This window comes from Prinia subflava, chromosome 13 (assembly GCF_021018805.1).
Source record: "Prinia subflava isolate CZ2003 ecotype Zambia chromosome 13, Cam_Psub_1.2, whole genome shotgun sequence".
NCBI classification, from domain to species: Eukaryota; Metazoa; Chordata; class Aves; order Passeriformes; family Cisticolidae; genus Prinia; species Prinia subflava.
In genome coordinates, this window is record NC_086259.1 from 17107048 (window position 1) to 17178702 (window position 71655).

The 71655-nt window shown below is 44.9% G+C and overlaps 1 protein-coding gene and 1 long non-coding RNA gene across 2 annotated transcripts; one reads left to right on the top strand and one right to left on the bottom strand.

The window, feature by feature from the left end:
* Positions 1–798: 798 nt before the first annotated feature.
* MPHOSPH6 (M-phase phosphoprotein 6) lies at positions 799–9006 on the bottom strand. Its single transcript, XM_063410859.1, has 5 exons — positions 8843–9006; positions 4879–4991; positions 3238–3328; positions 2203–2300; positions 799–1759 (listed from the first exon to the last, which is right to left on the bottom strand). Exons 1-5 carry the CDS (start codon positions 8891–8893, stop codon positions 1594–1596), a joined length of 519 nt encoding a protein of 172 aa, XP_063266929.1. The 5' UTR covers positions 8894–9006; the 3' UTR covers positions 799–1593.
* Positions 9007–35057: 26051 nt separating this feature from the next.
* On the top strand, positions 35058–51435 carry LOC134557678 (uncharacterized). The gene is made up of 3 exons (XR_010082123.1): positions 35058–36096; positions 43513–43790; positions 51185–51435. It is a non-coding gene; the product is annotated as an uncharacterized LOC134557678 (long non-coding RNA).
* Positions 51436–71655: the final 20220 nt, after the last annotated feature.

The window sequence follows — 71655 nt, forward strand, 5'->3', positions numbered from 1 at the left end:
TGGGATATATTCCAAGTTTTTCTTGTGATGACCAACAATAAATCATTTCCAAGCTCAGGTCACATCTTCCATGGGAAGAAAAATGTCTTGCCATCATTAACTCCTTTTCAGCTAGCAGTAATATATGATCAGGTTTTAAGTAATTGAACCAGTAGCATTTAATTAGCTCTCAAAAACTATCTCAGATCATGAATCACAGCCTTTCCACCTGCACAAAGTCCCCTTACTAGGTTAAAAGTATATTTCTCTTTCCATGTGTGATCCATCTTGAATATCTAATTAGGTGCTCCTGATATATGGATCATAGTTCACACATCACATGCAAAATACAGCAGACACAGTGTGTCCTTCTTTAAATAATTGAGTTTCATGTCTTGCTTCACTGAGCTGTTAAAAAAAGACCAAAAAAAGCCTCGTGCCCATGGCAGAATGGCCACTCCTTGCTTCAATTAACAAATTGCTCTTTCTCCAGAGAGCCAGGGTTAAGGATGGAGTAGCTTGGACATCCTGAGGAAATGCAGCAATAGCAGGATTTGTTGAAAGGCCATACACAGAGAACTGCTATGATTTTAGACAAGACCACACTGATGTTTTTCAACAGGCCCAGAGTACCAACTGACCACAGAGAATGGTGTTTCTACCCTAATACTACTTGAGCTGGCTTCATCACGTGCTGAATAAACCAGTGCACTCAGCTAGTGTTGGGAGACATCTGTGGCCAGCACAAAACAGGATCACTCCTTGTATCAGACTGTATCAAGCATAATTTTTTACATTAAATAAGCTAATCCACAATCATTAACACAAAACCCCACAGTTTTTATTCAGACTTCAAGTATGTTTCTGAAACTGTTATTAAGCTTTTATGACAAGACTTACATAATTATGGGATTGGATTTTTTTGCTGAAAAAGAGGCGAAATTAGCAAACTTCTTTTGGAAGGCAGAAACAGACTCCTAATCTGCTCAGATGTCAAACTGTAAATGTTGCCCAATATTTGGCTTGCTGTATAAAAAAAAGTTTCACTACAAAATCCTCTATTTTTAAATAAACTTTATAAAAAATAAAACTCAATAAAGTGGATTTTATCTCTCTGTTCTTCTCCCATCTTATTTTAGCACAGTAAAAAAGCCCCAAACCAAGCATGTTTCTGCTGACTTTTTTTTAATTTGAAGAGAGCGCAGGTTTCATTTTCATAATAAAGCAAGCAGTGAAAGCAGAGCTGCCTGACTGAATTGGACACAGCTCATCTTCACTCCAAACACTTCTTTCAGATGTTATCCTAAATTGTAAATAATGTTGCTTTTGATTGCATGCAACACTCAATTTAACTTTTTGCAGAACATTTAAAGAGACTGGCGGGGTGAGTGTCCCACTCATGAAAAGCTGCTGAGAGAGGAAAGGATGTACAACATCCATTATATAAACACCCACTTTGGAAAGTGTCTGTCCTGTGGATGGTAGAAATTTCAATGAGAATAGAACAGATTTACAAATCCACCCTTTACATTAAATAGCAAAAACTCCAAACAATCTCCAGTTCTTGGTTCTCTGGTAGGCATTAGGTAACAAGCTCCACTTGTGCAGTTGACATTAGTCCTGAGGTTTTAAGAACATTTTCTTGGCTCTTTTACTAGGTCTTGTGTTACTATTCCCCTCTTCAACTTCATCTTCTTCATCTTCATCATCATCCTTGAGTACACGTTGGTCCCTTTTTCTCAAAAATTTCTTCCCTATTGTTCCCACTAATGTTTCATATCTGTAGAGAGAATTAAAAAAATACACCTTTTAATAAAATCAGAGGAAAAATCATGTAGCATATCCTAAACCTAATCAACAATTTAAGTGGTGTAAAAACCTGGTCATTAAAAGCTTGGAGAAGGCACAAGTATTAGATGACTTATTACATTATTATTCACGTTGGTGGTTTCAATTTGTTAGCAATTGGTAATAAGGAGGGAACTGGCATGGAATACCTGGATATCAAAGGGCAGAAAACCCCTACAAGTTATTTTACTCACAAATGTGACAGAGATTTAAGTGAATATACACCAGCATTCCTGGAAAATAAATTTGGTGCAGTTTCATACCTATTGTGGGTTTTTAAAATTTTGTTTGTTTCTTTTTTGGGTTTTATTTCCCCACACATAACACATATCATATTCCTAGCTAGTACTGATTATGTCATAAAATCTAACTTACCTTCTGGCCATTTCTTCATCTGACACATCAGCCTCCATTTTACCATCCTCTTCAATTTCTTCTTCCTTGCACTTCGAGTTCATTTGGATCATTAACTTCTGAAAATGAAGTGAGAAACAGCTTAAACACATAACCATGACACAATGGCAACAGCGCTGAAATTCACTGGCAGAAGAGCATAAGAGGTAAGAATCAAATTTAGTAATTATTTTCTGTTCCTGGTTAGGCTAGAGCTCCTTGCTATGAAAACTCATGAAGAAAAGGCAACAGAGAGACAGTGTTTTCAAACCCCTAAAGGGCACTCCAAACATCTCCAGGAGACCAGAGAGTTAGATCATAATTAATTTTTCATCATGATGTTAGCACACAGACCTTGAAATGGTTTTGTTAAGAAGGAAGAATATCTTCAAGGATTTACAGTAAAAGCCATGAAGCAATCATATGCTGAGTCTCAGGGACAGGAAGTTTAAAGCAACTAAAAGAATCCCTTAGTAAATTACCTTACATAGCCTTTTGCAAATCTCTTAGTCCTTACACCTTCATCCTCCTGCTTCTGTTCAGTGGTAACCTTTTTATTACTGTCCCTGTGTACTTCTAGCAACATGAATCATTCCAGAAAGAAATTAAAGACTCTCTTGCCCAGCATTTTTACTTTGGAACTCTACTTATACAAGTAAGTGTTGAATAAATAGCGTTGAATGTTTGTAGATTGGACTCTGCATTCTATGTCAGGAGGAAAAGTGAGCTTTTGTTTTGGTGAGCAGCATGTGGGATGGTTTCCTCACTTCAGGGAGGGGAAATCTGCAGGAGTCATGCAATTACTGACCAACAATACAGGGAGGTTAAAAGATTCTATTTACCAGATGCTGCATTGATCAACATTTAGGGTTGAATAATGGAGTTTCTAGACATGGGAGGATTTATGGAAGGTGCTGCAAAGGCCAATAAGGCTGCAGTGTGAACACTCAAATCCCCATCTCCAAGGGCTTCACTCCTAATGTAAGACACCCTCACGCCAGGACATTGAAATGGTACCTCAATTTCTGGATTGAATCCTTTGAAGGACATTCTGCCATAAACGAGATCCTCACATCGCAGAAAGCTTCTCTCTTCTATTATACAGCTCCTGCATGAAACCCCAAACCCAGCATTTTGTCAAACCGTGCACTTTAAAATAATCAAATTTAAAAAATGCAAAAAGGATGTGCTGTCTTCCCCCCACACAAATAAACAAAGCCACATCAACTACTTTCTGCTTAATTGCTCTGATAAATCTATCAGTACAAGGAGCTTGGAGTGCAAAGGAATCCTTTTTGCCAGTAAAGCTGTGCCAGTTCCACAAGCAAAATTAACTCTCCTGACAAAAAGCACTCTTTGCTGTATGGTTCCGCCTACATCAATACTTTTGCCAGAATAAAAATACCACATAAATATCACTCCCCAGGTGGCACTACTATACCAGCAAAAGCTTCTAATTAATTTTTCATTGTGCTATTAGACCATGCATTAGTTGAGCCTGTCAGGGTATAAAACACTGTGTCACATTCTGTTCAGCAGACAGATTTCCCCCTTCTCCCTCCTTTTTTTCCTCTTTTAATGAGCATGGAGTGAGAAAAGAAACATGACCCTGAGGCATTCATAATACACGTGTCAGATAAAAGTACTTCCATGGATTGTTCCATCCTTTTCCTCACACACATGTACCGGTTTCCTCATCCTCTTCATCTCCATGTAAATCAGACTGTCATGATCACAGAATTTAGGCTGAACAGATTGAGCTCATTGTCCTGCCTCAAGGCAGGATCAGTTACACGTGTGCTATGAACAGCAGAGGTCCAGCTAACCTGTCCTCAAAAGACTTCCCATGATGAAGAATCCAGAGTCTCCTCAGGCAATCTGCTCCAGAGCTTCAATAGCCTCATTGTTACAAAAGTTCTCCCAATGTCCAGCTTGAACACTCCTTGCTGCAACTGAAGCTCAAATATCTTTCTGTCATATCCACCAAGAGTAATGGAAAAGAGTTTATCAATGGCCTTATTCAACTACAGTTAATACCTTGGGTCCCAGCTTTTTCAAAAGTATGTATGTTCTCCCTCAGTGGAGTTTTTTTTCCACTTTTGAAAGGATGAAACCCAAGCAATTTCAAAAGTAGTTCTCCTGCTATTTAAAGCACCTTTCTAAAGAGCAGGACACTTTTTTCCTTATTAGCTAAGCCTTTCTTTATTTTTGCCATTATTTTTTCCTATTTCAAAATCAGGATTTGAAGTGAGCTGGACACAAGAGGACAGAACTGTCCTGAATCGACTTAAACCATGTGACTGGAGCTGAATTTACTAACACAAAGTTTTAGACTTCTTTTTTCAAATGAATGGAAAAAGCAGCGATTAATGAATTGGATCCTGATTGAAAGAAACTAATTACATGCATCTAGAAGAATGTGTGAGTGAAAGAAAACAACACACATAAGAACTGAAAGTAGGTCAAACTACACTAGGCAACCTCAAGAACAGCCCTAAAAAAATGTAATAAAAAAGTTGTAATGCCAGTCTGTCACTATTTTTGCTGCTGTTAACTGGTTATTTCTAATACTTACCTTACAGGGAAAAATATGAATATGCTATTTTCATTTCAAAACAACCCAATGATGATAAGAAGTACAAAAGATTACATGCTTACTCTTTTTCCTTTAGATCTGGTACATCAAGATACCAGTGTTCTTCACTAATTATCTTCTTTTCTTCCTCTTCTAGTTGTTTTTTAGTTTGTGAATCCAAACCCCTTTGCATGAACTACAAAGACATAAACACAAAGCTTCAGTTTTCTGCATCATGAGTGTCTTCTGAATATGCAGTAATTACATTATGACAATTATCCATTACATAATATTTACCAATTGATACAAAGTAAATGTTTTTGGTGATTTTTTTCTCTGAGTTTGGTCAAAGTTTGGGCAGACAATGGAAAATTAAAAAATCTGCTGATCACAGCTATCTACTAAAAGTCAACAGTCAGTCACACCTCTACTATATTTATATACTTATACTTTATATCTACTTATATAAAGAAACAGACCTGTCCTGGCTAGTTTTGATGGAGTTGTCACAATCCCCTAATTTTACTAAGATTTTTCTAATGTTTCAGCAAAGGCCAGAGAGAAGGTAATGAAGTTATTGCTGCACATCAGGAACCAACTCCACCCATAGAAACAGCACTGGAGCTCAGAGCTAGAGGTGGGTCATACCAGGCTAGACATTTTTTGAAACATCTACACTTTCAACCATCCTCTTCTTTTCTCACATTTAATGAACTGGATTGCATTTATAGCTCTGAAGGCACAAACCTGCCTTTGGAAGTCGAAAAATGTAAGACTTTGAAACCAGACTGTGAAGAAAAGTCCTCTGTATCCAGCTGTGCTAAAGGAAGGAAGATGTTCCCAGCTCTTCCGTTCTCACTGACCCATGAAAATATGGTCCAGCCCTGAATTTAAGCACCTGTTAACTCACTGCAGGAACAGTCTGCCAAAATAGCTGAGACCAATAGTGAAGTTTAGGGCAAGACTGCAATTTTAAAAGTACAAGGACACTCCTGTCACTTGCGTCCTCAGTGATAACCTGTGTCAGAGGATGGGAACAGGCAGGTAGGAACAGTGACCTCTCAACAGCTGGGAGCAGAAGAAGACATCTGTCACAGCCTATAAAAAACTGCTGAGAGCACAGAACTGCAGACCTGAGGTCTGTGAAACAGCATTTTAATTTCCACTTGTCTCAAGTTAGGTGCCTGAACTGAGTGACAATTAAGTCTAAACAATGTCAGTGAAACATGCTGGGAAAAAACAGAACTCTTCAAAATTTTATGGTGATAATTCATATAATCCCACTCCCCTGAAAGCTGGGACCTTGGAAAGTGTTGGAATAACTGTACCTGTCAGAGATCTACATTTATACCAACCTAACCCCCAGACAGAGGCAGTTCACACACAGTCCTGTAAAACTATATAGGTGTGCAATGTATGTATTATAGGCAACCCAAACATCTTTTCAGTATCTACAAAATGCCCAACCAAACCAAACTCAGAAGTACAAGCCAATAGAGCTAGTGTCTCATTTTCCATTTCTATTTCTATTTGCATCCACTGTACAAGATCTTTAATGAAAGGAAAACTGACTCTTGTTTTCTGAGTTGATTCAGAATATGTCAAAGCTTTCCAATTAAAATAACAGTATCTTCTTGAGGAAAATAAGTGAATCTATCATGTGGAAAAACATTGCTCACAGAAATTGGTTAGCCAGTCAGAAACTTCAACACAAGAAATTCTGCTACAAGAACCCAATTAAATAATCATTTCACACTCCATTTTAAAGATTATGTTCCTAAAGATTACTACAGGAAAAACCTAGATAAAAATTATGTGATCGGGTTTCTCTTGAATGTAAACACGCACTGATGAATTAAAAATATACCCATTGTGGTAGGCACAGAATATGTAAATCAGTAATTGAGGAGTTGTTAAGCCATGAGACCTGGATCAAATGGTGCAAGATCTAAAAGTTTGTCCCCATGTAGCCTGCAAATGGTCCTTCCAACATCACCAACCACACGTCACCTCTGGGTGCCACTTCACCCACCTGCTGAATTCTGGCAATACATTGGATCACTACCTGCAGAGGCAGCTGCTAAAGGCTTAATTAAAACATTTGTAAACAGGAAGATCTGCAGCAACAAAGTGCTAAATGCAAGATCTGTGTATGACCTTTTCAAAACCTACTGATCTCTTCAAAGCTGGTTATTAGAGCCTGGACTGTGAACCTGCAAATGTCACGGCAGCATATTCACATGGCTGGTTCTCCACGGCCTTCCACAGAAAAACAATCTAAAAACCTCCTTTTGAAATCTCCAGGAGGTTGGTAAACCGGCAAACAACAGCAAGAAAAATTTCATTTAAAAAGTGTATTATATAAAAATAAGGAAAAATAATGATGCTGCCATGCAGGTTATGGGAGTCTGACTGTGTAACACATTGCTGGCTGACTCAGTTCAACACCTACTCCCTTTTGAGAGTGAGGTAAGATGCATTTTGTTCCTTCCGTGTACAAGTTTTAGATTTAGCAGCATCTGTTAATTAGGGTAAATAGTCCATCATCCAACTGTAGCAGAGTGCACTTTATGTGAAAAACTGAACTGAAGTCAGCTAACTCTTTTCAGCCAGAATGTGAAATATAGGCCCATATAAATACGTAGGGAAAAAAATGGCTAAATAAAACACCACAAGCAAGAAGCCACAAAGGCCCCATCATATTCAGTTAAAAAAATGAATATTAACATTAAAAGAAAAAAAAACAGGAACTCGGCTTTTCCTGGTTGTTTTCCAGCAATAAAGGACCATCAATCAGAGGAGAACGTACTCTACTGAATTAGGAGTTGTAGTTCATGGTGCGAAGCAGAATCCATTAGCCAGTGAGCAGACACTAATTTCACTCTGGTGACATGAGAGTCACAATTCCAAGGGTAACAAGCACATCGGGATGTTACTAAGATCCCTGGCATTTATGAGTTGGGAAACTTGGTTAACACTGGATATTAATCCCCATTCAGGCTGGGATTTCCTTAGCCAGCAACGTAAACAGGGATAAAAATGGACATACCAAAACCTAGACTTTTTTTCTTCAATACTGAAGCCCCCACCGCCAAGCAAAGCAAGCAGCACTGATATTTTCATTTCAACGTGCTGTTGCAATCTTTTAATTTAAATTCACAATAAGAAACCCAGCTGCAGAGCAGCGAGGTGCAACGAAAGCACTCCCAGAAGGTGCGCTGGAGCTGGCTCTAGGGGCCAGACTTCAACTGGAATCACCAAGTTGCTCTCCACGCCGAACCCTGCAGTTTGCAACCCCCGAGCTCGCTCGCCACGTTCAAGCAGCTCGGAGTCGAAATCCTGCCGGGGGAGCAGCCAGCAAGAGAGAGAGCGTTCCATGCATAAACACATTTGTGTTCAGAGCGTGGCTGGGGAGAGCCAGGGCTGGCACAGCGCGGCCGGCGATGGGCACGGGAATGCCCCGCACCAGGGCTCCGGGACGGCCGCGTGTGGCCGGGGACAGCCACCCCGGCCTGGGACAGCCACCCCGGCCTGGGACAGCCACCACGGCCGGGGACAGCCACCACGGCCTGGGACAGCCACCACGGCCGGGGACAGCCACCACGGCCTGGGACAGCCACCACGGCCGGGGACAGCCACCACGGCTGGGGACAGCCACCCCGGCCTGGGACACCCATCCCGGCCTGGGATACCCACTCCGGCCTGGGACAGCCACCCCGGCCTGGGACAGCCATCCCGGCCTGGGACAGCCACCCCGGCCTGGGACAGCCACCTCGGCCGGGCACAGCCACCACGGCCTGGGACAGCCACCCCGGCCTGGGACACCCGTCCCGGCCGGGGACAGCCGTCCCGGTCGGGCACAGCCACCCCGGCCTGGGACAGCCACCACGGCCGGGGACACCCATCCCGGCCTGGGACAGCCACCCCGGCCGCGGCCCGCCCCGCGGGGCCCGCTCGCCACGGGTACCGGCACGGCCCAGCCCGGCCATTCCGCCCCCGGGCCGCCGCTTCCAGCCCCCCGCACGCTCTTCCCTCCTTCCCCCTCACCTTCATGCGCAGCAGGTTCTTGGACAGCTTGGTTTTCACCTCCCCGGCCATGGCGGCCCACAGGCCGCGGCGGATCCCCGCGCTCGCGTAGCGCCGAGGCCGCGCACGCCGCGGGAGGAGCGGGGCGAGGCGGCGGCGCGGCTCCACCCTCCGGCCGGGGGCGGCCGCGGGCGCTGCACCCTGCCCACGCCCGCGGGGCCGGGGGCTGCGCTGCTGATGCAAAACCAGCCATAGAAAGCAACTTTACGGCTGTGCGGCGTGAGGGAGGTCGGGGATGTGAGCAGCGCATGATTCCGCTTTAGTATGAAATGGTAAATCTGTAGGGGAACCTGACATGCCTTACCTATGCTTGTGTGTCATATAGGACTGCTGGCTTACAGCTTCACCCCTAATTTTATATTTCATAAAGGGTATAAAATACTTCTCACATTGGCATTTGGAAACTGCTTGAATTTTTAAGCTTTTTTTTTTTTTTTTCATCAGCACTGACTTTTACTAAAAAAAATCATAAAATGGTCAAATGTGATTACAACTGGAAAGCACACAAATTCAAAGACATTACAAAAAGCCTCAAAGCTTTGTTAGTGATTTGTGAATTCAGTGTTGGCAGCGCTGTTGTTGGACTGCCATGCTGGGCACTGGGAGCTGAGGAGGAAATCCTGCTAGGGAATTGCCAGCTGACTCCCAGTCAGAAGCATGTACTACAATTTCTCTATATATCCTCATAAATCAGATTTCTGATGCCTGTTTTGACATTTGGCACATAAACTGGGTGATAAAGCAATAAGAGTGAGGGTTCAGTGTTCAAAACTTTAATGAACTGGTGTGCTCCAAAAGACAATTTAGGGAGAAAAGTTCTCGTATATGCAAGATGTAGGTCAAAGCTTGAAGAACTCTGTAAAGATTTATGCTCTAATAGACTCCACAGAAAGGTATAATGAAGGACAAAACCTGATTGCAGTGGGAAAGGAGGAAGAATTATCCACATCCAGGCATCCTTACTACACATTTAAGCTCAGTGAACTAAAATGACCACAAATGCCAATGAAACATGGAGCCACAAATGCTTCAAGGCAAAGTCATAACACTGCATGAAAATATTTAATTTCCATATAGGGAAGGCACCTTCATTCCCTGGCTCTGTAAATGAGTTGAAGCTGCTCTGAAGTTCAAGGCCCCAGTGAGAAAGTCACATTGTGAGTGTGGGAGCTGTGCTGTTTAGCTCCTTCTCTGTTCCCTTTCTCATGAACAGCTATCATCCCTTCCCAACAGAAGAAGGCTGGGAAGGAATTTGCCGTTTTCTGAGTACAAATGTTCATCAAAGAATGAATATGTTTGACTCTTAGTGAGCAAACCAATAGGGGAAAGCTGTTAATTAATGTGATGGCACAGTACAGCCAGAATCTGTCCATTTTTGGTATGATGTTCTATTTGCCGTGCACTTTAATAATGCATTCACTTTTTGTTGATCATTTCAAATCAGAGGCCTGTGTTTAATTACATGACCTTCAATGTCAGGGCTTTTCTGAGCAGTTTCAGTTCATTTACAGTCCAGGAATGTACTTTGGATGATTTCTTCTAAAAACTGTGCTCTCCTCAGCACGTCAGCAGCCCTTAGGTGTGGTAGTGCCTGGCGTTGCTTGGTGGCCTTTGCAGGAGCTGTTCCTGCCCCTCCATCCTGCAGAACATCCTGGCACAACAATTCCTCAGCACGTTCCCGTCCTGTTTGGGATTTAGACACTGCATGTGACAGCTCCTCTCTCCCTTTGCTGAGAAAGACCATCCTGCCCTCAATTCTTTGGGAGCTGCATTGTAATTTACACCCCCATGCAGTGTCTAACTAAATGCAAGGAGTTTTCACCCTGTGAAAAGTTTTCACACCTTTCAACCACGGAGATAATTCCTGGTGCTCCCTGGTCCCCACTGCACCCCGTGTCTTGGTGCTGCACCCCACGCTTGCACAGAGTTGCTGCCCCTCTCTGTTGGCACATCAGCTGAAAACCCGCCTCGATACAGGGAGAAGCATTTTGCAGTAAAAGCAATATAGGTTCTGTGATGTTTATTTAGAAAAGTGGGGATTGTAAAAAGGCTGCCAAAGAGTGTGATCTATTTTGGCAGTAAAAAAGTCAAAAGGAAATTTTTGGGTTGCATCTCCCATCACTTGAATTGGATGGGGAGGTTATAGATAACAATCAGCTGCCTTGTGGACCAGATTATACTGTCTGGTAAATGTGAAGACACTCCATTGATTGCAGGAGAAATTTTTGTGATTTACTAGTGGTGGTGGAGGCAGCTCAGAGAAGAATCCAGCCCTGTAAATACGCCTGCTTGTGAAGTGGAATGAGGGTGAGGAGAGTTAGGAGAGAAAAAGAATCTCTCTGTGTTTAGAGAAGAATTGAGGGTCATTGTAAATGACAATTAGACGCCTCTCCCACAGCTCTGAGTGCTGCACAGCAGTTCCATTTTCAACCTGGAAATCCATTTCTTTTTCAAAACAAAAATACTCAGGGAAATAACTTGGGGGAAAGGAGCTCCATCTCATCAAAGATTGTACATTAAACAAGCAGATAAAAGATTTTTCTTCCTAGGAAACGTGGTCCCTTCTCCCTCTAGTAATTACAGAAGTCAAATCAAAGTTGTCATTAACATTATTTAAGGAGTAATCTCTCTTGGAGCAACACATGTGGCAGCTGTGAAGTAATTTCACGCCAATGGGATCTAATTTAAGGGAAGTCATGGCTTACTTTTCCCATAACCTTTTATTTATTCATATTCTCCTAGTAGTGTGATTTTAGTGCAAAACGGGTGTCTCAAACCTTACAGCAGCCTATCAGCTAATTTCATTTCTTATGAGCTGTCTTTGAATTCTGAAGCAGATTTTTACAGTTCTCAAAATACCTGAAGCCGTTTTCCCCCCCTTGCAACTATCAAAATTCTTACAGGATGACAGGCGAGTCATTAATTTGTACCAAACCCCTCCACTGTGTTTCAAGTGAGGACATTATGGGTTTTTCTGGACAAACAAGGAAAAGAAAATGCGAAGGGGAGCAGCCAGAGGTCTGTTTGCACACCTGAAAGGAAGGTGGGAAGTGCTGGGTGCGATCAGGAAAGAGCTTTTGTCCCTGTGCTCCCCACAGAGAGAGCGTCAAACCCTCCACGTGGCAGAGGTGTTCAAGATGAGGACCCATTTTTCATCTCTCCTGCTCCCACCCCGTTCTGAGCCGCTAATGCATGCGGTGTATCAGCAGCTGCTGAGGTGCCGCTGCCGGGGGATTTGTTACAGTATTCATCATTTATTCATCACCTTTGATACACTCATGTTCAACTCATACTGCTCATCCCGCTTTGGGCCTCATCCACAGAGGATACAGGGTAGTTCCAGCTCCCCATCACACTGCCCTCATCACCCTCTTCGCTTTTTAGTTCCCTTTTCTGGCATTGACACCAGTTTGGGTGGCAGCTGACACTCAGAGGGTGTTTTAAATCCCTGCCCCACGTTCCTCAGCTGAGCGCAGCTTTTCCTGGAGATGGGGATGATGCAGCAGGAGCCAGACTCCTGTAATTCAGGTGACACGGGTCTGTGAGCACAGCTCACGTTGCTGACTCTTTCCTCCTAATAGCCTTCAGTAGCTCACAATTTATGCAGCATGGAAAGGTGTGTTTTAAAAATGTGCTTGTGGCAAAACAGAGTTAGAAAATCTCTGGAACAACTAAGATGTGTCTTTGGAGAAAGTGCCTGGTGTCAGTTTGGGAGAGGACAGATCGTTCTGAGTGCTTTTGGCTGGGCCAGTGGCAAGGGTGACCTTTGTATGAATAAATAGAGTAATTCCTTTTTGATTACAGAAAGAACCAGCCTCATAATGGTAGCTCCCTATATTCTGCCATCAGCTAAAGTGGTGGAGAGAACACATGCAGGTCTGTCATTCTGCTGGCATGTGGAGAAGCCTAAATATTTGAAATTGTTTGATATATGTTAGGAGTCAGAGCAAAGAGAATGACTGCAGAATGGTGTGGAGCATCCTTCTCTTTGCTTTCCTTTAAAAATCAGGAGGCTTTTAACTTTTTGGATTTGATGGAATCACAATTAAAAGAGAAAAGGAAAATATCACCCTCAGTTTGTTAACTATAAAAATGCAATCCAGCAGTGCTGCTGGTGCTTTGCTGTTTCCCAGGTCAATAAATGGCTCCCCTGACTTTAATAAACATTGATGCTGCAGGCTTGTTCTACAGTGATTGAACATTTTTATAGTTTCAACCACTCGCATTGCATGAAAGCTTTAAGATTTTTTTTCTCTTTTTTTCCACCTCTCTTTTTCAGAAGGGTTGGTTCTGATTGATTAAATTGTCATTTTCGGAGTTAGTTGCTGAATTATAACTTGGCATTTTTAACCATGCGATTTGTTTAAAGAGACAGCGTTTTGATATAGCAAAGAAGCTGAGAATTTTTAAGCAGTAAAAGGAAATTTTGTTCACTTTGTTCTCAGCCTTTCATCACTGCCTGACAAAAATGCTCCTGAAAACAACATGAAGGCTGTGATATGAAGAGAAGGTGCTTAGATCCATGCTTACTTCTTTATTCCATCACGGAGCTGATCTGTGCAGAACTATATTGCTTTCGATTAGTAGTCAGATACCTCATTGTTGTTCACATGTTTATCTTTCCAAGAGGGAAGGGAGAGAGGGAGGGGGAATTAGAAATATAAAATGAGTGTCCCCTAATGTGGTGTTAAGAGTGAGTGGCAGCACTGTACTTTGGACCAACCCCTTAATACTCACGATGGATTTCTTCACACCAAAACGGTGGGTTCTGAGTCAAAAACCTGCAGGGGTTTCACCTAAGTCCAGACTGAGCCTGGTTCAATGGGGCAAAGACCTTGACATTCTTTAGAAACTGAGAAAATCACATCCACATGATGATGCATTCATTTTTTTATTTAACCAGCTGCCACCTTCCTTCTGTGTGGATAACTGCTGGGTTCCAAGGTCTGCTTTTTTTCACTTTCTTTCACTCCCCCCAATTTAAATCTGTATTCAAGAAAATAAAGCTGAAGTAAATGAGACTCACATAAAAAACATATGTGTTCAGATTGTGTTTGAAAAGGAAGGCCAACAAAACTGTCCTCCAGAACATAACAGGATATCTTTTGCTTTTGATTTACAGTGCCTGCAGGGGAAACAGGATAATCTAATGGCCTGAATATGGGAGAGCTTACACTGCACTGTTACCCTGGTCAGACTCTGAAACAGTGCTCAGCAGTGGAAATCTCAGGGTATCAATATGAAATACTCAAGTCCAATTATACTTCTGCTTGTACACTTTCCCCTTTCTGGCCATTTCAGCTTCTGCTCTGAAATAATAACTTATGATGGCACAAAGCTGAATTTCAGCAGTGAATTATATCCCTGGCCTCTAAATTTAATTGCATGGTACTGCAACTAACCCACTATACATCTTGGTCCCCGGAATTCTTTCTGCCTCTTTTCTTCTGCTTCTATGCCATTCATTTGAGACCTTTAGAAAACACAAAATAGGTGCCCAGAAAGAAGGTGAATTGTGAAGGGAATTTTTTAACTTCTTACCTGCCACCAACTCTTGATGGCCTTTAACTAGAAAGGGAAGTAGGGTTCACCAGCAGTGGGGTCAGGATGAGGTGCTGCAGGCTCTGGATGTTTTCCTGCAGTGCTGGGTGCTGGGGTCAGGAGGACAATTTACAAGCACCAGTTTGGATTTGATCCAGCCAGCAAGGTGCTGTACAGGATGTCCTTTTTCACCATGTAGTGCCTGGGAATGGAGCTGGGGCAGGAGCCAGATGAGGGCTCTGATCCAGCACAGCAAACCCGCTGTTCCTGACACTGCTGTTCTGATCAGTTGAAGGTTTCACAGCAAGATGTCAATGCCTGAGCAAACCATTTATAGCAAAAGCAAAAAAGATATTCTGTGGTTATCATAAATACAATGTGATTACCTTCTTAGGACATGTTTGTTTCAAAATCATATTAAGGCCATTTTATGTGTTGGGGAAATTAGCTGTAACATGAAAAAGAGTAAAATATTCATTAATGCCATAATGATTTATATCAAAACATTATGGGGTAACACACTTTGCCTCAGACCAGTTCCTCAATGAATTTTTCTAGTTTTTCTAATTTCCATAAGTAATTGACCTCTCATTAGCAACTCATCAGAAAAATTGAGGTGATGTGACAAAAGCAAACCCACTGCGACAGAAACTCTACATATGCATAAATCATTGAAAACTCTAATGGATTCAAAATGAAGGACCACAAGAACCTAGCCTTCTCTGACTGAAAGAGGATTTTGTTTACATGTGTGAAGTGAAACACTTCTCTCTGAATATATGTATGTGTATATCCTTAAATCCTTTAGCTCATGGCTGATTTTCAAGCACTGAACTTTCACTTCTTCTCCCTCATGCAACTTCATAGGAAAAAGAATTAGCCAAATAATTCAGATGTGTAAGTGTAAGTCTGTGTCAGGTCCTGGTAGAACTGTAGACACTGAGGCTGGAAAAATGGAGCACACATTTTGGAACATGGACTAAATACAAAACTTAATTTTGGAAGCAAATGAACATCAACTGATGCTTCTTGCTGACTCCATCCTAGAAGCAGATACCTTCCAGAAAAGGCATGGTGCTGAATCCTTTCTGTGAGGAGTTGTTTCAGAGGGGAGGGGTCTGCCTTGTCCTTTTTATACCCACTGTTAACCAACACAGGAATGTTAACAAGCCCAAGTAATAGATTTTTCGCATATTGACATATTAACTTAATAACCTTATATATCTGTCTTTTTAGAGATCAATAAATCAATTCTGAGCTAGTTCTTCATCGCTGCAATATTGTGAAAAGTGAAGCTGATATTTAATGTAGTTTTATGAGTCCTGGATGCTACTGGACAGACCCAGAAAAAATCCATTTCTTTTTAATATATCCCTTAAAGTCCTGATGCCCATCTGAAACTTATTTGAAAGTAACTGGATTTATGGGTTCCAAGTTAGCGTTTCATTACGAAGTTACCTGAGTATGAGAGAGGAAAAAAAATCACTGTCTGAAAGTTTTGTACAGCAGAGATGAACCTCCCCTGACCTTATGCAATGGTGGCCAAAAAACTGCAGGGTCTAAGAGGTGAATAAAAGCAGTGGAGTAATATTGTAAAAGAATGGGAAAAGCTGCTGCCTTAGGCCTGCCCTGAGAAAAAGGCCAGTGAGAATCTCATTTTTCCTCATTTGGGAAGTGTATCTGTGGTCTGGCTACCTTTCTTACAGTTTGATTTTTTATTTTTCTTCCTGAATTTTCTTGCAGTGGACCATTGCATGGCAGTGCTTTAATATGGGTGAACATCGCTTTTGTTTTGCCAAAGGAAGCACAGGAGTGATCGTGAGAAATTTCCTATCAAGGAAGAAAAATGCATTTTTGAAGGCTCACTCAGAAAAAACCAGACTGCTTAGCTTTCCATGACATTTAAAAGGAAAATATTGAAAAGAGATGGTAGACAAACAGTGAGGTTTCGTGGTGCATTGATTGTTTCATGCCATGGGACTATAGCAAGTGATTAGTTTTGTGATGATGCTCCTGTATCTTTATTTTTTTCCTGTGTTGTTGCAGGAGCTGTGGTTGCATAGTTTAGTCCTGATATTTTCAGCCCAAATTTATAGAAAAATCTGATTTCCAATGCCTTTTAGCACCAGAGAGCACCTCTTCCTAGACTGAACTGACAGGAAACCAAACACGGTGCAACAGCAGAAAACTGAGACTCAATTACCCAAAAATCTGCCCAACATCTGCTCTGGGATTTGCAGAGCTGCTACAGAGATGGAGCTTTTAAACTCCTGGACAGCTTTTCTGTTGGAGTAAACCATCCTCATCGAGTTATCCCTGCACCTCTCTGCACAGCCCTGTCTGCTCCTTGGAGCCCTTTCCCTCATGGTTACACTCCTACACTGCCAGGATGTCAGATGGGCAGAATTCCTTTGAGATTTAGGAACACATTTGGATTTTAGCCAGGCGTGGAAGATATACATACTTCCTCCTATGCCCACACACATACTCAATATATTCCTTTACATATGGATTCTGAATCAGTAATACTAAAAGCCTGAAGTTGAAGGAAGGACGAAAGCGTTTATAGCTGTGTTTCTTGATAAGGTTTTTTTTTTTTTAAAACATCATTTATTCATCTGTTTTTGTGGGAGTGACATGCTTGATCCATTGCAAGGTGGAAATAACACACACCGAGGTCATTCTCCTTATATAGATTGACTTTAAAGAAGTCCTAGTGCTAAGCTTAAAATTTATAATTTAGCTGAACTAGTTAAAAACACTTCCTTTCCTTCCCTTGAAATGTAAGGAAAAAGCTCAACTGTGGCAAATGTGTCTTTTTTGCAATATTTTGGGTCTGCCCCTGCACTGCCTGTTAGTGGGCCCGAGGTTACCTGGGATGCATCCTGCTGCTTTGTGCTGAAAGCTGCTAATGGGAAAAAGAGAGTGATTAGTGCCCAAACAGAACTCCCAAACCTGCAATATCATATCAGCATTCCCTGGGGCAAGGAAAGCTGTAGATATTCAGGAACCCACCAGATTAGCTAGGAAGGGCATCCTTAATGACACCAGCAGAAGAAAACAGCAAGGGTTTTTTTTTGTTGCAGCGTAGTTTTGGTTGTTGTATGCAAAGTGGTTTAATATCACCTTAATCTCAGCTTGCCGTGTGAAAAATGACCCTGTCAATTTGACACAGAAGTAGAATATTGAGAAGTGGAACATTTTGTCTAATGGGGAAGAGCTGACAAAGACAGACTGAATAATCCTTAATTGGATAAAACTGACTTGATTTTGAATTCCAAATGAAATTAAAAATATTACACTAAGATTTATGGGGTTTGTTTTCTGTCTTTTTTTTTTCCTCTGTCTGTGTTTGCTGGGCTTTGCTTGTGTCTACAATCTTTCAGTTTAACAGCACCATCCCATTCTTTATTGATAAAAGCCAAAGGCTAAATATTGCAAGGTGTTTGGCAATGCCAGTATAAATGGGAATTCTCAGTCGTGTACAGCCCAGTTATTGATGTTTTTATTACAAATCTTCGTAAGGGCACATTCTGCTTTCCTCCTCAGAGCTGTAATGTGGAAATGAGGGAAATGCCTGTTGGAATTAGCTGAGCACGAGGCAGTTTTGATTGAACCCATCTCTGTCCTGTGCCCACAGGGCCAGGGTGTCTCAGCAGAGCCTTTTGTCCCTTTATCCACCCGTGGCTCTTCTGCTGTCCAGGATATGGGCACAAAGCAGATTAATCTTCATCTGATGAGGAACCACCATCCCTTATTTCTCCAGCTGCTTTAAAGAGCTCTCCACAACCCACTGAGTTCCTGCAAAATGCATTATCTTATTTATTCAGGGCAAGGCTTTGGTGTGAGGACACTATAGGGAAATTCTTTGAGAAAATGAATTTCTGAGGATTTTCACTAGCCACTATAAAAAGTTTTATCTGTGTTATTTTTTTTCTCCCGCTTTGCTGTATAAACAAACATGACACTTTATTCTACAAAGTGATTTCTTTCTGAATTATAGAACCACAGAAAAAACATATAAAACCCACAAACCTTATTATTTTTGTATTCTTGAAACTCAAAATTGATTTAAACCAAGTTCAGCCAGCAATATTTCCTCCCCATCTGAGAAACTATATCCCGAGCTTAGACTAAAGTAAATTTTTATAGGCATGTTGTAATTATAAACCCTCAAGAAATGGATTTTGTAACAGGGACACGAGCACAAAGCTTCCCTGTAGTTACTCTGCCGAACACTGATGCGAAGAAGCTGAAAATCCATCCTCCCAAGAAGGGGCTTATTAAAAAACCACAGTGGTTTTAATGACATTTCTTGTGACATCAAAATTATTTCCCTCAGAATCACAGAGTATCTCTGTTTCTGCATTTTTGAAGGTCCAGGGGGGGAAATACTGCTGCAGCCTCATAGTGACTGAGGGGAGCAATCCAGAGAGATAAATCTGCTGTGGTGCTCATATCCTCTCATGATGGGAGATGTAAATGAAGCTGTTTAATTAGAACAGCATGTAATAATCATCACCAGGAAGGCAGGGGAAGTGTTTAGAAAACACTCTGGGTTCAGCTTTTCCCCTTAAATTGATGAATAATGTCTGAAAGGTCAGTGATAACTGAACTCAAAATGAGGGGATTTGGCTCACATCGGGTGTATGTGGTAACTTGTGTTCCTATTAAAGTCTGTAGAGATCCTGGATTGATTTTCTTGCAATATTTCAAGCCAAATTGATATTTTCAAGCAATATACATTTCTGATGGGACTGATCATTGTATTGTTTATATCATGTCATTTGTGCACGTGAATTCAAATCCAATGATGAGGGGTGCTTGGCCCAGATATATCACACCAGAGGTAGAAGAGATTAAATCCTTCTCACTGGATCAACCTTAAATTACATTTCTCATCTATACAGTTACGCAAATGCTTTGCGAAGATGGATAAATAGCTTTATTGTCATTTTAGAGGTGTTCAAAGATAAGAATTGTCCCCCAAACATGCACTAGCTCAGGGGCAGAGGTCTGAACTGCATCATCCCTCATCCTACATCCACTGAAGCCTACAGCAACATTTTCACCTAGAATATCCAGCCTCTGGCAGTAGGTTTGCTTGGCTTTCTTCTGATCTCCCAGAGTTTACTCACAGGAGGATGGGGCTAAAGTATGACATGTTTTTAAAGGAGATGTATAAAACAAGTGGTGGCAAGAGCATTCAGGGGAGGAGGAGAGTTTGGTCAAGCTGATGGACTGCTGCAGGCTGTTGAATGTGAAATGGCACAGGCTGCGTTACAGCCCTTGAATTTCAGGAATATTTGGCATTGGCTCTTTGATCAGTCAGACAATGAAGTAGGAAATGGAAAACCACAGAGAGCTCAACTTCATCCACAGTGCATGGGAGTAGCCAAAAATAGCTGATTGAATTGAATAGCAGGGCTGGGGAAGTTTTCCAAAGTTTTTTAGGATCTCCAAGGAATTTTTGGCCCATATTCTGAGAGAAAAATCATGTTAGTCCCCCTTTCCCTGAGCCAGTTCTCTCATCCATGCACAGCTAACCCAGACACCTGGGACTGAACCCATCTCCTTCTGAAGCCAAGGGAAAGCTCCCACTGCCTTTGGTGGAGGCAGGATTCATCCCTTTGTGAGACAATCATATTTATATTCAATACCCTGCAACTTAAACTGAGGATTAGCAGAATTAAACTCTCCTAATTTGTATATCTCATACTGCCAACCGCAATTAACTTTTGTGCGTTTGAATTAATACGGAAAATTATTAACCACCCTTTCCTCGTGCAATTATCATTTTACACTTCTGGAAAAAAATTTCTTCAAAATATGAAAAGTAGCCTGCACCCCTGTGGCCTTATCCCTTTTATTATATTTTAGTCAGCAGAGTAGAAAACAATTTTTCACCCCATTGGTTCCATGTGCAGGCGATGCTTTCCCAATGCCATTGCCAGGCCGTGCACTCCGTGGATCCAGTGGCTGTGTGTGGGGCACTCCTGTCTTGGTTTGGAAAGACAGGCATCTGTCAGGGAAAACTGGAATTTCCCTTGGAATGGAGAATGTAAAAACCTCTCCCTCCAGATTATTATAATTTTGCAATTAGGAGCTTTCAGGCAAAAATGTGGGAATAGGAAAAACAGTTCTTTACTAGGGATATTAAAAAATACAAATGCAGTAATATAAAAAAAACAAGCAAACAAACAAAAGTCCTAGAGAACCCTTATGGAGTCAGGAATACAACCTGACACCCTGTTGGTCAGGGTATTGGAAGCAGCCCAAATAAATCCTCGTGGAGTGACAGATGTGGCTCTGTTGGAGTAGAGATGATCCTGCAGACAGGTTCAGTGGTGGTGAGATGAGTCCACTCTTCCTCTGGGAATCCAGTGGAAAAGAGGAATGCCTGGGGTCCCTGTGTCCCCATTTTTATCTGGGTAGGAATGGTTGGCTCCTCCCTACAATGGGATGATGTGATGTGTGACGTCACTGATGAGCCTCAATGGCCCATTAACAGAAGATGTCCCCCTGAGGGTGGACAGTTGATGAAAGAGATAAGAAACACTGCCCCACCTGGTTTAACAGCTGGGCTGTTATCAGAAGGCATCCACCCTCCTCCTCACTGGAGTTACAAGAGATAAAGGAAAAAGAAACAACCCCCAACTGCTTTCTTCAGATGAAACAGAATACACATTTTTTTTTGGTTACATAACCCAAGACAACGCCTCACAGAGGGACAGCACTCAGAGCTTTAAACTCACCCAAGGACAACACCTCTGTGTGCAGCTCTTGGCAAAGTTTGCATCCAGCTGCTTTTTTTGTGTGTTATTTTTAATTGTGCCACATGCAGGATCAACATTGTCCCTTTTCTCCCATGCAGGCCCAAGCAGGACATTCTTTTTTCCCCCTGGGCACAGAGCTACTGGTTGGAAGGGCCCTCCTTCAGATCCTCATTTCCCTAAATTTCGTTTCCTTAGAAAAATACAATTTTAACCTATTTTTTTAATTAAGGGTAGGGGGAGATACGCAAGGCCAGATATATTTTAAAGGATGTATCCCCCCACCTTTATAATGAATGTGTTTGTAACAACATAATGAAACTGTTGAGCAAAAATTCTTTTCCAGAAGAATAATCTTTAACTAGTGCAAAATGTCTCGCTGGGATTTTCTCAGGTTTTAATTTCGGTTTGAATAAATAGTGTGAGACACCAGGCTGCAGAAGATAAAGGTGAATTTCATCTGCTTCCAGCTTGTCATAATGGAAATAATAACTACTTTAGCTAAAAACAAGTTTCCAATTAGTTTCTCTAAAATATTATTATCCCCTTTTTTAATAGATACTGCAGCTCATTTTGGAACTTAATTTTGATAATTTATAAACAGTTCTAAAATAGCTATTTCCACCAAAAAAGTGACAAGCACAGATTTTGGCAGCACATGTTGGGAGCCTGTCTATTCTGAAAAGCAGTCTTTGTTTTTTTTGAGGCAAATCTTAATGACAAATAGCAAAATACATTTAAAATATTCTTTAGGATGAAGATATCTTTCCTGAAAGATTTTATTTTAAATGGCTAGATAATGGTAAATAAACAAGACATTCTGAAATTATAAAAAAACATTTGTTTGAGAAAATACATAGGCTATTTATTTTATAATTGTTGTTATTTTAAGAATAATTAATGTGCCTTATGGGGGGTTTCAAGACACGGGAAAAGTGAAATAGCACTGGCTCTTAATACAGCTAAAATTGACTGATTTATATGTGACCCTAAATTCAGAAAGCAACAATAACATGGCTCAGAAAAAAGAAATATCAGGTTAATGTGAGGATTCTTTGCAGGGATGTAACAGGATCTGTATTCTGTCCAGTCCCACCCTGGGATCTCTGGGACAACTGTCATCTGAAATGCCAGTAAGGTGTAAATAAATGGACTTTTACTATTTAGGAAGGTGCAATGCATGGCACTTACAGAGAAAACATGACTCTCAAAGAGAGTGGCCCTGTTGATTTATCCATCCCTGCCTAAGCAAAGAAAATAAATTTCACCAAAAAAAATTTCTCAGAATGACACAGAATTTCAAAGATTTTGTATGACAAGACAGCATGAAGTAAAACAGCTATGTTAAAACCCCCACATCTAATTTAAAAACTGAATTTCATAATGCATAAACCTCTCATCGTCACATGTACATATGTGTGCAAAACTGTGGGGAACAGATCCAGGAGACACTGATAGTTCCAGGGATGTTTTTCTACATGTTGACATTTTGCAGTGTATTTTAGCTGTAGTTATGGAGCTGCATGGAGAGACAACTGGAAAATTGTCTCCTGCTGAAAGAATGAAAGACCAGACAAATAACCAGTATATATTTTTGATGAATGTGGCTGTCAAACTGGCTTGGATGAGGGTCCTCCTAACCCACTATGCTGTTTCTGCCAGCAGCTGACAGGAAATGCTGTGGATGAAAGAGTAAAGATCACGCAGGAAGCAATTGTAAAATAATTCACCCTTCACACGATCTTTCAGTCTTCCTTTTCTTTTTTTTTTTGGTAAATTCTTGCTACTCATGTTTAATATCACTAAATGATTTCAGCAAGTAAACCTCAGGCTTCTGGTATGACATGGTGCTAACAGGAGACTCTTTCAACTTTTGTGATGATACAAGAAAAGTCTGTCATGAGCTGCCATCAAAGAGCTGCTTGTTAACACCCGGGCTGGTGCTTGCCTGTAAAATCGTTCAAACAATTCTGGAATAAAACATTTGCAAACGTCATGTGCTATTTGCAGATGCAGGTCTCTGACAATGCCTCACTACCACACAAATTGTAATAAATAATTAGATCAGCACAGGTAATTTTCTGTGAAAACAGGTTAAGAAAACAGTAGCAAAGCAGGGCAGAAGCTGCAGGTAGCGTTGTTCTTGATATAACGTGCAAAATATCCCAATTCACCTGGAGGAGAAAACCTCATTTGCATTTGCTTCCTGCTCTGTTGTAAAGGGAAAAGACATTATTTCTGTGATATACAGAAGTATGGTTTACAGAAATGAAAATATGGCGCAGATTTGGCCAACCTGAGCGTGGTAATTTTTTTGCAGTTAAATGCAGAAGATTTTGTGAAACCTCTGAGATGCCCAGTCACTCACTCACAGCTCAGCCAGGCTATAAGTGACTCCGTGTAGCTGGTTTGATTTTTACTGCCTGAGTAAATGGACATTAGAGGGGAATTCTACAATGCAGGTAGCAGAAACTGATGTAAAATGCTGCTGCAAGGGACCTTCACGACTGTTTGGAGGCTTTTGACACATAATTAGCTCCTTAATCACAGCTCTGAGCTTCTTCCTCGGAAATCCAAGGGGACCAAACTCAGCCAGAGCAGCAGCCTTCCCAGAGGGGATGAGCTCCTGGGTGTGGTGTGCTGCAATCCCACTTTGCCCAGCAGAAAAGGAAGGTATTGCTTTAGAAACCTGTGTGTTAGTGCAGGGTAAAGGGAATCTGTTACTGGAGAGCTGGAATATGAAGTTTATATTCCATGAAAACTGTCTCATGAAACTGTGCATTAAATAGGTTCTTAGAAATGTGCAGGCCAATAAATAAACCCAGTAATTCTACCCATACAATAAGGAAAGGAGTCAGTAAAGGTGTGGAAAAATGCAGAAATGACAGGGAAGCTTCATCACGGTTACACTGAGGGTGTTCCCAATTTGGGCAGGGAAGGGAGCTGTCATTTTTTCAAGCTTGCAAGCAGAAATCATTGGCTGGAGAGACAGCAAAACTTATGCCTGATGTAAAGGAAACTTAATATCAGCATAAACAGACCCACTCAAAAATAATGAAATGAAATTTTAAAAGGCTTTATGGCACTCCAGGTTCAGCCCCAGCAGCTGGATTTACATAACTGCAGGGAAGAAGCTGCAGAGGCAGAAACTAAACAAGTTCTGTTAGAGATGGGAGTGCAGAGCCAAAGGGGTCCCAGGAGAGTGATAGCAAATTCAGAGGTGCTGAATGTTTCAGGATAATCCTTGAAGATTTTGAGTTTCTCTCAGTCCCTTTGATGCAGAAAGAAAAGAGTTAATAAATATTGTCAGCGCCTGGGGAATTGTTCACAAGGGATCTTTTGGAAGAGTAATCTTCATATTTAGAAGTATTTTCTCATTATGGCTAATAGGACGATGAACTGAGAAATGATCTCAGCCACTTATGATTCTAAAAGTCCCTAGCCTGAATAATCTATGCTGATTTAGAGATAATAACGTCAAAGGCAGAACTCATTTAGCACGGTGTCCATTTACTTACTCCGAAGATTTTACTACCCTGCACCTATTTTATAGACACTTACAGAAGGTGATAATGATGTGAAAAGGAAAATGTAATCAAAACAAAAATGTCAGTGTGCAGTGAGAACTGCTCTGTCCCAGCCCTTTCTACAGACCTACCAAAACTGCTACCAAAACTGTACAAATGCCAAGAGAGAGACAAACTAGAGAGCATTCCCACCATGGTGGGTCACAGCCCCCTGTGGGCATCCACCTGCTCTGATGTGGGGTTCTCCAGGCTCTGCAGGTGCATTTCTGCTCCGTCATGGGCTGCAGGGGCACAGATGCCTCACCAAGGGCTGCAGGAGAATCTCTGCTCTGATGGCTGGAGCACCTTCTCTCCTCCTTCTTCGCTGATCTCAGTGCCTGCAGAGCTGTTTCTCTGACAAATTCTCATTCCTTTCTTCAGCTGCTGTTATACAACAGCTTTCCCCCCTGTTTAAATGTGTTCTCCCAGAGCTGCTGCCAGCCATCCCTCGGGTCTGCCTGGGCCAGCAGTGGCTCTGTGGGACACGGGGAGTTTCTGGCAGCTTCTCCCCGAGGTGACCCTTGCAGCACCCCCTGCTCCCAGAACCTCATCTTGCAAACCCAGTGCTGCACTCATTAAATGGAACAAACTGATGGAGAGGGTGGTTTTGTGTGCTGGGCTCTGCAGCAGCGCTTTGAGGGTGACAGTCACACGCTCAGACCAACAAGGGCATTTGCTGCTTCACTGCTGGGCTTGCCTTTGGTAAGGAAGTCTTGATTCCTGCTGCACCAGCTTAGACTTGGGGAGGCAGAAATCCTCTTTGATCACCTCTCTGTGCAGATTCCAGAGCTGCCTCTGCAGCAGGCTCTGCCTTCTCCTACAGCACACATAGCCCAGGCAGCTGTCCCTAACTGCTCCGGATCACAGCCAACACTTTCCCCATTTTGGCTCCAAGTCCTCATGACTGGAACATCTTATTTTCAGCGAGAGCATTTTCCCACGCGTGGGACAGCAAATGTTCAGGCTGACCTGAGGAGCTCTTTTTTCCTGCTTTTTTTTTGGGTTCTATCTTCTTCAAAAGGTGATGATGAGCTCTTTCAAATGCCAATTAGATCATCATAATTAATATTTCACTTTGTTTTTTCTCACCTCATAGAGATTGTGCTTGCACATGTCTCTGTTTTTAGGCAGTTTTTGTACTTCCTGAGGTGATCCCTGCAGGGGTTTCTGAGGGACTGCGTCATCCTGGGTGATTTGGGCAGTGGAGTCAACATTTCCAGCACTGCAGCAACAAAGGACAAGTGTGGGACAAGTGTTTGGCTCAAGACAGAAGGATATTAAAAAAGGAGACTGTAATTTATGTCTCTGCATTTTTTAGGACAGAGCTGATGATACAGCTGAGCCAGGACAATGCTGGTTGTCTCTCAAATGGAGCATTCCTCATCCCTTCTCTCCCACACTCCCAAATGCACAACTCCCAGTGGAAACACTGATTTTTGGCATCACACTTGAAAAATGCTCCTTTTCCCTTCTAGCTGGTTCTTTCAGTGGGGATTTTTTGGGGTGTTTCTTTTCTCTAACCAGCTCTTCTGTCATCCAAACCCAGCCTGACCCTGCAGGTCAGAGGTGGAGCAAGCTGGTGGTGTGGTGTGTGGAAGGGCAGCTCTCCCCCTCACCTCGTACCCTGAAGGTTCTGCATTCTTCCATTTCACTTTCCCTCTGCTCTTTCCTCTTGTGCTGAGACCTTCTGCAGTTGGATTCCTGTTTGATTGTGTAATAAACCCATGAATTATTAACAGTGTATAAAATATTGACAAACTGTTCTCTGAGATAGAGCAGCTTTAAACTATTGATTATGAATCCAGAGAATAATAATTAGTTTCTGCATAAGAGATAATTAAGTTATTATTGTTTCTCTTTTCTCTAATATAGTGATGGATAGAAGGCATTTATACCAAACTGTATGTAATCTTATTAAAATTAAGCCAATAGGTTTATGAGCACTCAAGATAATGGGAAAATAAAGCATGATGGGGAAGCATTTAGAGTTCCAAAGAGCTCAGTTGGCAACATCCTTGTGTTGTGGAAAGAAATAATTTCAGGTTTGCTCTGAGGAAACTCCTGGGCACAGAGATGTGATTGACTTCAGGAGAGTCAGAATCTCATTTCCATTTGGTTTTAGCAGAAATCAAACTAACACCGCAGTGCTTTGTGTGCTTGTGAGCATTTTGAACCCAGGGGCTGACTTTGGTCAAATTTGGCCGAGGGGGACACTCTTAGATATATTTTGTTTCTGCAGTTTTGATACCGGCTTGCTGGCAAAGCCTTTGGAGCATTAGTTTAGCTCTCATCAGGCATCAGAAAACTCACGCCACAGCTCAATTTCCAGACAACAGGGCACTGGTAACGAGTTTTTATGGATTCTGCTGCTCCAAAGTGATTTGTACATCCTTTAAGTTAGATGCTTTTGCCATGGGGCTATGCCTTATGGAAACCTGATTTTATTCCATGGATTGCAGTACAGGCAAAGTGTTCCCAGGCAGAACTGGGCAGCAGGGACCCATCCTGCCTGCCTCCAGTGCTGTGCTGGGCAGCCCTTGGCTCTATTCCCTCCACAACAATCAGGGAGAAGGGTTTTCTCCCAAGGTATAATTGATCTGAGCAAGTTTGGGAAGAGAAAATTATTGTAGGCATTTAAAGGTAGGCAGGGTGAATCCCGTGCTCAGAGTGGTGCTGCAGTGGAGCCAATGTAAATGTCAGCAGTGAGAAGCTGTGGGCTCTGCCAGAGGAGTGTGGCCTTCAGTGGATCCCTGCCTGCTCCTGCTTCCTCTGCCTCTTCCCCCTCTCACAAGGAAAGAAAATGCTCCATGTGATGTGCAACATGCCAAATCCATGGGTGAGAGCAAAATTAACAGTTCCTGGGACACGTTCTCTTTGAATACTGAGGGTCTCCTGGTGCTCTTTAAATACACAATAGCTATTCCTGGGAAGTCCCCTCTCAGGCTGGTGTGTGTGATTGGCCACTGAGAGAAAATAAGGTAGAAAGAGAATTTAGGAAGATGATCCTCCATCCCTGTGCACAAGGGCAGGATCAGCAATGCCAGGAACCTTCCTCATTAGACCATTTGCTCCTGACCCTCTCAGAGGTGAGGGTTCTCCACCTGTCCTCAGTCATGAATTTCATGAATTATCCCTATGATTACATTTCCTAATGTATAACCTTTTACAGCCAGGAACCTCAAGCAAAGTGAAATTTCAGGCAAGTTAAATTCACAGGGTGAATTAGTGCTACAGTTTCTCTTCTGAGGAAGCACAAAAACTGCACAACATACCCGGATACCTGCAGCATCACTTCAGACAAACACTTGCAAATCCTGGAACTTTTGTACATTTTCAGCTGCTTTTCATCATTTTGAGGTTAGGAACCTCTTGGAATTTTGTTTGTGAAACCTCTTGTTTTCTTGCACAGCATCACTGATGATTCTTACCACCAAGGAAGGCCTGAAGGCAGAGCTGAAGTGACTTCCTTCAAGGCACACCTTTTTCTCCAGAAAAAGGAAGGAATCTCAGATAGCAGCAGGCACACAGCCCTGTCCTGACCCTGGGATGGTGCTGGGTGCAGAGACTGTAGCTTGGTTTTGCTGAATGGCCACTTTCCAACACCTCTCACCCCAGAAGCTCGTCCAGCTCTGCCCAGCAGCTGCCTGACCTGCTCCTCTGCTGGGCTGGAGGCCAGAGCCACTCTCAAATAGCTGCTTTTAACAGCTTCTCATCTCCCAGCTTTCCCGTGGCATCTGGTGGAGGCAAATTGCCTTGCTGGACCTCTGCAATCGGAAGGAGCTGCACTGCCAAAGCCGTGTGGGTGACAATGCCACGTTCAGCCATGCTGTCCAATTTAATCCACAGAAATACTGCCTTAAAGAAGCTGAGAACAGAAGTAGGTAAGGAATTTATTTGCAGATCTCAAGAGCTGTGTTGAACTCCTAAAACACATGAAGTCTCTGAGGGAATGTGCTGTTAGAATTTCCACCAAGATTGTTACAGCCAACTCTTAAATCCCACCTTCTAGGCCAGATCCACTCTTAATCTCTGGTATCTCCGTGCTAATGGCAAACAAGCCTTGGATCCAGGTGTTGGTAATGCAAGAGGAGTCTGTGGGAGCGGCTGAGTGATGAGCATCTCCTGAATTGGGAAATGAAGTTGAAAGTGCAGCTGTCGATGGTGAAAGCGGACGCGACGGCGCTCCCTTAGACTTTAATAGGCTGCTCATGTGGCTGCTTTCATGATTTAACATTTGTTTGATAGTCCCTCTCTGTTCTGCTTTCGGATGGAGATATGAGCACCCTCACAGAGGGCACTGGTCCTGAGCAATCACTGTCTGCCTACGGAACAGATGAAAACACCTCCCCACCCCTGCCAACAAAATAGGGCACCTAATTGAAAGCCGCGCCACGAGTGCTTCTCCATCCCTCTTCCTCCTGAGCACTACATCTTCATCACATCTTTTGTCTGCCCTACATCAGATGCACTTTTCTGCCTTGCTCTGAATGAAAACAATCCCTGTCTGGCTCTGAATGAAAACATCCCTGCAGCGAGGATGACAGCCTCTTCCCCGAGCGCGAGCGCTAGATGAGAGCCGCGCTCGCTCTGTGTGCTTTGGGAGGCAGGAATATTTCGAGGGACTAAATTAATCCCTCACATTTTCAAAGTGTGTGGCACAGATCTGAACTTCAGCTCCCACGGTGGTTAAAGCAAAGGAGAGGAGATGGGGTCCCCTGGGTTTAATTCCCACGGAGCCCCGGCGCGACGAGCGCGGCTCGGCTCTGGTGCGTTCAGTACCGCAGGCAGGGGTGGCAGATGTCTGTCCCGTGGGATCCGTCCTCCCACTTTGGGGAAAGCTTTCTCCCAATCCTCCAGCTGAAACATCCAAGCTGTTGGGAAAAGGGCTACAGGGGGAAGGGAGGAATTGTGCAGTCTGACAGTTTGGGAGCACACGCTGGCTCTCCTCCTGTGAAATGTGTCGTGTGGGCAAAGCGTGCAGCTGTGCCGGGTTGGGAACGGCCTCTCGGTGCTGCTGCCTTCGAGCCAGCAGCATTTATGGGCTCAAAGGACAGAAGAGGCAGGGGCTGCCTCTGGGAGAGCAGCAGCCAAGAGATAGAGACATGACTGCAAAAAGCAGCTGTGCCCCAGCTTTGCCAGGCAGTAGGAGCCTGTGTGGAGGCCAGGAGTGAGCTGGAAAGCCTCTGGTTCAGCAGGGCAGGGCTTGCCAGGATGCCTCTTATGCAGGCTCCGATGGCAGATGTGCCAGCCTGGCTCCCTGCCTCTCTGCCACGAGCAGAGCCTGCAGCCCTCACCCACAGCTTGGTGCCATCAGGAGTGTGTGGTGGCCCAGGTCAAACACCATCCCTGGGGAGAATCTGGGTTTAGAGTTTCTTCCTGGCTTTGCCTTCTCTGGCAGCTTTTCTTACATGGTATTCCCTGCCCCTTCTTTCACAGCAAAGAAACAGCAAAGTCCTGGCCATATAATTAGACCAAGAAATTCTAGCTCCCCACTCCCAAATGGTCTGTATCTACTGAAATCTACTGAAAATCAATGTCCCTTATCAGCTGCAAAATTGTTGTTGCAGGAGGAAAGTCATGAACAGACCTCTGGTTTTGATGAGTCCCTCGTACCTGGCTGCTCACCTGCTGGGCTCAGCTTCTCACTGAGGGGGAGCGGAGGTGAGAGCCCCGAGTGCTGGTTCAGAGGAGGCTACCTCGGAAAAGAGAGGGAGAGCCTTCTTCTCCAAAGACAAAGAGGGAGTTTTTGATCCGACAAAGACTTCTCCCCAGGCTGTCACAACAAGCAGCTTCTAATCGAGGTTGCCCTTGTGATTGCAAAGTCTCTTGACAGCAAAAAGGCAGAGATGTGCTGCTTCAGGACAGCTGTTATGTGAAGGCAGCAAGTGACTGCGTGCCTTGCTGTGTTTTTCCCAGTTTGGATCCAAGCAGGGCTTTTTCTGTGTCTGCAGGCAGAGGACACCCTTGAACAGGAACCCTTGCATCCCACAGATGCCTCAGATCATCAGGAAGCCCCCCCAGCTCTCACTCTAATTGCAGTTGTCTCTCTGGGTGTGAGTGATGTGGATCACTGGTGCTTTCCCAAGGCTACAATGTGCAAGGGGTACATGCACTCACTTTAATTTCAGAATTGTAATTCCAGGGTGTCACTCATCCCTGGGAACCAGAAAAAAATTGTCCCTGTTGTAGAAGGGGTAGACTTGGCCACATTGATAGGAGCAAGGTTTTGGCCACACTTTTTTAGGTCACATTGTAGAAATGAATAGTTTCCTATCTTCCCCTCCTTTTCAAAGATACACAGATGCATTTGTCTTGGTGCTGTAGAGCCAGAGCTCAATTAATTACTGTGCCTAACAAATAATGCATTTTTGATTACTCACCTCATGGAGCTTTACCATGTCTAAATTCCTTAAAAAAACCTTCCTATACTCTTCCTTAAAGCAGGGTACAACAGCCACAGTTACCACCTGTGCTTTGCCAAGAGTTCTTTTTCTTCTCTTCTTTTCAAATGTTCGACACAACTGGGCAGAGTCAACTTCCCATTTTCTCTGTGTGTGACATTGCTCAGTGGCAGCTGCTGAAAGAAAAGCCCCATCATAATCAGAGTGTTTTGCCTGTAGCACAAGGCATTTCAGTAACATTGAAAAGCTGAAAGGAAATAGGAGATAAGTTGGAAATCATGAGCTGAAATGTGCATTTCCATTTTAGAGATTAAATTAGAAAAATATATTATCATGGATTTAAAACAGCATCATCAGCCAGCTTGACAGCTCATCTGGGCTCACGCTGGGTTGTTATGAAGGAACTTGGGCTAACATCCAGCCTCAGGATCCTGATCTCTGCGGTGTTCAAAGGCTGGATGGAGCTTTGGGGTGGTGCTGCTCGGTGGGGAGCAGAAGAGGTTTCTGCTGGAGCCACAAGCTGCTGACTGCAGCACTTTGTGAGGGCAGTGACCTGCCAGCAGCACCATGGGGCACTGCTGCCGACCCATCAGCAGCCAGGAGGGAAAGGGACATAACGGGGGGAAATTTGCACAGCTGGAAGGGCTGAGATCAAATACAACAGTCCTGCAGAGAATGAATCAGGCAGGTGAGTGAACAACCATTCCCTGGCCACCAGGAGCATTCCAGTCCTGCTGCACGGGTGATCCAGCTGCAGTTGCACGGGTTTGGATGACATTCAGAAAATCCCAACGTGACAGCACACAGGAAGAAAACTGGAGGGTATTTCTAACATCTCAGCTGATGTATCTTCAGAATTAAACCAGGGATCAAACACAAGGCTCCCTGTGGAACACGTGCACCCCTCCAGAAGGTTGAGAACCCTCACCTGTGCTCCTGGCTCTGTTCCTTTGGTGGCCCCAAGGCAGGGACTCTGTCAAGCTCTGTTGAAAAGATTTGGGAAAGATTGTGTCCCATCCTGCTAGTGGTAAAAACCGGGGGTGAATCTGTTCCCTGTTGTAATTGTAAGCATTCACTGCCCGTATTCCTGCCCAGCAGGAATTTCTATGTTTTCCTCCTTTGACCATTTTCTCCATGTAGGCGTTGGAGGAGGTGAATAGACTGCTATGTTATGTCATGTCATACCAAGCTCAACCCTTCTTTTTGGTGAAAGAAGAGGCAAAGATGCAGAAAAGCTCAGTTATGAACCAGATTAGAGAGATGTGTGCATTTCATCCTCTCTAAACTGTGGGAAAGGGTCCAGCCTTGGCTGATAGGACATCTCTGTGCAATGCTGTTTCACTGGGCCTTTCAAAATACCCAGTGTTCATGTGGAGTGCTGAAAGTCCTCAGGAAAAGTTAAATTCTACATTAATTAAACAGTCAACTTGCAAGCTGTGTAAAGAAGGAAGGTGACACCTTCAAAGGCAGTTGAAGCATCAGATTGAGAGGTTGGAAGCACAATTTATTTACCATGGCTCAACAAGTTGTTGCAGTGCACCAGTAGGAAGAGCTGAGCCAGCCACACTTTTTTGGCTACTGTGTGTGTAAGGTAAAATATGGGAGCTTAAACCTCTCATTTCTGAGAGTCCTTTCCTCCAAGCAGAGAATTAACGCCTGCAGAATATCAAAATAACTTCTAGAAGTTGAACCAGAACAAAGAAGTGTTACCCAGGGAAGGAGCTGCTTCACAGCTTTTTTGGAATGAGATCTGCTCTTCAAGATGGTTTAATGAGGAGGGAAAGGCAGGAGATGTCAGCAGGCTGTGCATATGGAATAGGGTTAGTTGTCTTGAGAGAAATTAAAAATAGGTAGATTATTGTGCCAGTTTTTCCTGTCTTCTGTCATGAATGGTCTCAAAATCTCACCCTGGGAAGATGCACAGGCTGGAGGAGGAGAGAAGCACAAAAAGTACAACAGGGCCACACTGAGGGTCTGAACCTCTGACCACTGGCAGGGACCAGAGCCTGGGCAGAGAACAGGCAGGGTTCAGGTTTCATTTCTCTGTTCAAACACAGCTGAAGGAAAGCCTTTGTCTACACTTTGTCTCCATGGTGTAGAACCATTCGAGGTGCCATTCCTGTCCCTGCAGGGCTGGTGGTGGCCCCTGGGTGACAGTCACAGGGGCAGTGTGGCACCTGCCAGTTCCACAGTGCTGGAGCAGGCAGTGGTGCTGCTGAGGAGGCTGTGCAGGGTGCAGGGCCACACGCCAGCTCCTTGTCAGTAAACTGAGGTGCAGCTCTCACAGAAGAGTCAGGCAGAACGGGAGGTTCATGTGGGGTGGGAAAGGAGAGATTCCTCTGCCTGCAGGGAAGGCTGCAGTGCTGTAAGGTCACTGCACAGCCAGAGAGGGGAGTGCATTCCCACTGGCTCACCTGTTGAGAGCTCATTCTATTTTTATTTCAGTAATGCCACCAAAGCCAGTGTCAAGACTTGCTAGGATGACAGGTCCAGAGGAAGTTGTGATGCTGTGTTAGCACCAACAGCTGAATTTTGGCTTTTCACAACAGCTAGGAAAAGTCACTGAAGGTCTTTTCTCATCAAGAAAACACATGGAAAATCCACAGAATGGTCAGTCAGTAGCAAGACCCACTGAAAGAATCTTGTAGGAGAAGATTCTGGCCTTTGGTTGGGAGCCTGTGATGTCTGGCCCCATCACCTAAAGTGAGGACAGACTGCTGGGGATTGGGACTTTACAGCTGGAAAATGTCACCAATTCCTGCCCATGTGCACCACCCTGTCCAGGACACGTGCTCTGGGTACAGTTATAATCAAGAAGCTGCAGGAAGTGGAGCTTAGATGAACTTTTCTCCTGTATCAGAATAAACACAGAGTTTGCATTAATTTGTGCTGATCTCTGCATGTCTCCATTATATGGCTGTATGCATCTATAATTATTTCTATATAAATGAATGAAGGGACATTTCTCTCAGAATTGCACATTGCCATCAAGATGAGCTTGGCTGGAACCACCCACACAGCCCAGAAATGAAATGTTTTCTCCTGTCAGCTGTCTCCTGAGTAAAACCAGCACTACATCTTTGGACGTGCTGATCCAAGCTGGGGGTCTGGCATTCAACAGAGAGAAGATGAAAGCAGGGGGTTGGTGTACAGGCTTGATTTTACCAGTTCTGGTGCTCTAGAGCAGGGATTCTGGTCCCTGCCATGCTCTCTGGTGGGCTGTAGAGTGAGGCAGCATGAAGAGAGGGATAAGGTCTGGCACCAGCTCATGGGGCCTTCTTGCTAGGAGCTCCCACAGACTAATTACAGCCCTCATCTGATGGACTTTTGCTTTGTCCATTTCATATCTTTCCAGTAGTACTTTTAAGATGAAAAAAAACCCAAACAAACCAACAAACCCTGGCTCTTTGACTTTCCTGATTCAGGTGCATCCTGTATTCAAAATTGTGACACAATCCCCAAAGCTTGAATGTGAGCCAGGGTCTCTCTTTCCCCAACTGGCAGGCTGCAAGGAAAGCAATGAACATATTTTTCACAGTTATGCATCTTGCATCCGACTCAGGTTGTTGTTGTTATGCAGTAAGTGTCTCAGTCTGAACATTAAAGAGAAGAAAAAGTGTTCAGGTCCTAAGGGGGGAACAAAAATCCACTAATCCAACATAGGCTTTATTTGCTTGTTGACTACCAACTGATGTTGAGAATGGTGGGACTCCCAGAGCTTCAAACAAGATTAGAGAGTAGGAAATAGGACATTTATTTCAACTCAGATACTTATTTAAGTCTTTACTCTAGCTACACTGCTACATATTTGGGCATCTGGCAAAAACACTCGGCAGTTCACAGGTTCTGAAAATGTTGTTAATCTTTAAAATCAATATTTCACTTAGGAAATTGCTCACCTACCTGCATGTTTGTGAGAGCTAATTTGTCCAGATGCCATTTCTAAAGTCATTAATTATGCAGGAAAAGGCATTTCTTTATCACTCATGGACAGCTTATAACCATTAATGAATAAAATACATTATTACTACTTATTCTTCTCAGTTGGGAGACTGAAAAAATGTCTGTACATGACTTCCATGACTGAGACCCAAGTGCTGGTTAGAATGTACCTGGACACACCAAACTCATGTGAAGGGATGCTGGGCATCCACAACTTCTACTTTAGTCCCTCTGACCACGAAAAACCAATTGTCCCACCTGTAATTAAAGCTCTGAATCTTATACTGTTAAAATACTAAGGTGGATCCTGCTTTGCTTAAGAATCAGGCAGCTTGAAATAGAGACTGTGAAAGTCAAACAATGGGGTGGTTGTAATTTCCTGAAACTGCTGTATTTGATTTGCCTTTAACTCAGTTAAGTGTCTTGGCAAACCTTTAGTTTGAAATCTGTACAGGCTGAGCATCACACCCTGCTAGGCCTATCAACAGATGGAGGAATTACTGGAGGCAAAATGTATATCTTTATGCTACTTTTTTTTTTTTCCCTATCATTATACTAATCATGCACTGAAATGATCAGTAACCCCAGAGAGTGACAGATTTGTTTGCAGCAGAGGGTGGCCCTGGAGAAGCGTGGGCCTGACAGACACACAGGTGGTAGGGGCTTTCCCAACACGGGCTGACTTTTGTTGTGGGAAACTTGGGAGCTGATGGTAAACAAGGAAATCAGGTTTGCATCCCAGAGAGTCTGGAAAACGAGATGGTGTTTGGATTGTCTATGTGTGGAGCTGTGCAGGGGCTGTGCCCCGAGCCCTGCCCTGCTCCTGGGGCGTGGAAGCTGCAGGGCCCCCGTGCCTGGTCCTGCCCTTTCTGGAGGAGATGAAATCTGTCACATCCTTGTGGTGCTCCAACGCTGAGCCCTCCCAGCCTGGGCCACCGTGGCAGCGCTTCCCATTCAGCACTGAGAGGAGATCCTGGACACACCAGGCTCGGGTAAAGTTTGGCAAAGACATGGGGAAAAAATCCCTTAAATTCACTCAGCTCACCTCCAGTGTGCACATACTGCCCACACGAGCTGGAGGGAAATTAAAGAAAGAAGCCTCTGCATTTTCTCTTTACTGCATTTGCTAACCTTTTCTTCATTAATCATTAATCCTGGAGCTAACTAAATTACATTATTCCCCCCACACCCCCATTCAGTGCTGCTTTGTGCAGGTGCTCACACATTTCTGGAGTACCCAGTGCTAGCACTAACTGGGGTCTGCTCCTGCAGCCTCAGGGAAGCTGCCAGGGCTGCAAACTCTCACATCCCACAGCAAAATCCCCTGGCTTCCCTCTCACAAAATGGGTTTCATCTGTCATCCCCAAAAGGACAATTTTATTTACAAGCAAAGCTCTTCAACAGAAGGCACATCCCAGAGAACTATTTGCTCCAGTTGCCCTCAGGGTGATACTATTTTATTAAAAAAAACAAAAAACAAAACCCCAAACATTTCAAAATAATCTGCGGACTGAAAAAAAATAATACAGGTGCAGGTGAACCTTACTATACAACCTAGACATGAAATGAAATTCAATCATGCAGAAATTGCCAACAGCTTATTATAGATGAATGGGGTGGGAAGTGCATTTTGTCTAATCCCAAGGCATTTTAAAATAACTATTCAGCATCCTCTCACCTGAAATGTATCATCTTATTGATTTTGAGCTGACTTTTGCAGATTGACTCTGGCTGCCTGTTTAGCTTTCATGCTTTCAAGTCCTCAACTGCCCAGAAAATGGTACCAGTGCCATTCTTGAAGATGTTTTTAGTGTAACAGGCTTAAGGTGAACTAGAACAATAGCTGGGAATGAGAAAAGCTGAATAATAACTCCAGCCAGCTGGGAATATGAGCACACAGCCACAGCTGAGCTCCTCCGTGATGGGATGGAAAATCTGGGTGTTTTTAAGGATTAACCAGCTACACAACCAGCAGAAAATATTTTCAATTGGAACAGGATTTTGTCAATTTTCACCCTGCAACATGGTCAAATGTGAAGGAAATGTCAGGTCACTTGTTACAATGATTTATCTGCCAGCTAAATTGTTCCTCCTCAGGCCTTCTGGTAACGTTGAAGACCTCCTAAGATATCTTCCAGGTTGCCCCCGATGTTTTTTGTCAAGTAAAGAAGAGCTCTTTGCAATGGAGAACAAGCCCAGTCAGGGCATAAACACCAGGGCAGAAAATGTTAAAAAAGGATTAAAAAAAAAAAGAAAGCTCCACAGATATGGGAGTGAAATGAGAGCATATCTCACTTTCAGGGTTGAAATTGCATTTCAGGGCTGGTTCACTGAATCATGAACTTGGACTGAAAGGGTTCCTGAGCTGAGCACTTAGCAAGTCCACTGGAGTGTGCACGGCTGGGAGATTTCCCTCTGCAAGTTTCTGGTTAATATAATCTTCAGTCCTGACAAATTTATGCAGAGTCAGAACATTTCAAACACGGCGAATTCAGTGCTGTCCAAATACGTCCCTGCTCGGCAAACACCATGGGCAGAGTTCAAATGTATTTTGGAGAACAGAGGAGTGTGAGAGAGCATCAGACACCAGAGCTTGTGCAGGGCGTCCCTGGAGCACCCCAGACTGGTGGGAAGCTCCTGAAACTGCTCAGCATGTCCAAGTACCATGGAGATGGGGTTGGAGAGCAGGATGAAGAAGCTCAGCCTCCCTCCAGCACCCCCCTTTGCTGGGGCACCCTCTGGGGTGCCTGAGGGAAAGCGCTCTCAGCAAAAAGGCCAAATTTTGCTTTCAAAGGTGCAAATTGACCCCAAATGGTTGCTGCTCTGGGAATATCCAGAGTGGGATTTAGGTCAAATAAAGATGGGTTAGAGCAAATCTTCTACAAAATTTAACATGTCTTGGATCAGAGCTGATATCCCAGCCTTGTTGGGCAGTTGTGCATTGGATACACAGGGGGTTCAGGTGTGCCTCCAACCTGCTGCAAATGATTGGGCATAAAATCACAAAAAATTAGAGATCAGGTTTGTAAAACTGTACTGACAGCCCTCCTGACTGTTTTGTAAGATTTATTTTCTTTATAATTGGGCAGAAAAGCATCCAAAGGTCTTTACAACTTCCCCTCCACTCAGAAAAACTCTGAATTTCCATGGGGCAATACAGTTGGCAGGTGTGTGGGCTGGAAGGAGGACACTTCTCAGCATAGCTGATGTGGAGATGCCAGAGCTGAAAAAAGGACTCAATGTACAGCTACAATGGTTTGGGGTATTTTTGGTTATTTCTTCTACTCTTCTTCCAGAAGTCATTCTAAGAGTGGAAATTCCCATTCCCCTATCCCATCCTTGTGCTCCTGTGCTGTTGCACCCATCTGCTTCTGAGGGATCTGCTCATGGCATCATGGGGAGGTTGAGGCTGGATATCAGCAGAAGGTTTTACACCCAGGGGATGGCAGAGCAGTGGGACAGGTTCTCCAGGGCAGTGGCCACAGCACCAACCCTGGCAGAGCTCCAGGAGCATTTGGACAATGCCCTCAGGCACGGGGGGGTTGTTGGGGTGTCCTGCACAGGGCCAGGAGTTGCACTTGGATCCTTACGGGTCCCTCCCAGCTCAGGATATTCTGTGAATCTTTCACTCCCCCAGGGTGTGGATGGAGCCCCCTGCTCTGAGCACAGACCTGTGCCAGCCCTCAGTGGTTTGTGGGGCGGAGGGAAGGAGATGGGTCCAGTGTGTTGGGACAGCTCAGGACTTGGGGTGGCCGTGTAGCTAAACTGGTTTTGGCTGACCTGGCCATCCCTTCCCATCTGCAAGCTCCCAGTGAACACCTTCACAATAGTGGAGGAGGCAGAAATGATTTTAGCACCTGTCAAGACAAAGCAGGTGACTCTGAGAGCTGGAGCAGCAAAATCTCAAGTGCAGATTCCCCAGTTGTAGCTCCCCTGATCCTTCCTTTCATCCCCGCCAGAGAGATTCCAGAGCTGCCCAGCAGCTCCTGCAGCTCAGCAAAACGACAGAACAGCACGCCAGTAATTCTGACATAACAGGAATGACACATTAATCTCACAGCTGGGCATCACCAGCAGCGGCCAAAACTCTGTGCAGACAGAAATCAAAGGAGAGTCACACTGTTTCTGGGTCTCACCATTCAGGGGAGCCCAGGGTACCTGTCCCTCAAAGGGGAGCAGTGGCTTTGAGCACAATGTGGTTCGTGGGAGGCAGAAATTAAAAATGGAGCGTTTCTTTAGTCTAAATTGCAGCTTTGGTTTTTGGAAATTAATCGCAGCGGGTTAGAGGGCCCAACACGTTTTTAGAAAGATACAAAAGCGTGGTAATCTTTGTTAAAAAAAAAAAAAAAATAATGTGTTGTAACAGCAAGACTGCCAGAATTACATCTAGTGTGGAACAACAGGGGCTCTAGTAGGCAGACATAACTTCCACCTTAAGCATTCTGCTAATTCCCAGGTACCAAGAGGAGACAGCTTCCCTGTCAATCACTTCTGGGTGCATGACAGCTTATGGCTTAACTGCTCCTATCTTGTATCATTTAACCAGATATTGTCTGCTTTGACATTCATGACTGAGATACTTGGCTCGTGACTGGGAATGAGTAAAACAGAGCAGAACAGAGGGATTTCCTTCCCCAGGGGTGGTTGTTGGGGTGATGGGGCACTCTGGTACTTGTCTCCACAGAAACCCTCCCAGAAGTGCTGCGGAGCAGAGCGAGGGAAGGCTCATGTGTGGCTAAAAACAAGCAAGGTGACACTGCCCAGGTGCCAGTGGCCTCATCTGTACTCGTTTGTTGGGCTCTGCACAGCCCTGGCCACAAATCAGGGCACACACGGGTGTGGTGGGGCCAGAGAGGTGCCCCACTGCAGGCCAAAGCATCAGCACAACGTGGGCCTGAGCTGCATCCTCTGCTTGAGCAGTGTGTTATTTGGGTTTGGTTTAGACATTTAGGAGGATCCTGGGCTGTGGAATGTGTTATCTCCTGCCTGGGTTGTTGTTTGGTTTCCATTTTCTCAATGGAGAGCAATCTGCAGGCACCACGATGGAAACGGAGGGGTGGATTCTGCTGCTTCTGTCTGAAGGGGGAAAGTGTCCAGTGCTCAAACCAAGGGAGCCAGTGCTGCCCTTTTTCACACCTACCAGACCTCTGGATTTTTCCCTAATTCAAATAAATCCACACAAAAAAACTGATGCTGATTATCACTGAGATCAGAACCAAGATGGGGAAGAAGGGATTTTACGCTGTGTGTCAGAACAACAATATTATTCTTCCTGAATATGTATGACAGAAGAAAACTGATAAGCTACTGACAGCACAAACCAGAAAGAAATATGAGATGAGAGGAGATTGAGCTCCTTGATCTGTTTGATGTAACCATTACTGTCAGATGAGTATCCTAATTAATGCAGGTGTCTCATTCTAACTGCATGGATCAGGCCACTTTGTCTTTTCAATAATCTATAGAGCTGTACCTGGCATTAATCTTATTAATGGAACTATTATACTGCTTACAAATTCATTTCCATCTTGAGATTATCTGCTGGATGTGCTCATGAGCAGAGGGACGTCTTTCCTCTGAACTGTAAAAATGGGAATCCCCCCAAAGTTCTCTGGATTTGAAGATTTCAAAATTGACTCCTGATGTTGAGACTTCAAACGTAGATTTTAAGTGTCCAGATGCAGGAAATACAATCTTTCATTTCTACTCTTTAAAACAGTGCTGCTATTTGTATCACATGAAAGAAACCTTGTAGATTACAGTGTGATGATTTCAGATTAAATTTTAATAATGCTATCAAGTGGAGAGGATTTATCCTCAGATGTCTCTGAAAAGAGGAAAACAGCCTGTGGGGACCAGTCATTGAAGGCAAAACAGGGTTTTGGTTTTTAGCCCAAGAAAAGGGAGCCCAAATGGGAGTGAAGTTCAGGTTTCCCACCTCCATTTAGTCACCTGTGCAGTCCACATTTGTCAAAATGGTTTCCTTTGATGAAGTTTCCCCCTTCTCTAAAGAAGACTCTTGAAGGGCAAGTGGCTCTCAAGGGGCCAGGAAGCAGGAGAAAGAGCTCTGGAGTTGAATGTCGTGGCTGAGAGGAAAAGGACACATGAAAATGAAATTAAGAGTATGAAGGAAAACTCAGGAAATGACTGATGTCTCCTGAGCATGTCTGAATGCATGCACCCAGGTATCTTCTTTTCAACAAACAAACAAAAATAGTAAATTTATTAAAAATAGTAAATTTTCATTTGTTAATTGAAAAAATGAAAAAACCCTTCAGCTGCCAAGTGTATTCCTGTATTTTTGCAAGTCAGGGTTTACATAGGCCATGTAAACCTTTTGGGCTAAAAACCAAAACTCTGTTTTGGCTTCAATAAATGGTCCCCACAGGCTGTTTTCCTCTTTTCAGGTTTTATTAAATTTTTTTTCATGTAAACTTTATATGGAAGGCATTCTTTTTCTGGAGGGGATTACACCTCAGATGCTGTTTTTCCCTGTAGATTCCTGTATGTCTTGCACACTCGGTGGCACCCTGTTCCTGCAGGTTCTCACCTCCCTCTGCCTGGAAATAAACACTGCCCTGGACTCTCCTCTGTGTAACAGGAAAATTAAGTTTAGGAAGACCTTCTCCTCATAGATTCTGTCTCACAAAGCTGCAAGAAGAGAGACAGAGCAGGAATTAGGGTGTAAACTCACTCTGAGGCAAACTCACAGCTCAGCCTTGCTGGCAGCAGTGGGCTGGGCTGCACAAGGGCACAGTGCTGGCACAAGCTGAATATTCACCCCCAAAAATAATAATTAAAAAAATATCATCATCATCATCATCATCATCATCATCCATCCCTCCTGCTCTGGAGATGATCTGCCCAGTGAATGGGAGGCCCATCTCAGCCAAGGTGAGGAGAAGTCATTTAACCTGACAGCTGAGACACAATCCCTTCTCCAAAAGGGCCCTTTCCAGTGTGCTAGACCTTAATATAGGCAGCTGTATTTTTTCTGCCTCACACTGATGGAGCATGAAAGTTAATAATTTAGATTTCTATTAGAAACACAGGCAAAAATGGAAGTGACAATATTATAATAGCACTATGTTTTAACTACTCTTACCAGCTACGTTTGAAGCTTAAAGCTGTCAGGAGCTCTAATAAAATGAAATTGAGGTGACAAAAAGAAACAATTCCTTGTTTAAAGCCTTAATTCCTGCACACCTGCTTGGCTGCAGCTGCTGTGTGCCAAAATGAGAGGAGCTAGGGAATGCCCCATCCCAGATGTGCTGAGAGCCCGTTGCAAAATCAACAACATGGAGGCAGAGGTCTGCAGTGAAAAGCTGCTCCCCACAAAAAAGGGACCCAGCCTGTTTATTTCTTTTCCTTTTATAATTTTGTGGGTCTGGTTGTGGATTGGCTTCTGGGGTTACTGCCCCTTCACCCCACTGGCCAGACCAGCTGTCAACCAACATTATTTTCAGGCTGGAAATATGTAAGCAAAGGACAGTGAACAAAACCAAGAAAGGTTGTTTATGTTCCAAAGTGTGAGAAAGTGAAAAATTGACCCTTAATATTGTACAGAAACTAAAGAACTGACTCCATCTTATAAGCAAGTAGAAGGCTTTAAAAAATCTCAGAAAAACCAGGGCAACAAGAGCCCTGTGCTTGGGGCAGCTGCTGCCTCTGTGTGACCACAGGATGCTGAGCCTGGCTGCAGAAAACCCCCTGAGCACACCCATGTATCTGCAAGCCCATAAAGAGAGGTGGCCACAGCCTGAGGAGGTGCAGGCTCTTAATTTCAGCCTGAAAGTCGCCGTGCAGTTCAGACGTGTATTGATCTGCGTGCTGTGCGAGCACTTTATGAGTGATTTCTGATGTGAGTGTCAGGTGAGAGGCATGAATGGAGACCTAATTAAATTGTGTACAAAGTGCACGCAGTAAATCTCCCTGGCAGTGCCAGCCTGCCTTGGAGCAGCCCAGGAGAGCAGGCAGGATGGCATAAATGAAAGATAAAGAAATACTAACAGTGCAACAGCTTGGCTCGTGAGACAGGAACGTGGCACAGCTGGGGATGTCACAGGAGAAAATGTGCCATTCCTGGGACATGCTGCACAGTCCTAAACCACAAAACAATGGGAACTTTGCTCTTAAATAACATTTTGCTCTTAAATAACAGCCTTGTGTTTCTCCCCTGTGTCATAGCCATTATTCCATCAGTGTTTTAAATTAATGCAATCTCTATCTGTGGTCCATCCCGATAGGCTTTTATACCCACTGTAACATTGCAGAGACAAGGAGAGTGCAGAAATAATAGGGAAGTGAAAAATTATTGTTATTTTTTCTGTTAGAGAACTATCAATATTAGTACAATGAGGTTTTTTTTGTTTTTTTTTTTTTTTTTTTTTTTTTTTTTTTTATGACAGTGCTACTGTCCTTTGAGGAGAGTGGGCCCTGCTCAGGATGAGCTGGGTGAAATACAGGATCTTCACATTCAGCTTTTGGATGGATGAGTATCTCACAGCTACGATGAATTAACAGCTTTATGACAACATTTTCAAAAGCAAAGTAATTTTGGATGTGTCTATCAGGATGGATGAAAACAGATGCAAGTTTTTTCTGCCTTCAGTCCTGGCTAGTTGAAAATTCTGGTGTGGAAGTTAGACACAGCTGCTTTCTGCTTTTGGGAAATACCACAGCCAAGGTAATAAATACTAGTGGAAATAAATACTACAATATATTGGCTTGGGCATAGCATGGCACTAACTTATCTCTACAGCTTTTTGGGCTGGAGCTGGCTTGTATTTCTGCACAAAGGAGCTAAGGTCCAGGTCAAGGTATTAAACACTGGCTCCCCTGAATGACTACCCAGAGCTGAATTACAGCTGGCTTGGTTTGGGGATTTGGGGTTGTTGTTTTCCTCAGCTTCTGCTGAAGATGGGACTCGAGAGTTTTTCCAAAAGGTACCACTTCTTCCCTGAAAAAAAACTGGTCCAGAATCTGCACTGTGTTCCCTCTAAACTCCTGCAGTGGTCCTTGGACAAGGAGAAAGCTATTCCCAGCCTTTTATCTTGGCCGTGTGGCCTGGGACCTATTTAAATTTTACTCATCTGTTCTCTTCATTAAGTCTGCACTGGGGTGAGAGTCTTCTCTTTTACCTCTGGGTTTTACCTCTGGGTTTCCTCACATTGTGCCCGTGCCCCTCCTGGATAATGGGATGGAGCAGGGCATGCTAAGGAAATCTGCTCATTTGTAAAGGCAGTCGTTAATAAGAATCAAGACGGCTTTACCACAGGGGTGCCAGCATCACTTGGCTGACAAGGTCCCTTACGATCCTGGAGAGATTTTAATGGCTTGAACAGGTTGATGTTGTCATTTCCAATTTGCTGAACCATCTGACAGTGTTCCCAACAATTAGCACGAACAAAATATGGAAATGTGTTATCTTTTGCATTAAAAAAAGAAGACGGGAAGCTGCCTGGTCTCTGGAGTTGTATAACAACTTGTTATTCTGAAGTGCTTGCTTTGACTTTAAATAGATTTCAGTACAGCAGAGTCACCCTAACCTTGGGATAAATTTAGCTGTCGCCTGAGTCAGTAGCGGGGTTTGGGATCATTAAAAGCCCATCAGGAATTAGCACGTGCTTCCTGCGGTCGGAACTGCTGGAGGTGCTGGTTCTGCTCCTGCAGGATATCCCAGAGAGGGGCAGTGCTGGCCACACGAGGGGACAGGGATCACTGCTGAGACTCCCAGGCACAGGGGCAGTCCCTGCTGAGACCCCCACACAGAACACCTGCTGAGACCCCCAGGCACAGGGGCAGTCCCTGCTGAGACCCCCGGGCACAGGGGCAGTCCCTGCTGAGACCCCCATGCACAGGGGCAGTCCCTGCTGAGACCCCCAGGCACAGGGGCAGTCACTGCTGAGACCCCCAGGCACAGGGGCAGTCCCTGCTGAGACCCCCAGGCACAGGGGCAGTCCCTGCTGAGACCCCCAGGCACAGGGGCAGTCGTTTCACCCCCTCCACCTCTGCAATCCCCAGCAGAGGAGCAGAGTGACTCACCCAGGGTCACACAGAGGGATGGACCCAAGCTCCAGCTTGTCTCCTGCTCCTACAGGGGGCGAAGAGAGGAGAGCCAAGCCAGGGCAAATGAACGCCCATGAATCAGGAGATGCTTCCAGGGAGGTCATCCACTCTTGGTTGTTGAGATGAAAAGGTTGCTTTTGTTTCTGGAGTGGAGACGAGACCGTGAAATGCAGCTGTCAGCTAAGGAGAGACTGAAAGGAGCACCTCACATATATTTTTTAGTGTGATGGCAGTTGCAGTCATTTTAGACCCACCATATCTTGTATTAAGAAGAAATACATCTTCTGGCTCCTGACATGGGGCTGTTGCTTGCACTGCCTGTGACATGGAGTCACCTTCTCTGAGAGCGGGGCAGAGTGAGGAGGTTTTTAGCTGTCCAGCAGGACGAGGGTTTTACACTGAATTCTGAGTGCAAAGCAGTAGGAGGTTGTACTCAGGGGAAGCAGCGTTCATCCCCGGGTTTTTCCTTCCCCACCCTCAGTGAGCATCTTGCACTGTGTGTTGGGTTGTGCCTGTGCTTTTGAGCACATCCTTTCTTTTTATCCTTCTGAGGGGGAGAAGGGATTTGGGGGACAACAGGAGGCTCGTTCAGAGTGCATGCAGCTCTTGTGGGAAACACAGGGGAAATCTGGCTTTAAATAAAGCAGCCAGGCTGGGCTCCATGATGTGTCCCCACGCAGGATGAGGGCAGGAGTCAGCCCTGCCAACCCCTGTCAGCAGGGAAGTGGCCCTTATTTGTCACTGTGTGCCAACAGATGATGAATTACGGCTCAGGTGTTGCTACCTGAGGTAAGGCAGGTCCTGTGACCCAGGAGGTCGAAGCCTTGGCAGGCTGCATCCGTCTTGGCACTGAGAGCAGCACTGCAACCAACCCCAGACACCTCATCTGGGTGTGCCACCCTGGCAGGGGGACAAAACCGGGAGAGGGGAGCCCCAAAGCTGCTTCCTGACCTTCATGTGTGCATTCAGCAATGCTCTGCTTTCCATGCTTCAGATTTCTGTATTTTTAACCTCCAGTGACTCCTCAGGGCTTTGGTGCACCCGCTCATGGCTTGTAGGAAAAGCAACCACCAAACATTGGAGCGTTTGAGCATCAGCCTCATGTAGGAAATGAAGGTCTCCTCCTCAACCAACCAAACCCCAAGCCAGGAGCGTAGGAAGAATTTTTGTTTCTTTGCAGGTTTTCATGCTGCTTTTCCTGGAGACAGTTTTGAGAAAGACTGTCAGAATATCTTCAACAAAATAAAGAGACACACGGGGAACTGCAAAAGCTCAGAATTGAATATAAATATGAACTGACAAGCTGCTTCATTTGGTATCATTAAACTTCACAGTTAGACTTTTTTTGAAGACCAAATTATCATGTAAAAATATGCCTGTAGTGTTAAACTTGAGATGAAAACTGCTTATTTTTGTGTTTAGTGCAATAACTAGTAGGAGGAAAAGTTTCTGTGGTCTGATGTTTCATAGGGTTTTGATTTTTACATTCACAGCAGCTCAATTATGAATAATATTCATGATGCTGCAAACACATGGGGGTTATAAAAGTGAAGCAAACCAGGATGATTTTAAGATTATTTGATACTCTGAGGTTTAACCCAAAAGCTGAAGGCACAGACTAATGGAGCTGAGCAGCTGAGCCAGAACAGCCCGAGCAGGAGGAAAGAGCTCGCTCCTGGCTCAGCGCCTGCTGCTGCACAAATATCCCGAGTTTTCAATAAGAAAAGGGCCTTTTCGAGGTTTCCCGGGTAGGCCGGTGCCAGAGGGACCCGAGTGACCGCTGGATGTCACTGTTAAGTCACAGAAGCACCCCGGGCACCCCGAGCGATGCCCCCAGTGCCCGGCGCTCCGTGCGCTGCCCGCGGCGGGAGCGCTCGGAGCCGGGAGCGCCCCGGGCTGCCGAGAAGGGAACGGCGCTTTCTGGTGGCTTCCCACTATTTTTAAGAGTTGTGCAAAGTTCAAAGTGCTGAGACAAAGCTGTTCAGAGACGGGGTGAAGTTTAGGACAGCAAGAAAATAAAATGAGATCTGGCTTTCGCCTCCCTCTCAGACAAATCCCCAGAGCAGAGTAGCTGAACGCTGCCCGGGCCGGGGGTTTGTTTGGATATTCAAGGTGTGAGGATTTGTAGGCTGCTCGATTTTCCTGCTATGAATGCTGCAGGAGTGAAAAAGTGATGTAATTCACTGGCACAAACAAACAGGCTTGATATTAAATCAGAGCAATGAATCCTGCTGTGACCTGGGTGTAGCCCTCGGGATTTTTCTCCCAGGATGTGGATGTGTGGATAAATTCCTTCCATATCTAAACACACGCTCAGTCCTAGAATCACAGAGCCTTAGAATGATTTGGGTTGGAAAGGGACCTGAAAGCTCATGTAATTCCAATCCCCCTGCCATGGCAGGGACACCTTCCACTGTCCCAGGCTGCTCCAAGCCCTGTCCAACCTGGCCTTGGACACTGCCAGGGATCCAAGGGCAGCCACAGCTTCTCTGGGCACCTGTGCCAGAGTTCCCCAGCCTCACAGGGAAGAATTCCTTCCTAATATCCAAGCCAAGCCTACTCTTTTTCAGTTTGAAGCCATTCCCCCTTGTCCTGTCACTTCAGGCCCTGGTAAAAGCCCCTCTCCAGCTCTTCTGTGGGCCCCTTCAGGCACTGAAAAGCCACAATTAGGTCATCCTGAAACCTCCTCTTCTTCTGGCTGAGCAATCCCAATTCTCTCAGCCTTTCCTGGTATGAGAGGAGTTCATTGGGTGTTTAGGTAGTGTTCTCCTAAAGGAGTCTAGAAATGCCTTTCTCCAGGTATCTTGCATTTCCCTTTTTTCCCAGATATGACAACATGTCTGTTTTCTGTACAAACTGTGGGTAGTTTTTAATGCCAGAGCCACTGGAACATGGGCTCATATTATCAAAGCCTCACCCGGGAGCAGGCCCTCTTGATGGCCATTTTTCCTAGAAAGTAGCCTGTTTTTCCTTAGTATGCCATCACAGAAATTTCCTTTGAAAGAAGGACTGTTCTTGAATTCACAATGGGCTGTGACAAACTGTGAATTTCAAGCAGCTCCACATTTTGTTGCAGAAGTTTGTCACCTTTTTTCACATGAGGAAGTCAGTGTAGATGTTTGCTTCAGGCCATCCTAACTCCCCATGGGTCCTGTGGGATTGGTTCTTGTGCTGTTCCCACTGATGCCAGCCAAGGGGAGCTTTTGGGACCAGACTCATAAATGTTCAATCTTTTATTATGATGGACAAGGTCATGATTTCTTTTTCTTTTTTCCCCCCCTCTACCACCATTTTCCCATGACCTTGGCTGTGCCATGAAATCCCAGGAATGGGGATGGTACCAAGCACTCATCCTGCCAGACCAGCTTGCAGACTTCCTTGTAAAACAGCCCATTCTTCCCAAAACTCGAGGTGTTGATAAGATAAATCCTTTCCTGGGACTTACTTACCCCTTCATTTGAACTGTGAGTCCAAATTCAATTTACTTATTCCCTTCATTTCGTGGATCCAAGATCAAAAATCTCACTTTTGTCCATTTGCCTTGATTGGTGTCAGCTGCAATAAAACATCTCCGTGCCTCAGCCCACAGAATGCTCAGCAAGGTGTTTGAGGCTAACCAAAGTGTTTCATTCTCCCCAAAGGCTGTCAGAGAAAGGAAGGACAAAATAATTCTCCAGAAAGGAGAAAACAATCTCAAGCCCTGAAATGTTGTGAGTGTATGTTTAAAAACAAAAGGTATGAGGAGGGCTCAGACTGCAGCTCATCTCTCTGTCCTCTCACCAATTTCTTTTATTGCTGAGCTTCCTCCCTATGGCCCTGGCTCAGCTCTGCTCATTTCAGCCTTCTTCTTCTCCCTGTGATCTCTGACATTGCCATGGATAGTTCAGTCCATCATGCTGAGGGAAAAAAAATAGTCATTTCATGCTATTTGGGCATTGAGAGCAGCAGTTACTAAAGCACGGAGAAAAGGTTCATTTTAAGAGTAGGGGACAAATATCTGATCCAAAACATTTTCCAGATTTGTGTGAGAAACTGGGGAATTTCACCCTGGGGTGAAAACCACGCTGAATGTGAGGTGAACTGGGGAGGGAGCTGGCTTGGTGGCACTGCCTTGAAAACTGGGGGGAGGTGAGAAGCAGCTTGCTGGGGAGACACCAGGAGCCACAAATTTACTGGCAAAAGGGCAGGAGCACATGCTAAGCAACAGTGCCAAAACTCCCCAAGAGTGAAGAGGAGATGGAGAGCAGAACTGTTTGGCACTGTTTGTTAGTGACTGGAGACTGCCCTGTGATGAGAAAAGATGTGGTCACTCACAGGAGATGTTCAAGGGGAAGGCCAAGTCCTCCCATAAGGGGATAATAGTAAAAGAAGAGAAAAGGAGTGTGATGGGAACCAGAAACAGGACAGAAAATATCCAAATGAACCCAGGGATGGTGAAACATGAGCAAACCAAACTGAGGAACAGTAGACATGCCAGAATGGGAGTGATGAGAGCAATCATCCAGTGCAGCTTGCCACCACTGCAGAAAGTGTGAGCTCAGAGTTTGACCCAGAGGAGTCTGTGTGACATCCTCCCTGTACCTGAGCTGGGAGTTCCCCCTCACCATCCAACACATGCAGACTTTCAGTGAGGGGCAAACCCCACAGCTGCAAGGACCCAGGCAGAGCAGGAAGGATCCCTCGACTGGGTAAATTCAGCAGCAGAAAGGGATTGCTCTGTTTTCATTAAGGCAAGAAAATAATCCAGAACAAACCCCCTAGTCTGGGGGCAGCTCCCCTCTTGGCTCCAAACCCAGCACTCAGCCTGCTCCTTGCCCATAGACACACCAGACAGGGACCAGCTCTCCATAACCTGTACTGCCAGGCTAAGAAAGACAGGGATATTCTTCAAATGAAGATGTCACAGATTGGGGAGAACACAGTGAAAGACAACCTAAGAGTGGCAATTTTGATGAGGATGGCAGATTAGCAGTGGAGAGGAAATCAGATACAAGAGTCTGCATAGATGGAGACTATTCAGGGTCTTGCTGCTGCTGTAGGGGTTTGGGGAGGGACCTGCTGCCAGGCTGGGTTGTGTGTCAAAGCCTTGGGGAGCAGAGGGAAAAGCTGTGAATCCTTTAAGCACTCAAATGCTTTCAGCCATATAATGTTTGGATTAGGATCCACTCGAAGGTGCAGAGAGCTCACTCGCTGAGTTCAACACTGCCAGAGATGTGCTGGTGCTTATTACAAGGTAAGAAGGAGAGGGAGTGTTCTTAGCACTCAATCAATTGCCTACAGGTACAAGAGGAGATTCTGAATGGGGAAATGAAAATTATTATTATCTGCACAAAACCATTCTTCCCCGATTGACACTAATGGGGATAAGATACATCGGGCTGCCAGCAGGAGGAAAACAGACTTTGATTTTGCGTTGGGAGGTGTCAGGAGGGCAGGTGGGAGCAGCACAAGGAATTCAGGACTCCCTGGGGCTGGGTGCTGAGCACCCCTCAGAGCAGGAGGCTCTGGAGCTTGGTCCTGCTCATTAGTGGCACAGGGATGGGAGGGAGCTCCCGGCAGAGCTGCTGCACTGCCCTGATTAGGGGCAGGAGAGATTGATTTGTGATGAATGAATAAAGAGGTGAGATTAAAGCACAGCTAAATGGCCAGGATGAGGCGAGAGTCTGTAAGCATTTCAAGGGCGTTAGCAGAGAGAAGGGATGAATTAAGGTGGAACAGGGGGTTTTAGCTGTGGGCAACAGCATGAAATCAAAAGGGGATATTTTGATTTTATATACAGGGGTTTACCCAAGTAAGGGAGCAGCCCAGAACAGCTGCTCCTCACTTGGCCCCGGGAGGGCACTTTGTGCTGCACAAAGACTGCTTTGAGCCCTCTGGATATGTTGGGAGCCATGTGAAACAAGAGGCATTTCTGCAGAACTGGCAGTGCCCTTCGCACTCACTCCCATTTATTCCTCACCAGCCTCCCAGTGTAGACAACAACTATTTATCCGTGTAACTTTCTTTTTTTAGGAGTGAGACTTAAGCCTGTGAAATAATCCCCTCACTGGACATGCAGAAGGAGCCGCGATACTTGGCAGATGTGAAAACAAAATTGGATGGCAGAGAAAAGGATTTAAACAAGAGATCCTAAGGAAGGTCAGCTCCTGGGGTGACAGCCCCAGATTTACCCCCCTGGGCAGACCCCAAGGCAGCCTCGTGCCTGCACAGCTGCCCAGGAGGAGTTCATGGCATTTCCCCCAGAATTTCCCCACCAGGGTGAGGTTTTCCCTTGGGAGGGCAATACTCTTCTGCAGGAGCTGCAGAGAACAGTCTTGTCAGGGATACACAGACTTAACTTCAACTCATCCATCTTAATAGGAATTATATCATTTTCCTTGATGGTTCTGATTTTCTATCCCATTAATAATAAAAGAGCTTCTCTGCTTATATATAATGCAATTCAACAATAAGTCTCAAAGGAGGATCAAGATCACTTTGGCTTTCCATCAATTTGATACTGACGCCTCTCCAGTTAAATAATTTGAGTGTGAGGAGGGTGAAAGGGCCCAGGGGTGCATCCCAGCACACACAGCTTTGAACCTGGGTCCTCCTGAAAGCAGCTGATGCCAGTGGGCTTCACATCCCCTCCCAAAGGGCTTCCAAAGGGCAAAGCCTCTGTTCTCACTGCTGTAAATCAGGATGCCACTGACTTTGCTGGAGTCAGGCTGATCTCAACTACCTGAGAACCAGGCCAGGAGACACCATGAGAAGGGTCTGTGGTTATTTCTTCTTTTTATTATTAGATTTCAGGTCGGTGTCTGGAAGTGGGCTTGTTAGTCAGTGTTTGCAAACAGAATACTTCATGACAGCGCTAATTAAAATAAATGAAACTTGACTTTTCAAGATGATGCTTTTTTTTTATAGCAAAGTACAGTAGTTTGGAAACATCTTTAATTTAATTGCAAAATACTTTCTCTGGTTGTTTACTTAAAATTGTCTCCCATTGCAGAGTTGAACCAGTGTTTCTGGATGTACACTTTGGTTTCAATGTTTTACATTACATTATCAAGTTAATCTCCCCAAATCATTAACCCTCAGCAGGAAAGATTTTTAATTATGTAGATTCACCAAGTGTTTTTCAAGAACTGTATTATTTCCATGAGTTCAACCCTAATGTACTGTGGGGAGAGGGAGGGCACTGTCCTACACTTGATTTCATGAAACATCATTGTGAAAGAGGCCTCCTAACACGCAGAAGATTTCAAATATATCTTATCCACAACACAAACCAGCTAATGTCCTGGAGAACCCCTGCCTTCCTGGGAAGGAGTGCTGATGTGCAAGAAGGTAATTTAGACCAAACTGAACCTGTTTTTTCCCCTCTAACATAAACCAGTTTTATTCCAGTGTATCAGAGTTCTGATTTACATCTCAGGATGTGGTCTCTGAATCAGGCTGAAGCTAAAAAAATGTGTTTGTGATGGTTAGTCCTGCTCTTCTACTGGTTAGAAAGCACATAAAATAAAGAGTAACACTGAATCCCACTCCCTAACATCGTGGGGGTAACAAAGAGTTGGGCAGATGATGGAGAAAGGACACAGCATTAATTTTTAATAATTAGCACTATTAATAATTGTTGGTTTGAGGCCTCACCCAGCGCCTTCCCTCTCTTGTTGGGCCCCCGTGGTGGGTGTGGAGGTGTGGGCAGCCTTGCTCAGAGTGCCAGCAGGGACTCAGCAGCTCTCCCTGGGCTGGAATAAAGCGTGGAAAGGCCTCTCTCTGCGGGACACAAACACTGGTGTCTCAAGTGCTGGGAAATGCAGTGAGTCACAACTGGCAGAACACCATAAAATTGTCCTGCTTTGCTCATCCAGGTCCCTATTGAGAGATGAGCAGCAGCTGAGAGGAAACAATTGCACCAAAGTGTGGTGTTCTCTCTGTTGATGTCACTGGTGGGCTGAGGAGCAAGGATTCATACCCTCAGACGTGTACAGGATGATAAATGGTGACAATAATCCTACAGGAAGGGAAACATTTGAAGTGCCAGGCCTTGTCCTCCAAAACAGATGACACCAAATTCTTCTGGCTTGTGCAGCCGAGCTCCAAACACGAAAGAGAAATGAAGCATTTTGGAAAAGCATCTTGATTTCGTGTGGGAGCCACAGAGATGTCAAAGCACGACTGGGAGCAGTGGAGCTTTTTGTGGGCAGCTGACTTTACTGTGAGAGTGCCCAGAGCACTGAAGTGGTTCCCTCTGTGAGAGATTGCTGTGGGGGAGTCCCAAAAATGCATGGACAGGTGTCTCAGTGTTTTACACAGTGCAAAGTGTCAAGAGAGCTTATGCAGACACTCCTGGGGTTTGATTTCTGGTACCTGCCTCATGTCTCTTCCTGCTGTCCCTGTTCCTTTGGAAGGGAGATGAGAAACAATGGAATAACTGATAGCTCAGGACTGGATTAAAAGTCTGAATATTTTTGCAGGTAGGTGTGGTCTGTGTAGTACAATAAAGATCCCAAGTTCTGTCTTTAAATGCAGTGAGTCAGTGCAAAGCCAACCATTAGGCACTTCCCCTCTGAAACAGCTTTCATGCTCTCTATTCTGTAGTGATTCAGATCCATAAAACCCCAAGTTTATAAAAGTTTTATAGCAGAACTACAGCTCAATTGCTACAGTTCATATTTCTACATTGAATGTTGGGTGCAGACAGTAGTGGGAAACACATGGTAGCTTTTACAGGTGCAAAACACTATTCTGTGGCTGCTTTTATCACAGAAAGTTCATTTCAAGTTTTATTTTCTTTATTCTTGTACCTGAAGCCTATGAAATCTCTAATCTGTCAGCCTGTGTGATGTTCCACCCAGTGTTTCACACTGCTGTATCAAAGTTAGTAGCAGCATCTCTATCTACTGCCACAGACATCATTATTTATTTGCCCTGCGCTGCACTCAGAGGTCCCAGGTGCAATCAGAGCTATCACTGAGCCTGTACCTAATTTAAACTAAGCCAGTCTAACACCAGACAGGCACAGCACTGCCCCTGTGAACGTGTGCTCTCTGATCCTGGGAGCAGGCTCAAACCCAGCAGCCCTGCAGCACATTTCTGTCGTGGTTCACATCTTCCTTGCGTTTCAGATTGGGTGGGACCTTACAAAAGACAAATTTGACACCACTGAGAGGAAACATGCTGTGTCTCTTCTCTTTCCTTACGTGCCTGCTGCTCTTCCCAGAGCTGCTCAGACAGATGACTCTGGAGCACGGGCTGGAAGAAGAGAGAGACAAGAACTAAATCAGCTTGCAGGACCTGCTTGGAGCAGAGGCTGAGGATTTGTTGTCGCTGCTGCCTTGTGGCAGGGATGTGCTGAAGCATCCATAAGCTTTCCTCCTGGGAGATCTCTGGAGACAGCACAGTCTGGCCTCGGCAAAACGTCATTGTGTGTCTGGACATGGGAAGAACACATCTAATTTAGAGAGCACAAAAAGTGCAGTGTGTGTGGAGTGGTATGAGGCAACTTTCCCTGATGGTCTGGCCTGATCCTCCTGAGGGTCTTTAGGGAGATTGGTGGAGGTTTTCTGGGTGTGCAAGCTTTATAACAGGGTCAGCAGGAATGGAGAGGGTTCGAGGGGCCAGGAAAAAGCACTTGCTTGGATGTACTTTATCTATCATTTGACATAAATGAGGTAAAGACTGTGTACCTAATGGCAAAAGAAAAAAGAAAAAAAATAAAGAAAAAAAATAAAGAAAAAAACCCCAAAAGCTTGAATTGCATCCTTTAGATAAAGCTAGAACTATCCTTTGGAACTGGCATAAATCAGGAATAGCTTGGAAATCAGCAGTCCAAATCTTCAGCTATTACCAGCCTTCCTGGGGTTTAAATGAAGTCGGAAGAGCTCTGCTGGTTTACAGGAGCTGAGGAAACGTCCTGATGGAATCACACAAGCATGAATATACTGTAAGGCAAAAGAGAATTAGGCCCATTATTTTAAAAAAAGCAAAGCTTGATTAAGGATGTTCAGTATAGGGTGAGAAAAAAGAGCACTGTCACGCCTCACTAACTTTGCTGTTCTGCTGAAACATGACTACCAGGGAGGTATTACCGTGTCCTGGGATTTTCTTAAAAACCAATCAAGGCAGCGTGGTTTGGAGGAGGAGAGGGGGGAGCAGCACTTTTGTCAGTGCTAATTGCAGGCGTTAATAGCATCGAGAACTGCCTGGCACTCTGTGGAAGTTGGAAGCACAAGCGCACTTGGCTTTATGGGTGCAGACAGAGCGAGATAATTCCACTCGCAGGATGGAGAGGCAGGATCTGAGCTTGAGAGCAGACGCGCTGATCACTCCCAGTGCGATCACTCTGAGGTTCAAGAACCGCAGTGAGTCGAGGGGGAAGCTCAGAAGGCATTTCTTGAGATTGAAACATAATTAATGCAAATGCCTCCAAGGCTTGGTTCTCACTTTTGGGAAATGCAGAGCAAGAGCTTTATTATTTTTAAATGAATTGGATAAAACTTGAAGGCTAAGTCCTCGGCAGAGTTGCGTCAGCAGATATTTAACAGCAAACCACAATGTTGACGTTGCAAATTGGGCATGTGCTGGGTCTGGTCCTATAGAAAAAAACCAAAAAAACCCAAAAAACAAAAAAACAACGCACATAAAGAGCTGTGTAAGATTGCAGCCTGCTGGGCCTGGGGTGTGGACCTGACAGCAGCATCACTGCCACGAACAGGCAGAGACCCTTACAGGAGTCACTGAGGAGGGCTGGACCACAAAAATTCAGTGCGGGGTCACTGTTAGCACTTGTCAGAGGTACCAAACATATCCCACACCAGCACCTCACTTCAAAAGTCTTGGAGTAATTTTCTTAGTCATGCTCCTCATCAGAGAGCTTCACTGATTGACTTCACACCATCCAGAGTGCCGTGCTATCAGAGATGTTCGAGCAGTTGGAGCTGATTCCTTTTCTTTGTTTCTTTGATTTCTTTGTCTTTCTCTTCAGTGATGGTTCCCCCATAAATGTGCAAATGAGATCAGTGTAGAATCTGACCACTGACATTAGCAGGACCTCTACTTGAATTCCCTTTTTTAGCAGTGTAGTGCAAACAGATCAAACAGTCTTTTAGATTTGGTATTTTACGTTACTTAGCTCATCTTCTCTTGCTCTTGTTTCTATCAGATCATCTTTAATATTGAAAGGTTCTCCTACAATGCAGAAGTTTATTAGAGGCCACTGCCTCACGCACCCTCGCATCCACCTTCCCCCTCCTCTGACGCAGCTCCTCAGGCTTCCACATCCTGTCTCCCTTCATCATTTCTGGGTAGAGGAAATACAGTCAGAATATTCAGAATATCACAGGTCCCCGTCTCCGGGAAACCAGGCACGGCAGCTGCCAGGGATTTCAGCTAACACCACAGAGCTCCTGAAAAGTCAAGTGTCTTCAGGAGGGGCAGGCATCTGCTGCCATCCCCATATTTTTTTCCTCTCTGCTCAGATTAACTATCTCTGTCCCTCTGCACAATTTTGCTGGAGAGAAAGCAGGACTAAAGGTGTTTCTACGTTACCACTGTTTCGATGGGGAAAGAAAAAAAGAAAAAGGGCTTAATATAGCCTGAGAAACAAAGACAACAGCATGGGTAAGGAAGAAAGCACAGGTGTAATTTCTGGGCACAGTGAGAAGCCTTTTAAAAGCCCTTCAATGAGTAGTGTGTACATGTTTACCACCACTGCAGCTGACATATAGCCACAGGAGCCCTGCACTACAGGGATCAAATGAGAACTTGTGGAGGGCTATTGAACACCGGGAATTTTCACAGTAAGGCAGAACAGAATTATCCAGCACTAGGGGGTTCTCTAATTTTGGTACACTTGGAGAATAAAGCAGTGCCTTTGTCCAGGACTAATATTTGCTCTCCAATGGCCAAATCCATCCATTGCTTTTCTTAGCTGTGACCTGGGATATGTAGGCTAGCATTTGACATTTGGGCTGTTCAAGGAAATATGCAGAAATACTCACTCAAGGCTTGCTAGAAGACTTTTTTTTTTGATTCTATTTTGGTTGCTTTGCGTACCTAACTTCTCCTAACCGTCCCAGGGCTTACACTTCAGCATACATTTAAAAATGTAAATAGATTTTCAAGGCTAGCACTGAGCCTGAGGGAGTCTCCAGTGAGATAAACAACCGAGCTGGTGAAACCCTTGAAATGTTTGCTGGGGGAGAGAAGGAAAACCCTCCTGAGATGGCAGCGGCACCGGCCATGGCCGCGAGGCCTTTCTGCCTCACATTTCACCGTGTGATAGATATAGTGGGTTAATTCGTGTTTTTATGGATTGTAATATGTTAAAATCATGGTTTGGTAAATGTAATATAGAGTATAACCTAAATTCCAGCCACGGAATTGAGGAATTCCGAGGTAGGCACCACCCAGAAACCACCACTTAGGAGGCCACAATGAGATGATGAACTGGAGATGATGAGATTGGCATCAGAAAGGAGGACACATTAAAATAAGGGATCAGTTCTCCTCTCCTGGGCAGCAGAGCCATCAGAGCATCATCATCACCCCGATCTCCGGAGGAGAACGCCTCCCCATTCAAAAATTTCAGCTTTCATTCACCCACCGGAGGACTAAAATTGACACTTCTCCCTCCCAGAGGAGACCCCATTCAGCAGACCAAGGATGGCGATACATTCGAGTAACTATTCCAGGGAAACAAAGAACTGTGGGGCAATCTTATGCCAGGGGCGAAATAAAGTGTATAAAATCTGGACCCCAAACGGGGCCAATTCCTGAACTTTGGGGAACTCCAGTGCGATAGCGGCTGCGTCCCAGTTCACCCTTTGACAATCCCGGGTATATTGTCACCGTAACTCCGCTTGTTGGTTTTACAGGAATTCTGTAATTTGATTTTTAATAAACCAAACCATATTTTCCATTGGAATATTGGATTGGTGTTTATACCAACCGTGCTCGGTCACAAACACTGCCAGGCCACAGCTCTGCAGGCAGGCACAGATTTCAGGGAGGACAAGCCCGGTCACTCCTCCATCACCTGCATTTTGCACAGGTTGGGACTTTTTGCCCCGTGCCTTGTAGGGTTTCGTCCTGCGAGGGCCGGGGCTGCTGCCAGCCGTGCCATTGATTGGAAAGGCCGCGGAGAGATGCCTCACAAGATGATCCCATTTTTATGGCTGAAATTACACTATCTACAGCCATTAAGTACCTTTTTCTCCTCATTAAATTTTGATCGTTTCCTCTGATAAAATATGGCTTTGGAAGATTGCTGTTCCAGGTTCCAGCTTTTGCCTTGCTCCTGAGGCGAAGGTTTTGAAGGTGCAATCCTGCAAATTACTCCCCTAGTAAGGATTTTTATGCAAATCGTCCTGTTAACTTTACACAAGAAAGAGTTTGCTGGATCGTGCCATTATCCCTAGGCTTACAATGGAAACACAACTGACCTTTAGCTGTAATGAGCACCAGTAAAAAAAAAAAAGAAAAAAAAGTGACAAAATTGCCTGGATGTTAGCAAGCTGATACAAGCTGTGCCGTGTGCTGGTAGGGGACAGATCTTCGAGCAGGCTGAAGGAGTTAAATCATTTCACGGTGTTAGATAACAGCTAATTGACAGCAGATATAATGCATGTTGATAACCAAATGTAATTCAGCAGCTAAGAATGAAAGAGCCCAAATATCTGCTAAACCAAGCTGTATGGGAGTTATTAGAGGAATGTTCCCAAAGCTTGCAGCTGCAGCAAAAAAACCCAAACCAAACAAAAATCCCCCCAAACCCCCCCCTCAAAACTCCCAAAAATCTAACAAAAAACAAAAAGACTAAAAACTAAAACAACCCTAAAACTGTGCTATAATACAAAAGAAAAAGGAGTCAAAGCAGATGGTGCAGCTGGTGTGGAAGGTGCCAGTGCAATTGCACCTCCAGAGTGAGCTGTTGAGTGCCCAGGGTGCAGCAGGTGATGAGAAATGGAGCTGAGCATTTGTGGCACTGGCCTCGTGGGATTACAGGCAGGATGGACTCCGTGGGTGAAGTTGTACATCAGAACAGGACAGAAAGATTTCTGATACTTTACTAAATTCAGTTCAGCTCTCCAGAGCCTTTGGGGCAGGTTACCAGCACTGGAGAAAAAGGTTCAGGGTACAAGTGTGTTGTCACACCAATGGATCTTGGCCCAGACCTTGACATCATCTGCCCCTTGGTGCTTTTCCTCCCCTCTTAGCCCAGGGAAAAGGCTCAACATCTCCCAGTCCACAGCACTGAATGAGCAGTGCCCCTGCCAGCAGCTGCCTCTCCCCTCACATAACCCGGCATTGGTGTTATTAATGCAAACATTTGCCATCACTCTGCAGCTATAGCAGGCACAGATCAGCACCACCATGGCCATTGCAACACCTCCCTTTGCTTCATTTCCACTTCATTTCTCCTCTCTGCTTGTGCCTGCCCATGACTCCATTCCATTACTCATCCAGGGTCTCTTCATTTCCCTTGCTGTTCTCTCCCTTCCTTCCCTCATCTCCTTGTCCTTTGTCACCCCATTGCACAAGTGGCTTTTATTTTCTTCATTCCCTTGCTTTTGCCTTTTCTCTCTTCTCTCTTTCCTTCCACTCTCTGATGGTATTTTTGATGCCTTCCCCTTGCCTCTCTTTTATTGCCCAGCTGCATTGCCTATTGTATTACTTGCCATTATCTGCAAATATATTTTGATATATTTCCCCCCTTTTTCAAGCCTGGATTTTTGTTCCCTTAGAGGCACCAGAAGACACTAAGGGTTAGAGAGGGGAACTGAAAAGCATTCCAGTAGTTTTCCATCAGCCTGTGTATAAAGCACTTCTTTTTCCACTTGATGAGAAAGCAGTAATCAGGTTCCCCCTGCACCGAGCTCTTTTACACAAAGAGCTTGCTGCAAAAAGAAACCAAATAGATTTCTACCTGGCCTGCCCCTTATCTCTGCCTCCAAGCCTGGTGAACCCAGAGCCTTTTTGGTTGCTGTGGCTGCTGCTGCCACCCAAAGCACACACAAGGTCGAGGGCCACGAGCCTCATCCCGGCTTGGTGGTGCAGGTCACGGATTGTGGATTGAGCCCTGCAATTTATTTCCCACCTGGAGAATTTAAAGCCTTGGCCCAATAGCAGGGAGAGGAGATCTCTAACTCTGCAGCAGCTGAAATGGTGTCAAAATGGAAGGTAAAGGGAGAAATTCTACAGTGCTAAAAGGAGGCTTTGATCCTCAGATTAAACATCCCCCGGTCCCTTATGTTCCCACCCTCCTACCTGTAACCACAGCACTGAAAAATGCTGATATGTGTGCAGAGGGAGGTTCTGCTCTAAGGTGGCGTGGACTGAAATGCAGGTTTCAATCTGTTAAATACAACGTGCTCCCCTCCTCAGCTCTGTCTCTACCAGAAAAATCCAGAGCAACCCCCAGGGACCACTTGCTGCTCCCCCCAGGCGAGTTCCCAGCTCTCCTTCCCTCCTGCAGCAGCAGCCAGGGGCCCTTCCCTGCACCACAGGGCTCCTGATTTGAGGGGGCTGGCTCTCCCAGAGCCCACCAGATTTGCCACAGAGCAGCTTTTCCCACAGATGAGGGGCTGGGAACAGAGGCTGCCCTGGTCCAGGTCCTTCCAGTCCCTATAACAACGGGGTTGGAGTTCCAGGAGTGCCCAGTTTCCCCTTGGACCACCCCACACTGGGGAGGTGCAGGGGCTGTGGTGCCCCCAGAGAGCCGGGCACTGCATCAGTGCCCTAAGCATTTCTGCAAGTTCAGAAGAAGATGAAACAAAATACAATCCTGAAATTATGCCTAATAAAGCAAAGGGAAAATGAGAACATACAGCCAGAAGGTGAAAGGCCCATTATAACAAATTTGGTCTCCTGTTTTTCTTTAAAATATAATTTCAGTCAAATGGATCTTATTTGCACGGTTGCAATTGTCACTCCATCTCTTTTCTGCAGCCACACAATACTTTTATCTCTGATGAGAAAATTCTGTAACTGCCCTTGTCTCATTCTCTGCCTCCTCTACAGACCTCTGCTTTCTAGCCCAACACCAAATAAAATAAAATAAAATAAATATGAGTCCCTCATCTAAGGCTCAGTACCACAGGTTTAACGTTGACAATGTGCTTTGTCACTTTGGCTCTGGAAAAGGCTTACAAAAGCTTTATTAACAGGCTCATTAGCACGGCCTGATTTACTTCTGCAGACTTTACTCTTTTACTAGTTTCCAGGAGCATCAGCATCAGTTGCAGGGCTAATGAATTCACTCAGATTTGCATGCTAATGAAACTCCCATGACTCTCTGTGCTCCCGACTTCAAATCGATCTTTGCTGTTGCTTGAGGAATATTAATAGAAATAAAAGTAAAGGGGAGCACCAGGCATTGCAGTTGGGCTTGCTGTAATCCAAGGCTGCTGTGCAATTCACATTTCATACATTACACTGTTTCAGTTCTCTTTTCTTTCATGCCTTATTGACTTTAGCTGTACAGGAGACAGACAGAACCTTTAGGAAATTCCTGGAACAGGGGTTGGCCAGGGACTCAAGGGGATATTTAGGGAAATCGTACTTGAGCTCTCAGTGAATGGGTCGGTCACCAGGAAGTGCTGCCTTGCACCAGTGCAGTTCCAGGTATTTTTCCTCAAAATTATGGATCCCATTTCTCTTTGACAGAAAGAGAAAACCTTCTGACCTCAGTTTCCTCCTGCCTGCCTGTGCAGTGCATCACACAAAAATGGGGTGAGGGAGCTCCCCTTAACCAGACCTGAACTCCCTTAAGGGTGAGGGGCCTGATCCTGGGGAGCTCTTGCTGGGGAATGGAGCCATGAAGGGAGCAGAGACATCTCCAGTGACAGCACAACACCCTTCCCTGCTAGGATCAATGAGGGGATCAGTACCCAATTTATTCTTCACGTTCTGGAAACCATTGGGCACCATTTCCCCAGAGGTATCAATTCATTGCACTGCAGCTGCCAATAGAGAAATGAATATATTTATATCATCCTGGAGCATGATGATTGCCATTTCACAGGCTGAAAATCGGCTTGTCCGAATGCCTTCTGAGCAGGGACTGCTTTGTTTTGGGCTGTTGTGAGAAAAGCAAAAGGGATTTGGAAGTGCAAGGAATGAGTCAGAGCCCCCAAATCCTCTGGTAGGTCTGTAGGAAGCCTTCCCCACGGGATCTCACTACCAGACCCAACCAAAACAAACAGCTCAGCCCTGCGCCTCTGTTAATTGGAGACGTTACTCTCTCACTCCCGCTTCAATTTTAGCAATGATGAATGCTGGTAGTTGACTGAAGCCCTAGAAAGAAATCCCATTGTGCAATCATGTTTTTACAAGAATATTTTTGGCTTCTGAAAGTGCACTTAACACATCCAAATTAATGGAAAAGAGGATTCTTCACTGAGCAGCCTCCCGTGCCTGCTCTTCTTAATTTGATACAATAGCAGAGCGTACATTGAGATTAAAATGCTCTTTTGGATGCTCAATGGCAAGAAATTATTCAGCAAAAAACCAGGGCACCATTTTCGTGATATCTCTTGTGAGTGAGGATAATCAAAGAGCTCCATTTTCCTTGCTGCAAAAATAACACAATTCCTGTACACTTCTTTTCTCTCTTTTTTTTTCCCCAAACAGAAGTAAAGAAAATTAAATAAAATGTAAAGCAAGCTGTGGACTAATTACCCTTTTCTGAATGAATTCATATTGTAAAATAGCCTATTGAATGCATAATGAGCATCATTACCACCAAGAGGAGGAGAGCAGAGCGGTCATCCCGTCATTATCAGCGCTTATTTCGGGAGCAGAGCTGTGCCAAGGTGAAGTGGATGCTTTGTGCCCTGGACACTGAGAAAACAAGCCAAGCTGAGAGCCTCAAACTTCTCTTTATATCCAGGAGCACCTCGCCCTGCCTCCAGCTGTCCTCTGCGGGCTTGGAAGGCCTCAGATGCTGGTTGCAGCTGGACACGTGTGTTTGGGGTTGGCAGCTCTTCCAGCAGCTTCTCAGCTGGAGACAAAGGGCTGGGCTCTGTCTTCTGCTGTGGGAGCTTTGAAGGGGTAACGTGGGTCAGGGCACTCATCAGGGTGGATGGGACAATTCCCATCCATGGCCTGGGCAGCTTTATTCTGTATTTATAACAGCGTTTCCTGCAAAGTGGAATGATTTCCTGGGAGAGGCTCAGCCCCTTTTCCTGCCTGAGCTCCAAACTGGGCAGCTCCCACAGGCTGGCAGTGACTGCCTCACCTTTCAGCAGGGCCCCCCTCTGCCCCACACACATGGGCTGCTGCCCCTGATCTCACTGCAGACCTAGGGGGCTGCAGGAAAAATTCACATTTGCCCTCCCTTCCCATCTTTCCATCCAAATGGATGCCAGGCACTAAGCACATGTACTGCACTTTCACAGAGATGAAAATACTCAGAGAGACTAAAATACTGCTCCTAAGTTAGGAATGTTCCTGAGTGGTGTTCCCAGCATATTTTCCCTGCTTTCAAGTGCTTCCAAGTCTGGGTGGCACTGGTACAGCTGAGGTGATGGCCCTGGGGGACAGCTGCTCCCTGTGTCCTCCTCCCAGTCCCACCCTGGCTTCAGCAGATCTGCTTCATGCTCCAAGCCTAAGAGGTCATTTGTAGCAGTTTGGCCTGGATCAACCTGAATGAGAACATCCAATCAAACCCTAATTGTGACAAATTATATTAGCCTGGATGTCGTGCAAGTTGCATTGCAGCAACTTAATTCGTGCTGTGCATGGGAGGGCAGGAGAGGCTGAAGGGGCTCCTTGCACACACAGGGAGACGTGTGGGAGGGCTGAGCTGCCCCCTCCGCCCTGCTACTCCTCCCGCCACCACCCTTCCATCCCAAAGTGCTTATGTGCTGCCCTAGATGCTGCTCAGGGTGCTGGAGGAATTAAGCAGGTTGGTCCCACCCCGTGGAACTCACAGCTCAAAGTGCTGAGGAGAAGAGCATCTGGCTTGTGACACAGGAAAATGTTAAAGCAAGGTGCAAGAAAGAGGAATGTGATGGGATTGTGTGTCCCTGCCCTTCTATTCCCCATTCCTGCAAGGAAGATTCACTGGACCTTCAAATGGCTTTTCTCTAGTGCAAAACATGACAGTGAAAGGAGGAAAAAAGAAAAAAAAAAACAAAAGAAAGGAGAGGAAAGAAAAACTAAAATTAATTTCCCTACATGACATATTTTAAAGGGCACTGTCAATTTGCTTTATAATTACATTTCTAAATCACTGGAAGATTACACTGAAAGGTGAACTTTACAAAACCTGAATATTTTTATTATTTTTTTCTTTAAATTAAAAACCTTTTTGGGGATTTAAATACAATCCTTCTGTGCTGTAAGCCCGTGTAACAGCAACAGCAAGGAAATGGATAGGATATGCTATCCTTGTTCCTGCTCATTTGTACCTCTCATTTCCCACTAAGGCTACTAAACCTCATGGGATTTAGCAGCTCCTTCCCTAAGGATGAGCAGCATGGTTAAGCACAAGTGCTCAGGTCTCCCCAAATTTTGACACTGCCCTCATTCCTCAGGATCGTGAGAAAGGGCTTGAAGTGTTAATGTTTGAGGCAAGAGGTTTATTTTGCTATCCAGTTTTTGAGCCCTTCCAGATATACCCATTTCATGCCTTCAGGCTTTTCCCTGCAATGAGAAAAGCTCAAGGTGTCTTAGCTGAGAGCTGAGCTTCTCACCTTATCAAATTGCTCCAGGTCTGAGAGAGAAACCAGGCGTCAAGAGAATCAGCACAGAGATCTCCAGCTCTGCCTTTGGGGAAAAATTTGTTCTGGAAAGGCTGGAATGAGCCAGAGGGATGTGATCCTGCATGGGTGGGCACCATCCAGGTGCCCCCAGCTTAAATTCCACCTCCTTTGCAGCACTCTGTGAAAATAAAGCAGATCTTGGCTAAATTTGTTCTGTAGCCACTCTGAGGAAACTCGTGAAAGGCACTGGGTTAAGCAGAGAGGTGATTTAAAAGTGCCCTGGCTAAAGCACATTAAATTTTAAAATCACCACTCCACGCTGACATGGGGTTGTTTTCACCCGAGCTCCTTTTGCTGCGGGATGAAATCTGGTTTAACTGATTAACTTTCCCACCTGAGCTAACTCCCTGCCTCCTCCTAACAAGGTACAAAAATAAAACACAAAGCAGCTCGATGTGGTGGTGGATGTAGGAAATGATGGAGCTCCCCGTGCTCATCCACTACAGGAATCTATATTAGGTTTTTCAAAGTCTTACAAGCACAATGAGCTAATGCAGTCTCTCAGTGCAGGTGAGATTTATTTCTCTCTTTCTCTAATATATATGGGCCCAGATTCTCTGCTTGTTTAATCCATTGCTTTACATGGATTTACAGCAGATATTGGCATTTGATCTATGACTGGGCTTGGTCTTTTGGCTGTAGCTTGAGTGAAGGAATAAAGTTCAGAGGACAAATTAATAGAGAGAAAAATTAGCTTTTCATGTATTGAAGACAACAAAATTGCAGTCTGCCATCAAATAATCATCTAAATAAATAACCTTGAGAAAACCAATTACTTACATAGGAGGAAGCTATTGGCAGAGGTGTGAGTATCCTCCTGCTGCACCAGACTGAAAAGCCAATATTTATGTATAAAATGGAAATCTGGTTACTGAAACAGCGTTGCAATTCACCCATTGTAATTAAAAAAATAACAACCACGCTTCAGGATAATCCTTCAGGTAATCAAAAGCTGGATCAGCAGCAGGTGCTGGTACTGGGCTGTGCCCTTGCTGGCAGGGACAAAGCTCTGCCTGCCAAAGGGAATAAAATGCAATGAAATGGCTGATGGGGTTGTGGAGCCCAAAGGGGCATGAGGCAATAACCTGGAGAATAAGGAGACAAAAAAACCCCCAAAGTAATCCTCTACCTGCAGCAGGGCTCCTCACGTAATCTATTCAAATATCTGTGTGTATACAGCCCATTTGAAAGGGTTACATTGGAAATTTAGGCTTTATGGCTCTGAAAGACAAGGAACATCAAATGATTTTTGCTTCTAATATGAGCACGTTAGTGATTTTAACAGCATTTGGTGTACTGAAACAAGAGAAGGCCTGGAATAATAAGCAACAGTTCAAAGATTTGTCTAAATATGTTTGGCAGTTCCCCCGCCCTTTGCCTCGTGGTGTGAACATCCCACAATTGAGACCATACCCTGTAAATTACCACCCTCTGTGGGGTTCTCACGTCAAATTACTCCAAATAAGCAAGGCCAAATGCTCTCAACTTAGCCAGAGATAATCAACTAATGCAAAGCAATTTCCAGCAGTTCTATTTTGCTGCTTCAGGCTCTTCAAAAGACAAACAAAGCCACACAGAAAATTGGCACGGGGAGGAATAAGAATTGTCACCTCCTGCTTGTTGGTGCTGGACCAGCTTTCGTGTGTGTTCCTAATTATTCGGATTAGCAGTGTTGGATATCCAGCCCCTTCTGGGAGTCAGCAGCAGCAGGATGGGGCTCAGAGAGCCCTGCCCTGGACATGGTGTTGGAGGCAGTGTGGATGAGATCTTTCTCATTAGCCAGGCAATCCATCTCCTGATAGAAAGCTGCAGGAATCAGTTTCTCTTCCAGGCCTTTTTAATTATGCTCAAACACAAGTGCACCAGTCAGACAAAGAGGTTGCTTTACCTGCTGAAATTTCAGCTCGTGGCACTCTCTCCTTAAGGCATTGTGTTTGCTGTCTGCATTGACTTTCAATTTACAGTAGCTGTTTCTTCTTGTAGCACAAGACAACAAATTTCACCGTGTATTCAGAAACTCAGTGCAGTATAGATGAAATTCCATAATTTACATAATCAACTCCTGAGCTGAAAGTTCTGGGTTTGGACATATCCCTGAAATAGAAAGAGTTTTGCTTTTTTCTTGTGTTTTGGAAGGCATGACCCATCGTTTTGCACAAAACTGTATAATTCTGCCTTGCTATTTTCAGTATACCCCATTATCAGTCAAACTAATAGGCCTGGAGAATGAAACCCCCAAAAGAAATCCACCACATTAGGGAAATAAATACAGTTAATGATGATAATTAAGTCACTGGGGATAATTGAGAGATTATCCAATTACTATCTATAATTCTTTGGCTTGCAAATAAGATAGGAGCATGTAGAGCTAATCCATTCTAGCAATAATAATAATAATTTAAAAATTAGTAGGGGTAAAAAGCACAAAAAGCCCCCAACCCACAAATTATTAGATTTTTTCACAACTGGAGGTATGTTGTCAGTTTAATTGCTTAGTTGGAGAGTTTTTCTAGTCTGGAGTAGGTTTTTTAGGCAGCTGTTGCCACACTGGTCTCCTGAGGAGGGGGAGATATTCTGGGTCAGGACTGAATTCCCTGATGCAATTCCTGATTCCCTGGATTCCCTGCTGTCCCCTAGATCCAGACTGAGATGGACACATGTGCTCCTAGCAAAGGTCTTACAGTAACTACAAGTGAAGTGATCCAAAACAAGAAGAGATGGGATCAGTCCGGGGTTGTGCTCTGGGTTCTGGTGGTAAATTTAGGACAGAAGCTTTGTTCCAGCAGGCTCTGCCCTACAAAGAGCCCCTCGGGTCCCCCGTGGGCTGCAGTGCCACTCTTTTGTGTTGGTTTTGCAGACATGCAGTCACGCTGTCACAGAGCTAAGGAGAGGTGGCTGACCCCCCTGACCAGGTCAGCTGCTAAGGGAGGGTTTGGTCCCAAATATTTCTCAGTCTCGGGCACCCTGTGTCACAGTGGCTCGAGTTTTCTAATTTAGCAAGTGGATTAGGGACAAGAGCCAAACCCCAGGAAAACACAGCAGCACACTGGGTAAGTTTGTGGACTCAGGGATAGGCACCATTTTTAGGAGGTAGCAGCCACATTTTTGTTCCCTCTTCCATGCATTTGTAGGGCCTTGCTTGGCACAGGTAATTTAAGGAGATCTAAATATGGCCCCCAGCAAGTCAATTAAGGATGTGTTTAATTTTAACGTGTGCATAGTTCCTTTGGATCCCATCCATGGAAATCAATGGCAAGGCTGCTGGTGGTTTGATTGGCTTCGGATCAGAGCCAGCAATTTTGATTGTAGAGATCGAATGCTTGAAATTAATTATATGACTAATGCTTCACTGGATTAGGGAATCAATTAATGGAAGTGGGGTGCTTGTTAGCAGATTTCCATTAACTTTCATGCAGATTTTTTTTCCTAAACACAAACTGCATATTCATTGCCCTTGAATGCATTTAGGTAAGTTGGAAAAATAATGAGATGGTTGAAATAACCAGAATTTTCTAATGAAGCTGCTGAAAGGAGTGTGGGACTCTGTACTGGGAATTAAATCCTTGCACTGAAAGACCTTGTGCCGAGTCCTCCTACCAAACAGGTAAGTACCAGAAAGCTCTTCCAATCCTATTTATGCCAGAAGCTCTTCAGTCTGGGACTCACAGACCTGGAAGGTGATCGTCTTCATAAGCCAATGAAAAGGATCAGAAATGAGGTAGCAAAGTACAGCCCTTTCTCCACACATCTTTTCTCATCCTTGAGTAGCTGCTGGAGGTGAAAGCATCCTTCAGCACTTCAACTCCTGCTTAACACAGGCAGCTCTAGCTATGAGAACATCCTTGCTCCCACCCCTATCCCCAGTAAAACCTCATTTCATGCTCAAAGTTCCCTTTGGACTCTGACAAACACCCCCAAGTCAGGTTCTGGCAGGTGAGCACCCTCTGCTGAGGCCCAGGAGCTGCTGTAGGAAGGGGTGGCTCCCCAGGAAGGTCCCAGCCCGCCCAGCTAGCACAGGCTTGGGTGGGCTGCACTTCACAGCACGATGGTTTTATTCCATGGCCACAAACTGAGCCTGGGCTCTGGAGAAATTCTACTCCTAATGGACCCCCAGAGCCCTGGTCCCAGTGCTGCCCCAGTCCTGGAGCCAAGGAATGGGAGCTGCCTCAGGGCTGTCCATGCGTGCACAGGCAGCTCCTCCATCTGAGCAGCGTATGAAGCCACAGAATGTTTCTGTAAATATTGTTTCACACTTGAGTGAACAAAGCATGCTTTTATCTGAGGGAGAGCGCAGGGTGTAAATTACATTTTAATTGAGGAATTGGAAATATCAGCTTTTGCTTTTTGTGTGTGTGGTTTTTTTTTTTCCTTTTATTTATTTTTTTCTTTTTCTGTTGGATTGTTAGTAGGAATAGCTCTGGTTGAAGTTGCCTGCAATGAGCCCACTCCCATTTCTGCAGATTTCTCCGCTTTCCTTCCAGCTTGGCTTGCCTGGATTCTGCCCCTCCTTGCTGGTGAGGCTGTCTCCAGGCCTGTGAGCGTTCCCAAGCCTTGCTCACTCACAGTTTGGCACTGTGCCCCTGCAGTGTTGGCAGCTGAGGACGGCTGGTCTGGCACCCCCGTGCCCTGCTGCCCCTGCCCTCCTCACTGCTAGGCAGGAACGGGGGAGGCTGTCAGTCTGCTGAGACCCCACTGTGCTGCTCAGGCATGCAAATCAGAAAAGAGGCTCCTTGGAGGCACGAAGTGTTTTGTGCAATCTGAGTGTGATTCCCCCTCCCCCAGAGAGCTGGCACTGCACCCACTGCGGGCTCACAGGAGCATCCCTCAGGTCTGACACCCGAGGGCTGCCAGCCATCCCAGCCCTGGTGCAGAGGTCCTTTCTCCCCACACTAAAATACCACTGAGGAGCTGCAGTTGCAGCTGGGAGCACAAAGATAATTTAGGTTGGAAAAGACCTGAGATCACCAATTCCAACCATTAAGGCAGCACTGCCAAACCCACGTCCCCAGGCACCACGTCTACAAGTCTTGAATCCCTCCAGGGTATTAACTCCACCACTCTCCTGGGCAGCCTTTGCCAGTGCTTGATCACCCTTTCAGTGCTAATATCCAGTTTAACCTCCCCTGGTGCAACTTGAGGCCTTTTGCTCTCGGCCTATTGCTTGGAAGATGCTGACCCCTATTTTGCTACAACCTCCTTTCAGGTCAATGTAGAGAGCACTGGAGAGAGGTCTCCCCTGAACCTCCTTTTCTCCAAGCTGAGCAGCCCCAGCTCCCTCAGCTGCTTCTCAAAGGACTTGTTCTCCAGTCTCTTCACTGCCCTTCTTGCCTTTCATTGCCCACCTTAAGACTTTGTTCATCTTCTCAGGTCTTTGCATTGTCCCCACCTCTCACAGGTCACTGCTGTGCCCCAAAGAACCACCATTCACCCAAGGCTTGCCAGGAGTGTGGGGTCCTGTAGGATCTCTCTTTTTCCTGCTGCTGGAAACAGCCAATAGTTCATAGCCCAGGCAGAAAGCATCCTGGTTTCTGGAGTCTCAGAAATCCCACAGAAGCTCTCGTTTAGGAAGGGAAATGGAACACAACCTCATTCCTCAGGGCAGCCAGTGAGCCGCCAAGAACAGGAGTTAGACATGGACAAACAGGAGGGAAAGGCAGGAAAGGCAGCAGAGGACGGAGCCAGCTGTGCTAAATCTCTGCTTCTGGCGGGCAGCTTCTGCTGGAAGGGCTGGAGAGAGCTCAGGCTGGAGGGGAAGAGCTGCATCTCCCTGCTGGGAGAATGAGCGGGAGCATGAAGCACTTCCAGCTGGGAGCTCAGAACCGAAATTGCAGATTGCACCCTCGCTGCTCAGGGGGGTGAGTCAAGCCCATTAGCCAGCTAATCCTCACAACAGGCTTTTGTGAGGCTACTGTTTCCTTCTGGGGAAACGCATGATCTACTGATTACACAGCAGCCCAACATGCCAAATGTGTGCTTGAAACCAGTAAACAATAAATATTTAATTAGCTGGTCATTTTGACAATAACAACAGGCAACAATTAAACCGGCTTTTGATTTCCCCTTCATTTAGTTGTCAGTCTTGTATAGACAAAGTTAAATTCCAACTCTTGCCTTGACCACAGCCTTCAATAAGGCTTTTAAGAGAATATTTAGGTTTGATCTGAGCTTTTGATTTCTGGCTCTGATTTCTCCCGCCTTTGCACCAGTTGTGGGCATGACTCAAATACCATTAATTTAATGTGGGCTGAATGTGAAACTTAGAAGCTTATTCTTTCTAGCCTAACAGTGCCAGCCAATATTTCAGAGAGCAGTCACACTTGGAAATACAGTGATGATTCAACCTGAAACCCCTGATCTCCTCCGCTGCCATCAGGACTTTGCTACCTCACAGGTCCGTGCACACCTGATGTTTCCCCACAGACACCTTCTTCCATCACCATCTCTCTGCGTGTTCTTCTTTACTCCTCCACTGCTGTTTGTCTGCAGACCTTCTGCTCAGCCCCAAAGATTCTTGTTGCCAATGGGGAGACAAATTTCTAAATGGAGAGGGGAAGAAGAGAGCTATTTTCCAGGACCAAATGAAATTTTCCCAACACCTGCGTTTACTTCCACAGCTTCTGGCTCATCTTGCCACGCTTTATCTTTGTGCTTTATCTTTGCGTGAATCACCAAATTTTTCAGGTGAAAGGTCACTTTGGCAGGTTTTCTGGGGAAGCCTTGGTCTGGAAA

Excerpts from the sequence above, each read along its gene's own strand:
- MPHOSPH6 (XM_063410859.1), bottom strand. The coding sequence starts at position 8,893 with ATGGCCGGGGAGGTGAAAACCAAGCTGTCCAAGAACCTGCTGCGCATG. Across the intron at positions 2,301-3,237 it reads GATTCAATCCAGAAATTGAG|AAGTTAATGATCCAAATGAA; the intron begins GTACCATTTCAA and ends CTTCATTTTCAG. Across the intron at positions 1,760-2,202 it reads GATGAAGAAATGGCCAGAAG|ATATGAAACATTAGTGGGAA; the intron begins GTAAGTTAGATT and ends TTCTCTCTACAG.